Source organism: Mustela nigripes, chromosome 5, assembly GCF_022355385.1.
Source record: "Mustela nigripes isolate SB6536 chromosome 5, MUSNIG.SB6536, whole genome shotgun sequence".
NCBI lineage: Eukaryota > Metazoa > Chordata > Mammalia > Carnivora > Mustelidae > Mustela > Mustela nigripes.
In genome coordinates, this window is record NC_081561.1 from 107,154,504 (window position 1) to 107,210,555 (window position 56,052).

General features: G+C 39.6%; 1 protein-coding gene and 1 pseudogene across 2 annotated transcripts; one reads left to right on the forward strand and one right to left on the reverse strand.

Annotated features, from left to right (window-relative positions):
- Positions 1–13,402: 13,402 nt before the first annotated feature.
- CGA (glycoprotein hormones, alpha polypeptide) lies at positions 13,403–31,471 on the reverse strand. 2 transcript variants are annotated; one of them, XM_059399234.1, is made up of 4 exons: positions 31,387–31,471; positions 15,653–15,759; positions 14,077–14,261; positions 13,403–13,657 (listed from the first exon to the last, which is right to left on the reverse strand). In XM_059399234.1, exons 2-4 carry the CDS (start codon positions 15,750–15,752, stop codon positions 13,580–13,582), a joined length of 363 nt encoding a protein of 120 aa, XP_059255217.1. In that variant the 5' UTR covers positions 15,753–15,759; positions 31,387–31,471; the 3' UTR covers positions 13,403–13,579. The 2 variants fall into 2 exon arrangements, with proteins under 2 accessions (XP_059255217.1, XP_059255216.1); XM_059399233.1 differs by lacking the exon at positions 31,387–31,471 and adding an exon at positions 21,839–21,999.
- On the forward strand, positions 25,176–25,942 carry LOC132018691 (large ribosomal subunit protein uL15-like; annotated as a pseudogene).
- Positions 31,472–56,052: the final 24,581 nt, after the last annotated feature.

Consider the following 56,052-nt stretch of genomic DNA (forward strand, 5'->3'; position numbering starts at 1 on the left):
TTGACAGAGAGAAATCACAAGCAGATGGAGAGGCAGGCAGAGAGAGGAGAGAGAGAGAGAGAGGGAAGCAGGCTCCCTGCTGAGCAGAGAGCCCGATGTGGGACTCGATCCCAGGACCCTGAGATCATGACCTGAGCCGAAGGCAGCGGCTTAACCCACTGAGCCACCCAGGCGCCCCGAGCATGCAATTCTTGATCTCAGGGTTGCGAGTTCATGCAATTCTTGATCTCAGGGTTGCAAGTTCAATGTAGAGATTATTTAGAAATAAAATCTTAAAAAAAAAAAAAGACATTCAGAAATTAAATTCTTTAAGAAACACCTGTGGGGGTGCCTGGGTGGCTCAGTTGCTTAAGTGTCCTACTGTTGATCATGGTTTAGGTCTTGATTTTGGGGTCATGAGTTTTAAGCTCTGAGTGGGCTCTACTTTGGGCATAAAGGCCCCTCAAGGGAAAGACTATGTTATTTCACTCACTAATGTGTAAAAAAAAAAAAAGAAGAAGAAGAAAAAGAAGAAAGAAAGAGAAAAAGAAAAGAAATACCTATTGAGTTTTCAAGTATACACATACTTTGGCTCAAAAACTAGGAAGACTGATTCATTGGGTCTGGGGTTGGGCACAAGGATCTGTAATTTTTAAAGCCTTAAGTGAGGTTACAATTTTTTTAACTAGGAAATTAAAAGAACCTGTTACCTAAAGGAACATGGCATTCTGGATTTTGTTCTTCAGTGCTATCACTAATGTATTCTCCATTTATTGAACTAGGAAAACTGAGTCAGGGCACCAAGGGAAAGAGTCATTATCAGAGCAGAAAATAGGATTTTCTCAACCAATAATCATTGCCCATTATTTGCAGCCACATAATTGATAATCAAATTCTCTTTCCAAACGTACTATCTTCATCTGCTACAAGCAGGTTGTTGGTGCATGACAAGAGAACAACTGGCATTTATCTTCTCTGTGTCCTTGGGACAAAAGCAAATTCTTTGCGATTGGCCCTGTCTACCTTCATCCATTCCAGAGATACCAGCCAGATTTTTCTATTTCAGCAAGTCAGCTGGACTCTAGGTAGGGCAGAAACATGGATTAGATGGCCCCAACTGGAGCAAGAATGGGGGCAGGGACCCAGGTGTGGCCCTTGGAGAGTCTAGTCAGGCTTTACTGAGGAGTAGCCAGTCAGTGTCAGAGAGATCCAAAAAGTAAGGAATGCATGGGAGTACATAGTCACCAAGAATTCAGAGATAATTAAAACCTGGGGAGCCACTAGCAGCTAGACTTTCAGAGTCTGAAAAGGCATTGAATTAGGGCTCTAATAAACCTAGAAAAGTATCTTAGGTAGATGTCCAAGCAGATTGAAAGTCAGGAAAATTCTGTCACAACAGTCTGTGATTAAAGAACAATTAAGCAGCTTAACTGAATTTCTTTACTAATTTTTTCAACGAAAACATGAATAAGTCTGTTACTGACCCCTTTACATAGGTTGAGAGCAAAACTCAACTGAGAACAAAATCACTTCCTTAGAGCAGCATGCCTCCCGCACAGATTCAGCCAGAACGCCTCACTTCCCAGCCTACAGCACTGAACCACCAAGCCGGAGTACTGGCCAATTTCCTCACTCACACCACATCAGAGCAGGCCTTGGAGTGCAGAGACAGCCATTGCCTCTGACTGGAATGTCCTTGGATTTCCTTTTCTGCCTTCTGAGGTGATGTCTGTGGGTCAATGCCTGCCTTAGAGATTTCCAACCATAGAGAGTGGCCCCTGCCCAAACCTCCTATCCCAGTCAGAGATGAATACCCCCACCCCTCCCCACCTCAAGCAGCGCACCTCAAGGCATTCTCAGGGACAGCGAGGTTGGTCGAGGCTGAGAATCATTGTCTTAGAATGAATATCTGTTACACGTGTATTTGAAAGTCAACAATTCTAACTTCTTCACTTAGGTTGAATTCAAATGAAACTAAATTTAAACAGCATATACAGTGTGGCCATGTTAGTGAGCATATTTCCTCTTCTTTGTGTGTATGCATTAAAATATCTATTCACCGTGATTGTTTCCGAGTGGTGGGATCATGAGTGGTGGGATTATGAGTAATTTTTTTGCATTGATTTTTGTGCTTTTCCATATTGATAGAATTATTTTAACAATGATATTTTTATAAAATGAGTAGTCCTTTTAAAAGAGACTTTATCTATCTTACCTAAAAATATCTACCCAGTCCCACCCAGCCCACTATCCTCTATCACTTCATGATATTGGTTTTCTTTATAGCTCTTACCACAGTTTGTAGTTATATACTTATTCATTCATTTGTTCATTTTCTGTCTCCTCTTGACCTTAAACTCCTCAAGGGAAGGACTATGTTATTTCACTCACTAATACGTACACAAAACCTAGCTTTGGGCCTGGCACAGAGCAGCTGCTTGATGGAGGCCTGGCACAGAGCAGCTGCTCTGAAGTATTTGTTGCCTGACAGATGGGTAGACAAACATGTGATATAGTAGAAGGGGGTCCAGCATGACTTGAGGGAAAAAGAAGAGACTGAATACTGATAGAGAAGATCAAAGAAGGCATCCCAGAGAAGGAGACACATGAACTAAGTCTGGAGCATTGAACAGGATTCCAGGCAGCAAAGAAGGAAAGCTCTCTAGGTGGGGAGACTATCCAGAGTGAGGGTACAGAAACATGCAAGGATATAAATGTTTGTGAAACAGAATCTGCGTGTGGCCAGAAGGTAGGCAGAATCATATGGGGAAAAAAAAAAAATGAGACAGGAGGGTTGGGTTGGAGCCCACTGTAAAGAGCTTGGAATCCCTATTAAGTAGTGGGGACTTTAATTTACAAGGCAACCTTAGAACGTAAGGGCAAAAGAAAAGGAGGGCAAAGGACAAAAAGTCTAAGAAATACCTTGTGGAAAGACGAAGATGGGAAATGAGTTCAAACAGAGCAGCTGGAGTTGAGGAAAACCAGGAGAAAAAAGTGTGGTGGGAGGCAAGGAAAAAGTGTTTTAAGAAGGAAGAGGCTCAGAGTGTCAGATGCTGCAAAGAGAGAAAAACAATAGAGTTTGGCACATACACAGATTAGCAATGACTGTAAAAAGACTCAATACAGTGGAGAAGGGGATACAGGAATATGATTATAAGGAGAGTTTCTGTAAACTTATTTTTTTAAAGATTGTTATTTATTTATTTGACAGAGAGATCACAAGTAGGAGAGAGGCAGGCAGAGAGAGAGGAAGGGAAGCAGGCTCCCTGCTGAGCAGAGAGCCCGATGTGGGGCTCGATCCCAGGACCCTGGGATCATGACCTGAGCCGAAGGCAGAGGCTTTAACCCACTGAGCCACCCAGGCGCCCCTCTGTAAATTTATTTTGAAGTTATTGTGGATTTGCAGAAAAGTAGGAAAGTAGAACAGAGTTTCCATATACCCTTCACTCACCTCCTGCTAATGTTAACATCTTGCATAACCAGAATACAATGATCAAATCCAAGAAATTAACATAGGCACCATACTATTGACGAAAGTACAGATTTTATTTGGATTTTACCAGTTTTCCACTACTGTTCTTTTCCTGTTTGGGGATCAAACCCAAGAACCCCACTTTGCGGTTAACTGTGTGTCTCCTTATTCTTCTCCCATCTGTGATGGTTTCTCATCTCTCCTTGTCTTTCATGACCTTGAACTTTTTTAAAAGAATTGGTCAGTTATTTTGTAGGTTTTCCCTCAATTTGCACTTGATGATTTCTCAAGATTAGATTGAGATTATTATGCATTTCTGATCTGTCTTGGCTTGTCATTTTGGGGGGCTTTGATGTTGATAACACGTTATTCCTGGTTCAAAGTTATGACTTTTCCCTTTATAATGAGTAGGTGTCTTTGAGCAAATTCTTCTTGATGATGTAAACATCCTATTTTTTCCTCAAACTTCTGCCTACCAATTTTAGCATCCAGCATCCTACAATTATTACTGTGGTGATAACTTGCTATTTTTCTCATTCTTTCCCTTTTTATTAATTGGGAGTCTGCCATAAGGAAAAACTATATTGTGTCCTCATTTGCTCATACAGTTAAGCATTTATATCAGCAAGGATTCATGGATATTTATATTATGGGTTTAATCCATTATCTTGCTATTTAAGTTGTTCAAATTGCTCCAAATTTGCTCACTGGGAATTCTTTTAGGTTGCTTCTGTACTTTGCAACTCCATCAGGTGAAGTTCCTCAGTTAGAGATTTGATTTCAGCTTTTCAAATAAAATCAGCCTTGTAGAAAGATTGTGCTACAATACTCTACCCTCACAAAAACTCTCCACTCATTTCCTCCTCAAACCTTGGAAGAGATTGATTAGGAGGCTTGGATAATGTCAAAAGCTGTTATAAAGTAGCCAGTAAGGTTTTAAATTATTTGTTGTCACCTTACAGGTGAGTATGAGAGCAGGTATGAGAAGAAGCACATTCTCCTAGAGCAAATGCCAGAATCACCTGTGGGGGGGGGGGGGGCCCAACCACACCATCTCCTTCCAAGTAGTGGTGAACCACTGTCACTAATGGGTATCACACAGTCCTTCAAGTCAGCTGTTATGGGGAAAACATAGAGGTAGGGAAACACTAATATAGGAAGTTCTGGAAATGAGAACACAGCTGTTTGTCAACCCCCCCCCCCCAACCTGCCTTTGGCCATCAATGTATTGTCCTTTTATAACATAATTTTAATCTACAACTCTCTTGAATTCCCAGGCTCATCAAACTTCCAAAGGCACAACTCTGAAAGGCAAAGGGGCCATCTGGAACTCAAATGGGCCTGTGTGGGGATCTAGGAGGATTTCAGAGATTTTAATGTTCCTGGTGAGGGGCTAAGCATCAGCCTTCAGGAAGGTCTCCTCCACCCCCAAATTTCACCACAAATTGCTGCTTCCCATTTTTACATTGGAACTGCTCATGCTAAAAGGTAAAAGTATATTATTTCTCTTCTAAAATATAATCAAAGACTTACTGGTATATGGAATAAAAGAGTCTGAAAACTTCAAAGGTTGATGCAACTGGAGGTACCCTTAGGGAAACTGTGGAATTGATAACAAAATTTCCTCAAAGATATGGGGTAGAATTCTTTGAGAGGAAGGTTTGTGAAATGTTCAGAGAGAAAGCCCATACACCCGCCCAACTTCAGTGTTTCTCTACCACTCCTTTACCTTCTCTTCCCTTCATGCTCCTAAGGGGGTAGGGAGGACAGATTAGGGCAGCAAAGTTGTCCAGCTACAACCCCTCTCCTCCAGCAAACAATGGATAGGTGGAGGGACACTATCCTTCAAAGCTCTGGAGCTGAGTAAGACTTGGGGATGTCATGTACAGTACGGTGACTTTTAACAATACCATATTAACAATATGGTATTTAACATTATAATATGGTAGTTAACAATACCATATTATATAGCTGAGAGAGTGGATCTTAAAAGATTTCATCACATAAAAAAAAATTGTAACTCTGTGAGGTGATGGATGTTAACCTGGGGCAATGATTTCACATATAATATATGATATATAAGCATACACAATATATTTATGATATATAAGCATATATCAAATCATTATGTTGTGTACCTTGAACGAATACAATGTTATATGTCAATTATATCTCAGTAAAAGTTGGGGCGGGAACAAACACATTAAGAGCATAGTAGTTTTCAACAATATCTCCTAAATAAACTAATTTAAAATTCAATTTTATGTTTCAAAAAAAGAGAAGGCCAGGATCCCCAGTCCCAATTTATCTCTACGGTAAACTGGGCCCAGAACTCTCTGAAATCTTAAGTAAGTTATTCTCACCATCCTACCCAAATTCAGCTCTCAAAATCAAGTAAAAAAACACATGAGTAAATGAGTCCACAGAGATGAAAAAAATATTCTGTGGCCCTTTTTCCAACCACCGGAGAGAAAATGGACTTGACAGAATGAACTTATGAAGGCACTTAGAAATATTTTTATGTTCACTAATGTAAAATGATAAAGACAGTGAACCAAATGAAGATAATGTTAATGGAATATCATACATCTTAAATCATATAACAATTTACTATATAATTAATTCTATTTCCGTTCTTTATCTTGCTAAACATTTTTCAGGATCTCTCTTTCCTGAATGTTCAATAGATGTGTTTGTGTATGCTTTGTTGTAGACAGCAACCAATCTTTTTTGTGTTTTTTTAAAAATCTTGCCTTCTATCCTACTGCTTCCTAACCTTTCACCTCATGGCATACAGGAAATCAAATGGGATGAACAGACAGGTATTTCGAGATGTCCATATGAGCCATGATTTTTTTTTTAAAGATTTATTTATTTGTCAGAGAGAGAGCGAACAAGAGTGAGCACAGGCAGACACAGTGGAAGGCAGAAGCAGAAGCAGGATGGATGTTAACCTGGGGCAATGATTTCAGGCAGAAGCAGAAGCAGGCTCCCTGCGGAGCAAGGAGCCCGATGTGGGACTCGATCCCAGGACGCTGGGATCATGACCTGAGCCGAAGGCAGCTGCTTAATCAACTGAGCCACCCAGGCATCCCATATGAACCATGATTTTAAATAAGTAAATAAATAAATAAATAAATAAATAAAAGATGTCAAACTCCTCATCAAGTCTTTTTAATGACAGTCTCTTACAATTCTGGATAGTCCTTACCAGATGAAAACATTGTGCATGTTGGGAATAAAAGAATTTTCAAGCCACTATTTCACAAGCATTCAAAACTTTATAATAGTATAAACTCTATATAAAGAACCGGTGGCTTTTCCTTTTCTTTCATGGACTGTTGTCATGTTGAAATTCATGTAATAATGTGAATAGATGTTGAGCTTTAACTTTAGCTCATCCAATATCTCTGAATAATGTTGAAGCTATAATTTGCTGAGTGCCCATGCATTAAAACTGTCACCCTGCAGCTAGCTGAATGTCACTAAAAGGGCACATGAGAGGCAAATGAACAGAAGGATGGCATCAAGATGAAGACAAATGTACCCCATCAGCTAGACCCATCCTGCCAGGCATCCCTGGAAAAGCACACAGGCTCGCCGACCTCGCCCTCCAACTCCTCCAAACACTCAGTGTACCATTTGTCCACGAGGTGCGGTGTCTCTGCCTCTGACCTATGAACTAGAGGAGGGAGCAGAGGGGAGAGGCCCCTCTTGGCCAGGCTCAGTTTCACAATGCCGTGCTGAGCCCTTTTGTCTTCAGCTTCAGGAACCACGGGGCACACCTTCAGAGTTTACTCTAAGTAGATGTCTTCCACATCACAGTGTGGTAACAGAGACACAGTCACTAGAGTAACTATAATTTAATTTAAATAGTTAAGAAATTCTCTCCCTGGGGGCTCCTGGGTGACTCAGTCGGTTTGGCTCAGGTCATAATTTTACAGTCTGGGATTGAGCCTCACATTGGGTCTTCTCCCTCTCCTTCTGCCCCTCCCCTCTGCTTGTGCTCATTCTGTCTTTGTCTCTCCTCTCTCTCTCAAATAAATAAATAAGATCTTTTTTTTTTTAAGATTTTATTTACTTATTTGACAGAGAAAGATCACAAGTAGGCAGAGAGGCAGGCAGAGAGAAAGGAAGAAGCAGGCTCCCTGCTGAGCAGAGAGCCCAATTCAGGGCTTGATCCCAGGACCCTGGGATCATGACCTGAGCTGAAGGCAGAGGCTTTAACCCACTGAGCCACCCAGGCACCCCAATAAATAAGATCTTTAAAAAAAAAAGAAATTGTCTCCCTAATACTCAAAGTTAAGTCTTTAGTTTCTCTCACCATAACTTCAACCCGAGCATCTGCCAGCACCTCCTTCCTTATCCACATGCCCATCCCACTTCCTCCATCTTCACAAAGCACAGGTGCATTTCTAGGTCAAGCCCAGGTTTCCTTTCTTTCTCTCCTTTCATCCCTCGCAAACCGTCTTGGGCAAACCACTACTTCTGCTTTGCCTCCCAGTTCCCCTCTGTTTCCCAGACCTAGCCCTGATGCCTCCTTTTTCTAGTGATCCCCAACAGGAGTTGCAATTGAGAAAAAGGTATGTGTAAGGAAATCTGTACATGGTGAAATTCTACTTAATGTCAACTTACTTTAGAATCAATTACTGTTACAGATAATTTACAACTGAATAAGGGATCACTTTGTGATCAAGAGCACTTGGAGAAAATGGATATAGTTTGCTTCCCAGCTTTACTCCCCTACTTTTCTGCAAACATTTCATTCATGGAAATGGCTTTAAAACAGCAGAATATCTTCATTAGAAACATTCTCCCCAACTTTCAGTTACGTGCCAAACTCCCTGGCTGCTTCTTCAGAGGCTCCTCCCTGACCCCCATTTCCCTCACTCTCTTCCCAAAACCTCGGTTTGCAAGTCCTTCAGATGAGTAAGCTCTGGAAGTCAGGTTCAACAGGCAAGTACTTATCGGAGCATGCGTTTCTCTAGGGTTCCTGAGCGAAATTCATTTAAAAAATTCAACTGTTATTTCCTTTTTATGTCTCCCATGTTGAAGTTTGATGCAATAATTAATTTCTCTCTTTGCTTCAAGCAAACTCAGACTTGGCTTTAGTTCTTTGTGAAAACAACATTTAATATTTACAATTCCATATGCTACCCAGTTTCGAATAGGAGAATATGGAAATCCTACTTGGGTTTCAGAAGAAATAAATCACTTTGTTTCTCCTAATGAAGTTCAAAAAGAAAGTGTCTGAAGGAGGTGTTGAATGAATCAAAAACAAAAACAAAAACAGAATGTCATAATGGTAAAACTGAAGCTCTAGCTTCAGACAAAACATCAGTGGACAGTTCATAGTTCAGATTTCATTTCTTTTACTAACATGACATTTCACCCTGAGCAAATCTCCAAGAGAGTGCCGATTCAGGACCCAAGGAAAAATAGGTTCTTTGCAGTTAAACACTTCACACCTTGAGAGGAAATTGGAATTTGAAAGAAACAGCACAAAACTGGATATGGGGAGACCCAGGGTTCCATACATTCTCAGTCCCTGTACAACCAAAGTTCTTTGTGCCTCCATTTATTCAATTGTCAGATGGAGACAATGCCACCTGCCCTGACTTGCAGTCCACAAAGGGCTGAGTCAGACACACCGACATGAGGCACAGAAAGCTTTGAGAAAGTAAAAGTGCTGTACTGATGTCAGGTGGTTTGACATTGATTAACTTTTTATCAAGTGAAGGGACCTCTCTGGACCTCTTGAGGTTTGTGGTCCTCACCAACTTCTTCATGTCAGCTTCATGGTCATTTACATGTGTATTCTCTGGTTTTACCTTCCTGTTGGACCAGATTATGGGCAGCTCTTCTAGTTTCCGCATAGGTGTTAAAAGCAAAATCAAACTATTTGGGGGAATATTTTCTCCAGAAGCCTCCCAAACCTATAAGAATATTAGGAATCAACATTTGGGATCTCAGATTGGAATTGGAGACATGTGGAATCTAAGATTTTCACCAGTTTAGGACATTATCTCCCACAGTCATATTAAGATAAAGAGGTCATGGTCGTGGCTAGTATGGAAAGTTGCACAGTGTGTGGACTGCACAAAGGGGTTAAGAGCTGACTGATATCTATTTTTCTGTGCCATTTAGTTCTGAAGCCATTGACTTAAGGTGCTCTGCCTGCCCAGAGAGGGCATTTTCATCCATTTGCACAAAGGCTCCAGAATGGCTAGAGGTCTTCACTTTGGGTGATTACTTGGATTCCGGCAATGGTGGAGGAAGAGGTGGCAGCGTGTAGAGCCATGACTTTTTCCTCTCTGCTTTAATCCAGGTCAGCCACCTCTGAGGCTGCAAACTCCTCCAGCACCCCTTCTTGTCTCTCCCCCGTCCCTCTCACACGTTTTTCCTGCCCCAGCTTTTTCTACTCCCTCCATTCTTCTTTCTCTTCCCTTCCCTGGGTCTCTTTCCCCCTCATTGTTTGCTGCCCTTTCCTTCTGCTCCCAGGAGACAGACTGAGTCGCAGGAACCATCCTTGTTCCCTGGCCTCCTCGTTGAGCTCTCATCATCAGTGGCATCCCCATCATTACTTAGAAGTTATGGCTCCAGGATCCTTGCTGCAACTACAGAGAAGCAGAAGTCTAGCTTTTTTGTTTTATCCTTTCGTCATTCCGCCTGACACCCCTCTCTCCCTAGTAACCAGGGTCCATGACCTGAGCAGACAGACCTGGTGGTCTGTTTATCTTATCTCTCAGGTTAATGGTCAACTATGTGGCCTCCGTCAGATGTGTAGTCATGGGGGGAAGAAAAAAGATACCCAGGAGACTGTGTCTTAGTCCTAAGGAAAGAATCCCCAAATGGTAGGATTTCAGGCAGCTTTCTGGCTGAGGTAGATGGTAGAGATTTTTTTGGGTAGAATAATCGCTCAAACACATGCTCGTTCTACCTCTTTCTTTTAGGAATTTTTCACAGATAGGCTTGAAACAAAATGCCCAGCCCCCATGCCTGCCTCTCTTCTGCCTCGCTGCTTTTATGGTTGAGATTGTAATCTGTTCTCTAGAGAGCTCATATCAGGGCTTTGAACTCGACCGTCGCACAAGACATTATCATTGTCTCAGCCAGGCTGGCCCAGAATCCATGGTTGGCGGTCCAGCATCTCTTCATCACACCCTCACACACTCCTGAGCAATCCTAGACGCCCCTGTGCTTTTGGCCTCGCCCACCCCTGACGACCCTCAAGCCTGTACCTCAGGGCTGGAGTCCTTTCCTGAGCTCCATGTCACTGTACAGGCTGCCTATCAGACAAGTTCACCTGATATTCCTTAGACGCCTTAACTCACGGGCCCCAGACGGAATGTCATTCCCGCCCCTGCTGCCATGCAAACCTTTTCCATTTCCTGGTTATTAACCCAGTCATCCACCAGCCACCCAAAGAGCCAGGAGCGGCACCCACAATTAGCTCCTCATTTCCTCCTAATTCCTCCCAACTCCATCTCGTTCTTTTACTCTCATCCTCACGGCCAGCGGACTAGCACCGTCTCAAGCCAAGACAATTGCAAATTTGTAATCCTGGGTCCAGCCTCTCACTTTGCTTACTCCCAAAATGATTTTTCCAAAATGGAAAGCTAACCATATTAATTCTTTAATAATACCTTTTCCATTCAAGTACTCCTAAGGCAAGCTCGCAGCAGGTGTGGGAGGGGTCAGAAGAGCAGGGTCTGAAGGGCCCCACTCTCTGCACAAAGCATTTTTTTTTTTACTTTGATTTTTACAATTTCACATTCTATTCTATAATGTGTTCGTCTTTGTTTTAAAATCAAAATAATATTTCCCCAAAGCTTCAAGCAAAAATTGATCTTGCAGAAAAGGGTGTTTTATCCTGCAGCCTCTGGAACCCTCAGGCCCTCTAGTTTGAGAAGCTGCTGTCCTAGCTGGAGTGCACTTTCTCTGCATGTTACACCAGGACTTTGACAAGTGTCTGTTTGTCTCTGCGGTTGCAGGACTTATCCATCTCCCTGTGATCCAGTCACACTGAACTTCTTGCAATTCTGTGAGCGTCACACCTGTTCCCATCTCAGGATGTTTACTTTTACTGTTTTCCTCCAACTAGACTGAGCCCCTCCCCCATCTCTCTGCTTAACTCTTAGGCCCAACTCCAGTATCATCTGCCCTGTGAAGCTGTCCATGAAAAACCCTACCAGGCAGAGTTAACCATCCCTGTTTTGTGCCACCAAAGTCCCACACCTCTCCCATAGCATGTATCCCATTAGATTGTAATTCTTTGCTTATGTCTTTCTTCCCCAGTGGACTGTGGATTGCTGCAGAGCAAGTCTCTGTCTAATTCATTTTGACCTTCCCAAGCCCAGCATCATGCCTGGCCCATGCCCAGATGGGAAGTGAATATAGCCAAGATGTTTCGTCCTAATGTTCTCCAGGGTTGATCTGATTGATCTGAATGACCATAAGAATGTCTCCTCCCCGTCTGTCAATTAGATGATCCCAGATGGACAAGGACACTCTGATCAAGGGCAGGTCAGTAGCTTTCCTCTCCTGCGGAATTCCCCGACGAGATCTCCAGATCTGACACATGGTAGATTCTCAGTGAATATCTATTAAATATCTGTATGAACTAATGATCAGCTCCACTGTTCTCTTGAATTAAACTACATTGTATTTTCTCCATCTTATCTTTCCAGGAATCCTGATATCCCTGATATCTCCCATAATGTAACAACATGCCAGCACTTACTAGACACTAAATAAATGTATAATAAATGAACGAATGAACAAATGGAGTAATATCTTCATGTGTTTTTCTAAAAAGTACATGCACTCATTTTAATTTTTTATCCTGCTACCCGGTGTGTTTACCAACCTGTTAGGAACTAGTTTTTCATTTAGAAGTGGAATCTTGACAAATTAGTGATAACTGAAATTATTCTGAAACCTTTATCTGTGACCAGTGTGATTTTTTCTTTTTAATTTCAGGCTCCTTTAGGAGAGAATTTTTGAGTGTCTTTGATCTCTTCCAGAGCTAATATAATTTAAGGTATAAGGCCATGAGCCTCAGAGGAAGGGCCATCTCTGTTTTTAAGTATAAATACTTAATAAATGTGACACCGCTCTTAAGCATTTGGATACAAAAACATAAAATGCTACTAAAGTAAAAAGCTTGGCACCCCATCTAGCCCACAGTGAGGGCTCAGTGAGTACTTTGCTCATCATTTATTCATTCCCTTCTAGGCTTGAATGTGGACTGTAAGAGCCAATGTTGGTGGATTATCAAAGCAGTGCTCAATTTTTATTGAGGACAACAATGCCCTTTCCTTAACCACCATTCAGTTGTAACATTGTTGCCAAGGACTAATAAAATGTACTCTTTTTTTAGCTAGGTATAAGCCAAGTGGATTGGATCTTCAGGTTGGAAAGGATTTTGTCTTGCTCAAAACTTACAGCAGTGTTTTTTAATTCTTTTTCCCTAATTTTGCACATTTCTCTCAGTAGAAAGTATCTGATCAAACGTCCTCAATTTATGCAGAATTATTTATTTATAAATTTTATACATTTAGTACCATTCTGCTATATATATACTTTTATAAAAGTCATCAAAGGAGTGATATAAAAATGAATAGCAATGGAGGTTCTTGTGTTTTCTTTCCTCAAACCAACAGATTGTTTTATAACTAGCCCACTGGCTAAAGGAAGTACTTCTGGATCTTACGAGAAGGATCTTGGCAAGATCAGTGTTCTCCAGGGTCACTGAGTGAATGGCACCCTGGCTCACCCATTGGCTCCCTCCCTTCAATGAATCTTATCAAAAGTACCTGGCTTAAACCCTTAAGAAAAAATTAGAATCCAATGACAGAATGATGTTTTAAAAGGCTTTATTTCCAGAGGAACCAGCTTTTTATGTTCATGCTAAATGCAGTACTTCATTCCAAATGAAAAGAACTAGACTTCTGATTATAGTAGAATAACAAGAAAGGCAATAAAGCTGCAGTACATCCCCGAAGCACACCAAAAGGAGTATGGTAAGGAAAAAGGGGGTTTTATCTCACAAGGCCATAAACACTGAAAAATTAACTTTTCACTCCAGGAAATCAGCAGTCATCAACATGCTCTTTTGCAAAACATTTAAGATTTGTGATAATAACAAGTACTGCAGTGGCATTCCGTGTGGTTCTCCACTTTGGCATTTCCCATCACTGTGGCCTAAAAGGAAAGTGAGAAAAAAGATGGACGGACGGATGGATGGATGGACGGATGGAGGGACAAAACTGAAAAATGTTAAATAACACTGTCTGTAGGCAGCTGGATTAAAGAGATGCTTGTTCTGATTGCACATTCTCTATTTCAGCTATTTCACTCTAAAAGTTTGGGTTTGCCCTGTGTACAAATGTTATACTTTCTTCTAACCCACCCCTCATCACCTCCACAGCTGTTCCTTGCATTCTGAATAAGTCCAGCTTGTCCCCACAGGTTATTTTTGATGTAAAGGGATGAATCCATGTACCAATGTCAAGCAAAGGATGGGTCATTAGACACTTCTGACATGAAACCCCATGGATGTGTTCTGGGGACATTTCTCAAGTTGCCAGTTAGAAAACTTCTGGGGCCCTCTAAGTTCTCACCTTGGTAAACGCTTTGGCCACACAGCATGTGGCTTCTGAAGTGATGTTCTTTGGGACCAACATCGTCTTCTTGGACCTTGCTGGAGTGGGATATGCTCTGGAGAAGCAACAGCCCATGCATTGAAAAATTGGGGCACCAAACTTGGAGAAGTATTTGTTTTCCTTTAGCTTGCATTCTGGGCAACCTACCACCAAAAAAGACAAAGAGTAAAATAATCCAAGAATGACTCAAAAAGAAATAGCTCAAGGGGTGGAACATGTGACTCTTGATCTTGGGATTGTATGTTCAAACCCCACCCTGGGCATAAAGCTTTTTTTTTTAATTGAAAAATAAATTTTTTTAAAGATTTTATTTATTTCTCAGAGAGAGAGGGAGAGAGAGTGAGCACAGGCAGACAGAATGGCAGGCAGAGGCTGTGGGAGAAGCAGGCTCCCTGCTGAGCAAGGAGCCTGATGTGGGACTCGATCCCAGGACGCTGGGATCATGACCCGAGCCAAAGGCAGCTGCTCAACCAACTGAGCCACCCAGGCGACCCAAAAAATAAAATTTTTTAAAAAGAACCTGAATTTTCCCTGATTATGAGACGGTAAATATTCTTTTTCCATTGGAAATAGAAGGAAAGTAATAAATGTTTTTTGGCTGTTCACTTTCAAGCATAGTATCTATTTGTACTGATTGTATTTATTTTCATGGGAAATAATTTTTGCAGATGCATGAGAGATCTCAACAGTCATAGTTTCTCACATAAACATAAAAAAAAAAAAAAAAGGAGTCGTTTCTGTCTCTTCAACCATGGATTCTCTATCAGTGTTAATAGCATGCCTATAGGAAGCACAAAACTTGACAGATGAAACACCATGCTCATCTGAAAGGAGAATTTTGCCCAGAGGCAAAACAGTTTCCCCTTTAGAACATGCTATTGTTTTTTTCCCCGCCATGGAAATTCCAAATATTGACAGAGAAAAATAAGTCAGAATTAAGAAAACTTGGTGAATGGAGAGCCCTGATATCAGATGGGGAGCATCCACATTGGAGAACTGGGATTAAAATATTACCAATTGTCTAAGAAAAACCATAACCAAGAGTAGCTCACAGTTTCATCACATACAGAATTATATCAGCTACTCTATGAGATTTTTCAAACAATACAGCAAAACAAATGTACTGCATAAAATGGTGTTGTTTTTCTCCTTTGTTAACTGATGTGAAAATTCATCTACAGAGGAAATGTTAAGATCTTCTCAAATCTTCTGGGAAAAATGTAAAAAAAAATCGAGCTGACTATATAAGGAGCATTTTCTACTTATAAAACTCAGATAAGGAATAATAAGGAATTTATTTCAGATGAAAATGTATATGCTGCTATTTAAGTGGACATGTTAGATAAATTTTCACTATACATTATCTGAATCTAATTTAACTTTATGTGTATAGTTCAAAAGTGTCTGGATATGTACCCAGCAGCAAAGATTTATCACATTTGAAAAGGAAGTAGAAATGAAATTAATGGAGTTATTGATGTACATCTAGAAATGTGTGTTTTTCTTATTACTGCAAATCCGTTCGGTCACATACTTTGTATTGTAAACTCTCCTTCAGGAAAGGAATGGAGAATATGCAGAAACACAGACAATGTGGCCAGAATGACAGCTGCATATTTTCTGTAGTAATCCATGGCTCTCCTGCAAAACAGAAAAGGAAAACAAAGTTACTCTAAAATTGGCTTACCAGTCATAAAAACAACTAGTAGTTTTAACAGTACTACTAGTAATACTCATCAGTGTCTTGACCCCTCAGCTTATAGCTCCAAACACTCTCTGGAGCCATGTAAATAGGAAAATAATTTTTCCTTAGGAAAGAGCTAGGAAATCGAATCCTTCCATCTCAAATATAAATCAATAGAATTGGACTTGATGCAAATAAAAAATTCTCTTTTTAAATACATCATGCTGCTAAGCCTCAGTGTTCTTAACTGTAAGACATGAAACTTGAACTAGATAATGTCTAAGAAGACAGAGAAGGCAAAAGAGAGAGATAAGCTCATATAAAATAGATAAGCTTATATGTGATATATAAAATGTATAAGCATTTGAGTTCATCCTTCCCATTCCTACACTGCCAGGTGGGAGAACAGAAGGAAAGGATAATGGGGCACCTGGGTGGCTCAGTGGGTTAAAGCCTCTGCCTCCGGCTCGGGTCATGGTCCCAGGGTCCTGGGATCGAGCCCCGCATCGGGCTCTCTCTGAGTCGGGGGAGCCTGCTTCCCCCCTCTCTCTGCCTACCTCTCTGACTACTTATGATCTCTGTCTGTCAAATAAATAAATAAAATCTTTATTTAAAAAAAAGAAGGAAAGGATAATGTCTTTCCTGCTTTTTTTATTAAGATTTATTTTATTTATTTGAGAGAGCAGGAGAGGGGAGGGGTCAGAGGGAAAAGCAGACTCTCTGCTGAACCTGGACCCTGATGTGGGACTCTATGTGGGACTCAATCCAGGGTCTCTAGGATCATGACTTGAGCCGAAAGCAGTTGCTTGACCAATTGAGCCACTCAAGTGTCCCTCTTTCCCGCTTTATATTCACTGTTAGTAGTGAGCTCTAAGGTTCATTATCAGCGTGCAACAGTAAATGCTAACCCAGCAATGTGGCAAGAGCAGACAGCAGAGAATGTTTATCAAAGTTTTCCTAAATGCATTTCTTGAGTTATTTAGACCTGTAGATACAGCTTTACCTAAGCATTTTGAGTGCATAAGATCAGGCCAGCCATTGTCAGCTGAATGATTGACCATATCCAGCATTGACCTTACCGCACCTGAGAATGGGCAAACAGGGAATTGGATTGTATCCCTACATTTCCTACAAAAACCTCAAATAAGATACAGTGGGTAAGTTTTATTCCTATTTTTTTAAGTGAAAGTGTTATGGATTACTCATGTTCAAACCATGAGAGATAAGATAAACAGAGCATCAATTACCAATAAAAAGATAATTCAGAACATTTAAAGGAGAATTAGCACCAACTTTACAGAAACTCTTTTAGAAAATAGAGGAGGAGAAATAGTTTCCAACTCATTTTATGAATCCACCATTACCCTGACACAAAAACTAGACCAATTCAGTATGAAAGAAAGAAAGAACCAAGAAAGAAAGAAAGAACACAAGAAAGAAAATGAAAGACCGGTATACCTCATGAAATTAGATGCAAAAATCCTAAACAAAATAATAGCAGATCAAACTCAGCAATGTATAAGAAGCTTTATATATGACCTACTGGGAATAATTCACATATGCAAGGTCTGTTCAATATTTGAATATCATTTAATGTAATCTACCATATCAGTAAGGTAAAGAAGAAAAAAAAAATGATTTGATATATCAGTTGACAACATTCAATACTTTTTCATAATAAAAAGTTGCCACAAACAAGAGTCAAAAGTTTTCTCAACTTGATAAAGAGCATTTACAAAAAACCTGCAGCTGACATCATACTTAATGATGAAAAAATGAATGTTTCCCCCCAAGATCATCAACATGGCAAGGATGTCCACTCTTACCTGTTATTCCGTATAGTCCTGGAAGTTCTAGCCAGTGTAAAATGGCAAGACAAAGAAATTAAAGACACACAAAATAAAAGGGGTGAAATAAAATTATCATATATGTAGATGACAGGATCATCTATGTTTTTTTAAAAAAAAGGAACCTACAGCCAAGGTCCTGGAACTAATTAGTGAGCTCAACAAGATTGCATGTTGTAAGATCAACACACAAAAATGAACTGCATTTCCTCATCCTCAAAAACAATAATGTGAAAACAAATTTAAAACACAATGCCATTTACAATTGCTGCAAAGAAAATAAAATACTTAATCTACCAACATATATACAGGACTCCTTTGCTGAAAATTACAAAAAAAAAAACCTGATGAAATAAATTAAACCTAAATAAATGGAGAGACATATCAGGCTCATGAACTAGAAGACTCAACATGGTAAAGGTGTCAGTTGTTTCCAAATTGATCTTTTTTATTGAATGAAATGCCTATCCAAACCCCAGAACAGCTTTTATAGACAGAGACAAGATTATTATTGAAAGGCAAAAGATCTAGAATAGCTAAAACAATTTAAGAAAGAAAGTGGGAGGAATCGCTGTTCTAGTGTTAGGACTTACTATACAGCAACAGTAATCAAAGCTGAGTGATATTGGCAACGGGATAGATACATAGACCAGAAGAACAAAATAGAGATCCCAGAAATAGACCTACACAAACATAACCAGCTGGCTTTTGACAAAGATGCCAAAACAATTTAACAGGAATTCAACCTTTTCAACAATGGCTGCCAGTACATTTGGACATCCATAGGCAAACAAACAAACAAAAATTAAATACAAATCTCATACCTTGCATGAAAATCATTGAAAATGAATTATAGACAAATGTAAAATGAGAAACTATAAAATTTCTAGAAAAAAAAATGGGGGGACCAAGGACTAGGTTAAGAGTTTTTAGAATTAACAACAGAACGTGACACATAAAAGAAAAATTAATAAATTGGACCACATCTAAATTATGGGTTAATGCTTTGTCAAGAAGATAAAAATACAAGGTAGACACCTGAAGAAAATATTTGCAAGCCACATATCCAACAAAGTGTTAGTATCTAGAATAGACAATAAGCTCTCAAAATTCAATAGAAAAAAATATCTAATTAGAAAATGGCTGTTGCAGGGGCACTTGGGTGGCTCAGTCTTTTAGGTGACTGACTTTTGGTTTCTGCTCAGGTCATGGCCTCAGGGTCGTGAGATTGATCCCTAAGTCAGTCTCTGCGTTCAGCAGGGAATCTGCTTAAGCTACTCTCTCTCCCTCTTGCCTGCCCCTCCCCGCTCAAATAAATAAAGAAAATAGTTTTAAAAGAGAGAGAGAAGAAAATATGTTTTGCAGCAGAAAGGATATACAGATGGCAAATACATACATGGAAAGCATTTAACAGCATCAACATTTAGTAACATGCAAATTAAAACTACAGCAAAATAGTATATATCCATCAGAATAGCTAAAACAAAATATAATGATAATACCAAACACTGGTATGGATGCAGAGAAATAGGATAATTCAAACATTGCTGGGGGAAAATAAAATGAAAAACCATTTGAGAGCTTCTTTTTTTTAAAAAAAGGATTTTATTTATTTGAGAGAGAGAGAGAGTGGGCACATGAGAGAGAGAAAGAGAAAGCATCAGCCAGGGGAGGGGCAGAGAAGCAGACTCCCCACTGGATAGAAAGCCTGATGTGGAGCTTGATACCAGAACCTTGGGATCATGACCTGAGCCAAAGGCAGATGCTTAACCGACTGAGCCACCCTGGTGCCCCATTTGGGAGTTTCTTATAAAACCGACCATATAACCCAACAGTTGTACTCAGGCATTTATCTCAAAAAAACGAAAATTATGTTCATACAAAACTTATATACAGAGAGGTTCAGAGCAGCTTTATTTATAAGAGACAAAAACTGGAAATAGCCCAAACGCTTTCAGTAGACAGATAGTTATACAAGCAATGGTATATCCACATGAGCTAATACTATGTAGCAATATAAAGGAATACATTATTGATATCCATGCAAAGCAGATGGAGCTCAAGAGTATTGTGTTGAGTGAAGGTTGCATGCTGTATGATTCCATTTATATAACACTCTATATAATATAATAAAATTAGAGAGATGCTGAATAAATTAGCAGTTTTAAGGAGTTAGTGTCGGGGAGGGAACTGAGGGGGGGATAAGACTGGCTATAAAGGGAGCCACGTGGTGATGGAACAGTTCTGGATCTCGATTGCCATAGTTGTCATACTAATGTACACACGGGATAAAATTGCATGGAACTACACACACATTCACACACACGAGCACACACACACATACAATACCAGTGAAATCTGACTAAGCTCTGTGGGTTGTACCAATGTCAATTTCCTGGTTTTCACATCATACTACAACTAGTCACAGTATTATCTTCGGGAGAAACTGGCTAAAGTATACCCAGGTCTTCTCTGTACATATTTTTGCAACTTCTTCTAAATCTATAATTTTTCAGGCGCCTGGGTGGCTCAGTGGGTTAAAGCCTCTGCCTTCAGCTCAGGTCATGATCTCAGGGTCCTGGGATCAAGTCCAGCATCTGGCTCTCTGCTCAGCAGGGAGCCTGCTTCTCTCTCTTTCTCTCTCTGCCTACTTGTGATCTCTCTCTGTCAAATAAATAAATAAAATCTTTTTAAAAAAAAGAATTTTAAAAATCTATAATTTTTCAAAACAGGGATTTTTTTTAAGGGCATTCTAAAATGAGGTTTAAAATTGCATGAGTCAAAATTTGTGGTTATTTTTCGTGCAGATTGACAGAATGAGACCATATTTTGGCCAAAGGTTTATATCTACCTATACATCTTTTAAGAAAAAAATTGTCAGCAGAACTAACAGTTCATAATACAGAAAAACAAACTGTATGAATATAAGTAAGGCTAAAGCAGAGGTATGTTATTATTTCTCCCTGATGTATGTACTTGTACATAAGTAATTATGGGTTTTATTTATCTCTGTACCTAATTAGCACCAAATAAACATTGTTCTGAGTTGGTTGTTCTCAAAGTGTGATCTGGGGACTCTCAAAACTTTTCAGTGAGTTTGTGAGGTCAAAACGATTTTCATAGTAACCCTAAGATGCTATTCACTTTTTTTACTCTCAGCTTCTCGTGAGTGTTCAGAGAAATTTTCTAGAGGCTACATGACACATGCAATTGCAACAGATGGAGTACAGATGCACATGGGAATCTAGCTGTGTTCTATTAGGCCAATTTTTGGGAAAAAAAATACAGAAAGATAAAACCATGCCATCTTTCTTACTGGTTTTTTGTTTGTTTGTTTGTTTGTTTGTTTGTTTTGGGAGTTGTCATTTTTTAATAAATATATATTTGTGTTAATATGTAATAGGCTAAATCTTATTGTTTTAAAATGAATAAATGTGTTAAAACTTTTTCTAACATAATTTCTAAATCAGTAAATATTGAGAAATACAACTTCATAAAAAATTCTTTGGACTCTTCAACAATTTTTAAGAGCATAAACAGTTTCTGAAACCACGAAGTCCGAGAACCAGTGCTTAAGTGATTTACAAAGCCACAAGGAAATTTTCAGAATTGAAACTGGTTTCCTTTTTTAAACTAGAATCATTTTTGTGCTTTGATATTGCAGCTCATATATTATGAAAATTCAGCATTATGCAGTGAACAATTATATCAGAATTAATTCAGAGAGAAACATTTATAACAAGATTGCAGAATGTGAGAGCATGAAGTCAACGTACATTTCAGAATCTGCTTCACGGTAAAGTGAAGAGCAGGTTGAAAAAGCAGAACAAAAGTCACCATTGCTGTAGCTTTCAGTAGCAGAAGTGACTTTATCTTTATTTTTAAAAAGAAATAGGATTAATCAAGCAGAAAGGGATTAACCTTCAAATGCTGAAAACATTTAAATAAATATTTTTATCATTCAAATCACCTTCAGGTCTTTCTGCTTTGGAATTTGGGAAAAAACGTTAAGAATCAAGACAGGAAAAATAATTATGTCCAGCTGGGATTTATGCTATTTTGCAAAATATGCTCAATCTTATTCAGATTTCCTGACCTCAGCCTCTTTTGGCATTGCAAGTGGGTACCTTGCAGACATCCCAGACCCTCTACATCTGATGCCATGGTCAGTGCTCCAACATGCTCTTACCTCCCGCCACCTGCCACATCAGAATGGTGTGAATCCAACAGAAGGTGCGTTTTCTCAACTTGGCCAGGAAATCCTCTCTCCTCTATCTTGGTCCATCCAACTCAGTCCTTTAAGAAGTGGTCCTGCTGCCAGCCTCCCCATGAAGGTTTCACACAACCCCAAAGCCGGAATACATCTCTCCATTGCATCCACCTACCACTTTGCTTGGAATTCTTAGACCAAGTTCCACAATCTGCCCTGTACTCTAGCCAGTAATGTACATGTTGGTCTCTCCATTTCCGTGAAAACCTCCTAAGGGTAGAAACTACGCTCCTCTGATCCACCACCATCCCTGGCCGCCGGGTCTTGCACAGAGTAGATGCAATTATGTTGCGCTGGGACTTTACAACAATAATCATAGTATCAACCCAAAGTTGCTAATGTAGAGCTGTCATTAAAGAAAAGATAACTCTTGAATGGGGACTTAGAATAAATGTTTAATAAAATAAAGTAACTAAAATAAAATAATTTCAAATAATAAATTCATTAGAGACTCTATGTTCTCACCAAGTCCCTAATTTGTAGCTGGCTAACATGTGAATCTCTAAGTGTTGAATATGCCACAGAATATGCCACACTGTATGCTGAGATATAAAAGTCATAAGAATTTAAAAGAAAGCTTTAATAAAAAGCATATGTAAGAGCTCCAAGGTTTAAATTGGGTGTCTCATCTCTTAGTTTACATCAAACTATATGTGTGCACAAATTTAAATTTGCTAAGACTGAGGAAAAGACAACATTCTTGAAAGTATAGAAGAATGTTATTGCCATAATTTAATATTATTAATATTTTCATATTATTTATTGTGATTATAATAATTAATAAATTAAATGATTTACAAAATAGGTAAATGCTTTACCAGTACATATAAGCTAACCAGCTAGCTAGATAGGCCAAGTATTTGAAACATACACACACATACACACCCTGTATGTCAAATGGGGTACAAAAATCGACACCCCACTTTTGGACATGGAAGTGGCACACATGCTGTCATACTACAGAGGGAATTTAGTCTAAGATACTTCTGTGACCTTCTTTGGAAATACAACCCACTATCTCATGAAAACTTAGGGGCAATGAATAACCAGGGGGCTTCTCTTTGTATCTCCTCTGCTCTGTGGTTTGTTTTTGTTTGTTTGTTTTTAACATTTTATTTATTTATTTGAGAGAGAGAGAGCATGAGAGCGGGGGAGAGTCAGAGGGAGAAGCAGACTCCCCGCCGAGCATGGACCCAGATATGGGACTCAGGACTCCAGGATCATGACCTGAGCTGAAGGCCTTCACCCAACCAACTGAACCACCCAGGTGCCCCTGTGCTCTGTTTTTATGGCAGAAAAAAATCCTTATAAAGTTAGGCACCTGTCTATCGACAATTCTGGCCTGTACACACATATCTGTACACACATGTATGCACACATATATGGAGATGTACATGTATATCAAAGATTGCTCCAAGAAGATTACAAGTGCTTGGTACAATGTGACATTCTGCCCTTCACTTGCAAAGATGCTGCTATTCCTCCCCACCCCCCACTGCCAAAGAATAAGGTTTTCGGTTTTTCTAAAGGTGGTGATGGGAGGGGTGACTCATCCACACTCTCCACACCGAGAAGCCTGTCTGACTCATAGCATGCTTTTGAGATGACTGGCTAAGACTAGAGGTACAATTCTTTTTGAACAAAACAGTATAAATGTAACTGACTTCAGGAGGGTTAGTTAACCCAAAGCTTCACCTCATTAGCCCAATTGAACCCAGCTAACTAACAAGGAGAGGAAAAGTCCAGCTGCCTTCAGTGAATAGTAACAAAGGAAAGGGAACCTCTAAGGTAGAGCCTTTAATCCTTGGCATATTGCCTGGCATGAGAAAGGTATTTGATAATCGTTTACCAAACAGAGGCTCGGCCTGTTAGTTTTGTGTCTTGCCTGGTGAGAGAAGATAGCCATAGCTCAACCTGAGGAAAGATTTGAAGGAGAAACGTCACAAGGGAAAGTAGAATGTTTGCCATCCATCATCCCACAACTTCCACGGAGTCAGCCCCCCCTCTGCCTGCTGCTGAGTGACTGCCTCTGTTTCTAGGTGGAAGAATTTAAAGAGCCTGGGGCCAGTAGCAAGGAACCTCAGCTTGGAGTGACCCTGGCAACATTTTTCTTTGCTCTCGCGCTGTAGGTGCAGTAAGTGGGTTTCTACCTTGTTCTTATAATGTGCACTGCACCGCAGGTCCAGAATGAGTGTCTTGCATGATCCCATGCTCCAGCCCCCAGCCTCAATGATCCTCTAGGTTCTAGACATTCCAACATTGCTTCCAGGCACACAGAGACTCTCAGACCCATTAACATATTCACTGACAGTTTTTCCAAAGATGATGATGTGGATGGTTGAGCAATTGGGGGGACAAGGAGAGACTGATTAATGCTCCCTCAATCTGTCCCTGGTCACTTCATCCACTCTTGGATATAGATAATTACTATTTTCTCTATCTTATAAGATGAGTTTGGGGGAGAGGGGAACTAGGTGGCCCAGTCAGTTAAGTGCTTTGGCTCAGGTCGTGATCCCAGGGTCCTGGGATTGAGCCTCCCATGGGGCTCCCTGCTTTGAGGGAGTCTTCTTCTCCCTCTCCCTCAGCTCCCCCCTCACTCATGCTCTCTCTCTTTCTCTTGTGCTATCTCTCTCAAATAAGTAAATAAAATATTTTAAAAATAATTTAAAATAGGCTAAAAATAAATAAATAAAAAGACGAGTTTGGGATAATTTGAGAGGAGTTCAATGTCGTTAAGTGCAAAATTTAAGGTCCAAGTTGAACCTCTGAAAGACTTAAAAGACGTTGAATAAGCACCTGCTACATGTTGGGCACCATGCCAAGCACTGGTGACACAGACCTGAATAAGCTTCCTGCTCTCTGGCCCAGATACAAAGGCAAGTAACTCTGAGAGGTGAAGAATGCTGTAATGAAAGCATTTGTTAACACTGAGGCATTTGCTGGATGAAGGACATGAAAAAGGAGAGATGACAAGCAAATAAGGATAAGGAGCATCTACTTGACCAGAAAAGAATCTCTATAGCAGTAAATGCATATTTTAGTGTTTTGATATTTGCTCAGGGGCTTCGTGGATTCAGTAGTCCCCATAACTTATGAAGCAGCTACAGGTGGCAAACAGTGGGATTCAAAGCATCCCAGGATCCAGAGGAAAATAAGGCCAAGTAAAGTCACACAGATCAGGGGCAGTATTAGGGATGGGATTTCCGTCTATGAGTCACATAACAGTGTTTTGTGTCTCTTTCGTTGGGCTGCTGACATGCCGTCCAGGCTGAGAAAGACTTGGAAACTTCCGGGGAACGTAAGCCACAGCCACGGCTGCTTGGGCAAGCACCAGAAGCACCCAGGGCCCAGGGTCGTCCTGGTGGCATGTGTCATCCGCCCAGGATCAACGTCAACAAATCATACCCAGGTTACTTTGGAGACGTTATTTTTAAAGCAGAGTTCTTATTATTACCGAAGCCAGTATTACAGATACTGTGTATCTGCACAGTATCTGTGCAGATACTGTGACCTTCTTTGGAACTACAGCCCACTATCACATGGAACCAGAGCTTCTGCCCAGCTGTCAACCTTGCTAAAGTGTGGGACCAAGTCCATCAGGCAACTGGAAGAAATGTGGCCAGAAAGAGGACGGGAGCTGCTCTCATCATTGATGTGGTGTGGTCCGGCTGCTGCAAAGTTTTGGGGAAAGGAAAGCTGCCAGCACAACCTGTCGTGGTGAAGGCCAAATCCTTCAGCAGAAGAGCTCAGGAGAAAAATTGGGTGGTTGGGGTGATGCCTCCTGGTAACTCAAAGCCAGGTGGAGGGAGGAGGTCCGATAAATGCCAAAGAGTGCTTCACAAGACAACAACAACAACAAAACAGCAACAGTGCTTTGTGTCTTCACAAAACCTTCGAAGGGATCCCACCTGTTTTCCAGATGAAATGGGGAGGAAGGAAATGGAAAAAAGCGGTTCCATGGACAGGAGAAATCTACAGCACAACTTGTACCATTTCTGTCTTACCGAACAGGGGTTTCCATAAGGAAGCACCGAACAAAAGATGACCTTGAGATATTTCTCTTAAATATTTATTTTAAAAATAAAGGAAAAAAGCAGTAATTAGAAGAAAATTCAAGGGCTTATGGATTTATGAAAATAACTTTAATCCCCATGACCATTCTTTTAACCGTCATATTTTAAGAAGTTTCTTTTCTTTTCTTTTCTTTTTTAAAGATTTTATTTATTTATTTGACAGACAGAGATCACAAGTAGGCAGAAAGGCAGGCAGAGAGAGAGGAGGAAGCAGGCTCCCTGCTGAGCAGAGAGCCCGATGCGGGGCTCGATCCCAGGACTCTGAGATCACGACCCTCGTGGAAGGCAGAGGCTTTAACCCACTGAGCCACCCAGGTGCCCCAAGAAGTTTTTTTTCTTAATTGAATAAATTTAAGGGGCTTATAATAAGATGCACACTTTCTACTGTAATTTTTATTTAAAGGCACTTTACAATGTTAATTATGTAATTAAAATCTTGGTTTTTCCATTACCCTCTGGTTTCCCTGGCATATCAGCATTTTTTAAATTGTCTGCATACTAAATCTATAAAAATTTTGATAAAACGGACTCTATGCACCACAAAATACTGTTCTAAATGAGAATTTCAAGTGTTTGCTGTTTAAAAATTCCCAATTTTTAAAATTAACATTATTGGAATAATAAATACTGGCCAGAATAAAACACTGGATAGTATCAGTTTATCACTCAGAAAAGTAAAATATCCAAAGGCTAGAAAAGTTTTATATGGAGCATTATTATAGCAATATAAGAATGTTTCTTGTAACTTTTTAAATTTGTGCGTTGTATTTTGTTGTGTTTCTCTGAGCTATTTTGATGCAATCTTTTGACACACCACACATCATCCCCATTTAAAAGCATTAAGGCATAAAAACATATTTCATTTGCCTTGAAGTTTTTCAATAATAGAATAGACAGGCAGGGTTATTGATTTCTCTTCCCTGGTATCTTACTTTATAAGGATTTGTTTTTCTGTAATAAAAACACCAGAAGAGCTTCAAAGAAAAGCTCCTTTGTTGTTCATTGCCCCTAAGTTTTCATTTCTGTGGCAGGTTGTATTTCCCAAAGGTGGCAACAAAAATATATCTCAGCCCATTCCTTCTGTAGCATGACCTTGCCATTTCCACAACAAAACACAGTGTGTCTAGGGTCATCTGGGTGGCTCAGTCGGTTGAGCATCTGCCTTGAACTTAAGTCACAATCTCACGGTCCTGGGATTGAGCCCCACATTGGGCTCCCTGCTCAGTGGGGAACCTGTTTCTCCCTTTCCCCCTGCCTGCTGTTCCCCATTCATGCTCTCTCTTACAAATAAATAAACCTTTAAAAAAAAAAGAAGAGGAAGAGGAAGAAAACCCACAGTGTGTCTATTTCTGTACCCCATTTGACTACTGAAACCAATAGAATATGGCAGGAACAATATTGGGCCGGTTGTTAGGTATATCCAGGCCCTAACTTGGCAGTTCCTGCTTCCTGTCTCTTAGAAGACAGTTGCCAGGGGCACCTGGGTAGCTCAGTCATTAAACAGCTGCCTTGGGTTTAGGTCATGATCCCAGGTTCCTGAGATCGAGCCCCACATCAGGCTCCCTGCTCAGCGGGAAGCCTACTTCTCCCTCTACCACTCCCTCTGCTTGTCAAATAAATAAATAAAAATCTTAAAAAAAAAAACAAAAAACAGTTACCAGATAGAAAGTGCTACTACTCTGAGATGACCCTACAAGAAGAAGCCAACCTACCCGGAGAGAGAAAAGAAGGCTAAGCAGTAAGAAATGAAGAAGTCATCCTAGATGACCTGTCCAGTTGAGCCTCCAGATGACTCCAACCCCAGCCACAACCTGACCATAAACACCTGAGAAACCCAAGTGAGAAACTGCCCAGGTGAGCCTAGGGTCACCTACAGAACTATGACAGAACAGTAACTTATTTTACCCACGAAGTTTTGGGGTAATTGGATTCACAGCAATAGATCACTGGAACAAATATCTATTGCTCTCTCTTATAACAAAAATTTTTCCTCCAGGGTCTGAAACATAGGACCCCAATCTTGCCTTTCTGCTTTCTCCCCTTTCTACTGTCCTCTTACTTTTCCCCTGTGGGAGGTTATTTCTATAACACGTATTCAGTTTACTCTATTTGAGAAATGTAGCAATGTGTGAAAAAACATTTGGAGTGAACATTATACACAGTATCTGTAATACTGGCTTCGGTAGTAATAAGAACTCTGCTTTTGGGACGCCTGGGTGGCTCAATTGGTTAAGCAGCTGCCTTCGGCTCAGGCCACAATCCCAGCGTCCTGGGATCGAGTCCCACATCGGGCTCCTTGCTCCGCAGGGAGCCTGCTTCTCCCTCTGACTCTGCCTGCCATTCTGTCTGCCTGTGCTCCCTCTCTCCCCCTCTCTCTCTCTGATAAATAAATAAAATATTAAAAAAAAAAGAACTCTGATTTAAAAATAATTCCTACATTTAATGGAGCACTTGTGTGTGCTAGATGTTCTTTTGGGCACCTTGAACACATAAACATATTCAATACTGATGACAATCTTGTCAAGTATTACTTTCATTTTGGCTAAAGAAATTCTTGAGGCAAAGTAACCCAGACAAAGTCACAAAATTTGTCGCTAGTGGAGCCTAGATTTTAGAATATCTCTTTACAATTCCAAACTCCAAGCTCTGAACCACACTTCGCTACACAGCCTTCAAATCTTTATATTTTACAATGGAGTTCTTAAATGACTTTTTCGGATGGTATATCCCTAAATAAGATGTTGACATCTTTTTGTCTAGAGCAGTATTATGTTATGCCAGCTTAAATATAACTTGCCCATGTAATTTTTGATTTTACATATTTATCTGACTTCACCTTCTTCAGAACAGCCTCAAGAAAGCCATTCCATCCGGATAGAGAGGCATTTTATACCTGATCGAGTTGTGAGGACTGGTATCTGACTGTGGGAGAAAGGAGGAAACATTGACTTTCACGTTAACAGTCCTTTGTGTGAATCTTTTTACATCTCTAAGAGGAAAGCCTTGTGGTGGCACAGATTTTGCAGGCTAGAAAACTATGCTTCAGAAAATTAAAGGGATCAGCCAAGGTCACGTGGAAAACGATCTTTCCTAAGATCATACTTCTTCCACCCATACCACTTCTATGGCCCTACTTAGTTAATCCATTACCTCCTTTAGGACATTGATTTACCTATAGATCATGCTGTTACAATTGTCTTCTCTAATTTGTTTCCCAATATTGCCCCTGATTCCACACTAGTTCAGCCTCAGCCCCTTCTAAACCCTCTGTGAACCTTAAGCCCTGTTTAAACCCTCTATTGTATTAAGAATGCTAGAGCATTTTTATAATGTTATCTCTGAGTCTGATGAACCAAGAAATAACCAGATTACTTTGTGCAACATTACAATATGTAATGCTGAAATGTTACACACCAAGACCAGAATTTGCAAAGATCATAAACTGATAACAAACCCTCCAGGATTCACAATCTGTAAAAAAAAAAAAAAAAAAAGGAGTTTGGTGCTTTGAGTTGTACTGTTCTCAATGGAAATATTAATTGATTCCTATACATTTTCTCTTTGTGAAAGCAGATTATCCTGATCTCTTTTTGGACAAGATGTACATTACTTTCTAATTTTACCATTTCTATTTCACAGCTTTACTTTGAGTTTTCATGTAAATTTGAGTCCCACATTTATAAGAAATGTACAATGAAACCGAGACTCTGTTCTGGAACATAATCAATTGCTTTTCTAACATTCTTCACATGCTACCCTTTTCAGCAGGAAATGGTAAGAAATATGACTCAAAATTTCAGAAACTCTATTACAGAAAAGAGAGAGAGAGAAAGGAAACTTGAACCAAAACCAAAGTTAAAATTGAAATGAAAGCACAGGAGCTATTCATAAATCGTAACTGTTCTTATCTTTTTTTAAATAATTCAAACTATAGCAAAGTATTACAATGCAATTTGGATGACCAATATTTTAAATAGTTGATCTGGCATTGGGTCAAGTAATTATTTAAAAGGTATCTTCAGGGGTGCCTGGATGGCTCAGTGGGTTAAGCCTCTGCCTTCAGCTCAGGTCATGGTCTCAGTGTCCTGGGATCAAGCCCCACATCAGGCTCTCTGCATTGCTTCCCCCTTCTCTGTTTGCCTACTTGTGATCTCTCTCTCTCCCTGAGAAATAAGTAAACAAAATCTTTTAAAAGATAAATAAATAAAAATAAATTAGAAAAAGGTATCTTCAGAAAATTAGATCTAATATTAAAAAAATATTATTTTTGGGTGGGGAAAGGATCGTAAGTGCTTAGGAAATAAAAGCTCCCATGATGTTTAAATGGAGCTTCTGCATTCTCCAAGAGACCCATAATTCTTCCATGCGCCCAAATCCTATTTCTCAAAACTAATAAAGAGGGACAAGAGAGCACTTTTATTTTCGAGTCTCACTTTCCCAATAAGCTGCCGTTTCAACTAGTGCTCATGTAAATATAAGGTTAACAAAAGTTTCCAGAAACTCGCGTTAGAACACAACCAACTAGACTTGGTCAAGAGATTCAGAATTACAAGGTCATCAGTAATAACTGGAGAAATAGCTCTGACTCTTATTTTTGTAGCATTTTATGAAAGAATAAAATGCAAACAATGTTGTCCAAAAATTTTCAGCGTGACTCTATTCACGTCTACAGGAAAACATCTATTCAGAAGCTATGGTCATTCATTCGGCTAAACAAGTGAGCAGCTTTATCACTGGCCAGATTGAAGATATAGTTATGCATCATTTAAAAACTGATTAGGGGCCCCTGGGTGGCTCAGGCTGTTAAGCGTCCGACTCTCCATTTTGGCTCAGATCATAATCTCAGGGTCCTTGGACCCAGCAGAGTCTGGCTCCCCACTCAGCAGGGAGTCTGCTGGAGATTCCTCCTCCCCTTTTCTCTCCCCCTGCCCCAAATAACATGCTCGCTCATGCTTTCTCTCTCCCTCTCTCTAAAACGAACAACAAAAATCTTTAAATAAATAAATAAACAAATAAATAAAAACCGATGGTAAAACAGTCTCCACACCTTATGTAATATCTACTCTCTTTCTACCTGACCCCTGTAAACCACTCAAACTAATGTCTTTCAAATGACACCCAATATTTCTTGAAGAAAATTTTTTAGATACTGACAGGCACTTGCAGATCTCAGCAGGAGACATTTGGTTTCTGGTTTCTGGTTTCTGTTAGATAACATCTTTGCCTGTGATCACGGACCACAGTTTTGCAGACTTCCTCCCAATTCAATTATGAGTGCCAAAAAGAGAACGTGTAAATGTCTCCTCACGAAGGCTTATGCATAGCTGACCTATGTTATAGAATATTATACTCCTTACTCAATTAGAATCCCAGAAATTGTTTCATTTATATTACCTTCCTCAGGACTTTTTGCAGGATGTGTTCAGGGCAGTTGATTGTGGATCTGAAGAGGGATTTTAGCTTTGCCTTGTGATTTCTCAGTAACTACAGTTAATAAAGTTGTCACTTGTCTTTTATACCAGCAGAGTAATAAAAACTGCATGTTCCCACCTGCATCTAAGCCCAGGGATCAACAGTAAATTCCACCCAGTGATTGAATGGTCCTTCATGTAATTACCATGACATCAATTTGATCTTATCTTGTTTCAACCCTTAGATCATTTTTTGTTTTGAGCCCTTTTCAGGCGGTGGTGACTTCAAGGTCAGCCTATGAAAAGAGAGTACACTCATTATCTATGTAATTTTATCAAGACTTACACACAACATCCTGAAAGTGGACACTTTCCTATAAACAAGACTCTATTAATATTAGATTTAATTAGCTAAGTACCTGATGTTTACTTAAAACAGGAGAGGAACTATAAATGTCAGATAGTAGATATAGAACATTACCAGGCTTACGTTATTCTAGTAGGAAACAGAAAAATAAAACACATACCTATTTAGATTTTTCTAAACCATTACTATGTATTTGGATTTGATAAGGATGCATAAAAAGCACAAAATAGTTCTAAGAAAGACTGATTAGTTCTCAACCGTGACTTTTTTTCCTTTTTTAAAAATTTCACATCTGTAAGGCTCAGTTTCCGCCTAAACAAAAAATACATGTTACAACTTGCCAGCTGGGGACATTTAACTCCAAGATTCCCAAACCATGTCTCTCTAAAACTACCCAGCTCCTCAGGATACAACTCTGGCTTTTATCCAGAGATTATGATCCTTCCAAGCGTCCACTCTCCATCTACTGAGCTCAGTGCCATTTCTGCAGGAAATGGCTTGAAAATAAACTACCAAGGACCTCCCCAGGAGAGGGCTTAGAAGATCTGTGGGATACAAAAAAGCAACTCTTGTTTCACATAAAGACACAGACCAAAGAAAGTAACATTGTGCTGTGATTTATTATCTGTGATAAGTTGATTTGTTTCAGTTCTTACACCTTTTTAGATTTCCATTATCTCGTTCCAGTGGTTTTTCTTAGGATCCACTCTAACCATTCACCTTTTTCTGGTGACAATTGTTGTCACCATTATTCATGAATTTCTATCATTTACATCTCGAAGGATTAGCAGTACATTTTCAAAGTAGCAGACTTACTGTGGAAATCTTGAGCCTTTATAGCTTCAGAGGAAGGAAATCTCTCTAGTCTTAGGGATAGCTTCCTTTCCCTCCATTCCGGCATTTTGTTCTATTCTCTTCCTTCCCTCTGTGCCTTCTTTGGATCCTTTTTTCTTTTTTATCTGTGTGATTAAGTAGATAAGATACTTCTTGTGTTCTCTTATTAAGTTATTTTCAGTTGGTTTATGATTCAGCAATGGGCTTCATCTTTATTTCACGTTTCTGTATAAGAATGAGGAATATTAGGGACTCATGAAAGTTCTTAGGGTATTTTTAAAGTTTACAGTGTTTCTGTATTCTTTTTTAAGCATGGTATGGCAAAATAAATAAATTAGACAACGGAGTTGTCAAAACAGTCCCTTCAGCATGTGACCTCTCCTGCTCCACAGACTCCCAATTTCCCTATTTAGGAGTGACATTGAATCACTGCATTCTACACCTGAAACCAATACTACACTAATGAGAATTTATTTTTTTTCCCCCCGAAGATTTTATTTATTTATTTGACAGAGAGAGAGAGATCACAAGTAGGCAGAGAGAGGAGGGAAGCAGGCTCCCCGCTGAGCAGAGAGCCCGACATGGGGCTCGATCCCGGGACCCTGAGATCATGACCTGAGCCGAAGGCAGAGGCTTAACCCACTGAGCCACCCAGGCACCCCCACTAATGAGAATTTAAATAAAAATTTGAAACAAAAGAAAAGAGTGAAATTTTTAGTTTTTATGTTTCTGCATTTATCCTATGTATATATAAAAAAGTTACACATAACTTTCCTTCCCCATCCAAATTATCTTTTACATGATAAATCGAACACAGAAGTTGGAGGAAACTGAATTTGTACTCATAATTTAGAGGAATTTCTTTCTGTTAATATAGTATAAATTCTAGTTCTCCATACTTCCAAAAATGAGTATATATTACTTTTTTGGAGTATATATTACTTTTAATTATAACTGCAGAAATGAATTTTTAGTTACTGGAGGAGAAATAACAATTTTCAATTACAACCAGTTAAAGTACCAGTACTAAAAATGTGTTTTCAAGTCTCATTTTTTTATGTCATTGTTTTCCTGTATTACTAACAGTTCTATCCCATACCAGGCCATTCTCCTCTTGGATAACAGGTAGGGCTGGTGGGTAAGAGATCCAAACCACACCTCATTCATTTATAGTTACTCTCCAGATGCTAAAATTTGGAGTGGAGTGCCCATTTCCAAGAAAGTAGACCGGCTGAAGAACATGAGGTGACTAGGCAAGGTCCTGAAAGGACATCATGCTACAGAGAGTGTGTCAGGCACGTCTTTGCATAGCAGTATGACACAGTGAATTTCATACATGCTAGGCTAAATGCATAAATTTTTCCTAATGAAGTTTTGTCATCTACACATTGGATATTTTTTTAAATAACCACCTTTGTAAATGATTCATATGTCTAATTGATTTGTTTTATTAAACATAATTTGATCTTTCTACTAACAAAGTATAATTATCACAAACATTACGCTATAATCAAAACAGCTGAGGCATGTTAAATGCCTGCTTTCTCGAGTAGTTTATTCTTCAGTAATTTTAATAATACATGACACGATTTTAAATTTTCAAGCAATCTAAGAGTATGTATAATGAAAATTAGTCTTACTTCTATCCCCAAATCTTCACTTCCATTCCCAAAGTTAATCAATTTTTCACAATTTCTTTTTTTGAGAGAAAGAGAGAGAGAGACAGAGAGCATGAGAAGGGGGAGGGTCAGAGGCAGAAGCATACTCCCAGCTGAGCAGGAAGCCTGCTGCGGGACTCAATCCCGGGACAACAGGACCATGACCCAAGCTGAAGGCAGTGACCCAACCAAGGCACCCCATTTTTAATAGTTTCTTAACGTTTTCTGACATTTTCTTCATATATAGATACATTTTCTGAGGTATTACTGTGTCAGGGAGCAAGAATTCCTGTCCCTTCAAAAGTCCTTTTGGCTGGACTAAGAACCAAGTTGTCATGAGGCACATTAACGGGAGAAAATCAAATTTATTAGGCGTATTACACAGGGAATCCACACAGACATGGATTCCAGAGATTATGATCCTTCCAAGTGTCCACTCTCCATCTACTCTGCTCCGTGCTGTTTCTGTAGGAATTGGCTTGAAAATAAACATCAAAGACAGGCAAAATGAAATATATATGCTGAACTAAGGAGAAGGAGCTTATAGGGGTCTGGGTGACAGGGGTGTCAGACTTCAGAGAAAAGGTCTGGGATTTGAAAGGAGAGAAATGCACTTTACAGGGTAATAAGAAGAGCAGATATTTGGTAATTAGATGTTTGCCCTACCATGAAGATGGGTCACTCAGGTAAAATTGATCTCTGTAAATAACCCTTATTCTGGGAAAGACCCCCAATTTAGATTCTTCTATGTGGTTAAGGGAAGGACAAAGTTTCTCTTGGGCCCACAGGGTCTCAAGTGCCTTCAGCTCAAAATAATCCCCATGCCAAAATGGCACATTCTACAGGGGATCCTATACTGGACCCCTTCAACTATATAGAAATATACGCATTGTTTAGTACCCTGACTTCTTCTTTTTATTTTTTAAAGTTTATTTACCTACTTACTTATTTAAGTAATTTCTACACCTAACATGGAGCTCAAACTCATAATCCCAAGGATTGTGAGTCACATGCGCTTCCGACAGAGCTAGCCAGGTGCCCCTTTCTTCTTTTTAAACATTATGATGTATTTTGGTGGGGTTTTTTTTTTTCCCCATGTGCAGATAAGTAGATCTAACCATACTTTTTAAACAGCACAAAGTATTATGGACCATTAATTATTTAACCAGTCCTCTGTTAATGATCATTTGCATCACTTCCAGTTTTTTACCATTACAAACAATGCTGTAATTATCATCCTTGTCCTGGTTGCATGTACATTTATAGTTCTTCAATACATTTTTAGAAGTACAGTTGGATCAAAGAATATGAGTATTTTAAACTAGTATAGAGATTGCTCAAGTGCTCTTCACTGTTCCTCAAAGCCAATACTATAAAATATGTTAGTTTTTATGAAATAGATGAAAAATCATCTTATTTTCATTTGCATTCATGTAATTTTGAGCAGGGTTAAATGTCATTTCATAAATTATAGTTTATTTATGGGTTATTTTTCAAAAATCTTTATTTTCAAAAATCTTATTGTTCAAAAATCTTTCCCAACTTGTTAATTTCACCTTTCATTTTAAGCTTGAGTTTTGACTCTTTTATTATATTTTTATCATACAACAGTTTATGTAAACAAAGATGCCTATCTTTAACTTTTAGACGTGTTGGTTTTACATAATGCCAAGATACTAAAGAGAAGTCTTCTTTTTTTTTTTTTTTTTTTTTTTTTAGAGAAGTCTTCATTTTTTGCTCTAGCATGTGAGCTGCTTTATTTATTTTCAGTTCAGATCTTTAATCCACCTATAACTTCTTTGGGAGTGAAGAGAAAAGTAGAAATCCAGTTTCTTTTTCAATCTAAATGGCAAAAGAGTTGCTATCATGTAGGGAATAATCAATCCTTTATTTTTCTGGAGTAATTTGAAATGCCACTAAATTTACAAATATTTGGGGTCTAGTTTTAAGTTCTCTATTGTGACTCATAGCAATAAAAATTGGTCCATAAAGGATAATAGATGTCCTAAATTTGTTAAGATAATTGAGTAGTAAGATTAGTGATTATCCACAAAGTGTACCAACCAGAGTACATTTACAAGCAAAGAGAAATTAGATGTAAATAATCTCCTTCAGTAGCTAATAATCTCCTTGCTATAAACTGAAGTGTTGGAATTTTTCCCTCAACATTCTCTTTGATTTGTCATGAAGCTACTAAGACAGAATCCTGATCTCTTAACCTCCACTCAACTCTTTGGTGCTATGAGGCTACATTTCTTGCACTAGGTCCCATTTTTCATCGATAACCAGAATTTTCAGGCTGTTTAAGATCCAGATTCCCGGGTCCCCTCTGAGACCTACCACATCCAAATCTGTCAGTTGAGCTGAGAAATTTGCATTTTGGGTACCAAAGCTTGAAACCCATCAGTGTACAGCCTCGTTCCATAAGCCAGAAACGTAGTTAAGGAACAAAACGGTTTGTTTTCATCTTCAGCTGCCCCCGTCACACAACTAACTAAAATGAAAAAGTCATTGATTTCAGCCGTGTGGGCCTCCACTCTGTACAAACAGCAGAGACACACAGCAGTGGGAATCTACCAAAACGATAGACCAAGGCGCAGAACAACTACCCCAGGGTCACAGCCACAAAAACAGCAGCAGACAGTTTCTTGGTAGAGATAAGGTTTTTAATCAGCACAGCGGGTAAGGTGACCGGCAGGCTGAGAGGACAAGGTGAGACGTGATGTCTAACACAGGCGGCTGCCACGGAATCTCCCCAGAATTGATGGACAAGAAGCAGGCGGACGTGACACATGCTAAGCAGCCGAGGATATTCTCCACTAATTCAGTCAAAACAGCGTAGCCTAATCAATAATGCAAACATCCTGTTTCTCGGGCTAACAACCTCTGTCACTTGAACCCTCCGAGAGATAGAGAAACTGCAGGGACAATTATGCAGATTCTTCTTCCAGTCTGAACCGTCCATAGATGAGGCAAATAAGGCTTTGGAGAAAAAGGAGGAAAATCTCACAGGTGAAAAGGAATTTGTTGAACATTTTCCCATTTCTTTTGCTTTGTGCCGCTCCTCCCCACCCACCCCCCCCTTCCATGGCAGGAAGCTTTCCAGGATGGGCTCTCAATGGGAAGCATCACGAGACAAATGGGTTTTGTGCAGAATCAAAAAAGCAGCAACAGGGCTGATAGAGAAGTTCAGTCATATTTATAGTGCTGCATGGGAGGGACAAATGAAGCCCAAAAGAACTTCCTACCCTCTTTTGTGGGGGAAATCTTGGGAAATTCCATGTCAGGTGGGTTTGCCAAAGGCATCTCTGTGCTGAAGGGCTTGGCTATTTTGCCGTGAGAGCTTAAGGGTGCTACATTTAGAAACCTGTCTACATTCCTTCAGTGGCTGCATGAAAGGCCCCGTGCAGCTTTAGAGACAGTGAAGAACCTTGTGGGAGGGAGTCAGAGCCACTTTTATTAAGTGAAAGGAGCTTTCCTTTGGACAATGTTTTTGGTGTGCGTAACAGAAATCCCACTGTTCCTCTAAGAAGAAGAGTCATCGGTGTTGCTTGTCCTGGCCTAAAATCTTGGCTGCTATCCAAAAGAAAATACATTAAAGGGGCGGGGGGAGACCCTGTCACAAACATTACCCTGATATCCTCCCTCCCCACATACCCAACCACCCTGGAGCTCAAACTGAATTGGAGGGTCGAGGGATTCTGTCTAATCTCAGCCTCTAATTGCTGTCAAACACTCATTTGGGCTGGCTGATGTGAGTTCCCATCGTTCACTGGGGGGACTCTGCCTCCCACATAGGTGCCTCCAGATTTTGCCAGCCTTTTTGAAATACCATGAACCAGCCAAGACCCACCAGCCCTTCTCCACACCCATACAGTTCCCATACTCACATCTTCAGGATAACTGTCCTCTCTCGGAATCGGGGACCAGTTGGAAATAGAGGTAAAGACATCCCCTCCTTCATCCTTCTCTGTGCCTGATCAGATTCCATGGGAGAAGTTTTAACTTGGGTCTCTCTCTGAAGCACTAAAGTAGGATTCCAAGGAAAAAGTGAAGAAAGAGAAGAAAGATGAGGAGGAAGAATGGGATGTAAAGAATTATATATACCTGAAAATTGTCAAGAGAATAGAAGCCATAAAATAGAGTATTAGAACTGTTGATAAAGACATGGGAAAAAACCAATGTGGAGATTGACACCTAGAATTCAGAGAATTGAGACAATACAATCTTTATTTGAGTATGTGGCCCCTCTTCATACCCTCCCCTCAAATACTGTATTTTTTTTTAAATAAGTTTGTTTGGGGGCACCTGAGTGGCTCAGTCTGTTAAGCATCTGCATTCAGTTCAGGTCATAATCTCAGGGTCCTGGGATTGAGCCCCGTGAGAGGCTCCCTGCTCAGCAAGGAGTTTGCTTCTTTCTCTCTCCCTCATCCCCCCTCCAACTCATGTTCTCTCTCACTTTCTCTCTCTCTCAAATAAATTTAAAAAAAAAATTAAATAAATAAAGTTAATTTAATTTTGAAAATTGTGTTTCTCCTTTGAGATAAAGATATTCTAGGTGTGGTCCAGGAACTAGGGATGGAAGCTCTGACCTTAAGCACAATCCACACAAAACTAGTCTTCTGGCATCATTTCCCATGAAATCTCTATTCCATTCAACCTGGCATCATTGTTGAGCTTCATGCCAGTGTTTTAGTTCAGTGTACTAATTATCTATTGCTGTGTAATCAATTACCCCAAATTGGCAGCTTAAAACATATATTATCTCATGTAGCTTCTCAGAGTCAGAATTCTGGGAGCCTCTTAAGTGGATGGTTTTGAATCAGGGTCTTTCTTGAGGTTGCAGCCAAGCTATCAGGTGGGGCTGCTGTCATCTCAAGGCTCAGTCAGGGTGAAGAATCCACTCATAAACCCATTTATGTGATTGCTGCAAGTCTCCATTCCTCAATGGCTGATGGGCAGGGACAGGGAGGTTACCACGTAGAGGTCTCCTTGGGGCTGCTGACAAATTGTAGTGAGATTTCCTGAGAGAGACAGAGAAAGAGAAAGAGAAAGAGAAGACACCTAAAACAGTCACTGCCCGTGAGGATACAGAGTGATTGGACCTCTCATACATTGTTAGTGGGAACGCAAACTGTATAATTACTTTAGTAAACAGTTTAGCAGTCTCTCTTTTTGTTTTTTTAATATTTTATATATTTATTCGATAGAGAGAGACACAGTGGGGAGGGAACACAAGCAGGAGGAGTGGGAGAGGAGGAAACAGGCTTCCTGTTGAGCAGGAGCCCGATGTGGGGCGTGATCCCAGGACCCTGGGATCATGATCTGAGCCCAAGACAGACGCTTAACAACTAAGCCACCCAGGCACCCCAGTTTAGCAGTTTCTTATGAAGTTAAATATATAATATATATTTATATTATGATCCAATAATTTCTCTCCTAGGTATTTATTTAACAGAAATTAAAACATATGTCCATACAAAGACCTGTATGTGAAAATTTATAGTAGCTTTAAGTGTAATAGCCAGAAACTGAAAATAATTCACTTGTTCTTCAAGCAATAAATGTATAAAGTATGGTTAACCCATACATAGAAATGTTATTAAACAATAAGAAGACATGAACTACTGATACATGCAACACTTGAATGAAACTCAAAATCATGCTAAGGAAAGAAGCCAGACACGAAAGGCTATACAAAGTATGTATGATTCCGTTTACACGACATTCTGGAAAAGGCAAAACTATAGCCACAGTTTTTCTTACCCCACTGTGGTCATACAGTTCAGGCTTTTATTTCTTCTCACCAGGCAGCCCTCTGCCTGATCTTGGTACATCTGGCCACTCTCCCTTCTTGACAGATGAGGCTTTTGAAGAAATCAACCTCATCCCACCACGTCCTAATCAAAAATTCAAGGTCCTTTTCAATGAAAATACCCTCTTCCCTTGATCCCAACCTACTTTTTAAAGTTTATTCCTCAATACATGTAAGTCAACAACCTGCTTCAAAGCCAGCCAGCTTGAGTGTTCATGCCCACCTATGCGTATCTTCAGATTTTACAGTTCTGCCCAGACGCCCACTCCTTTTGTCTTCACGAATTAAGCTCCTCCTTGTCCACCATGACCCAGCACAAATTACTGCTCCCTCTCAAAGAGATTCTGAGAGTGACACAGTTTTCCTTCTCTGAACTGCAGTTCCTCTTGGTCCACCCATTTGGGGGTTTTGGATTAGATTGATAATGGTAGTTTTCAAAGCACTTTCCTATTCATCATCCTCTTTGAGTTCTACTCAACAAACGTGTGAGATGATGCCTGTCTCAGAGATAAAGAAGCTATGGTTCCATAATGCACAGTGAATTGTGCACAGTCACATGGCTATGTAGAAAATTTTTAATACATATATATATGTTTTAAGATTTTGTTTGTTTATTTGAGAGAGAGCAGGAGGTAAAGGGAGAGAATCTGAAGCAGACTCCATGCTGAGCTCAGAGCTGGACTCGGGGTTCAATCCCAGCAACGTGAGATCACAACCTAAGGCAAAAACCAAGAGTCAGATGCTTAGCTCACTGAGCCACCCAGGAGCCCCCCAAATTTTTAATATATTTTTAAAATGAAGACAGAACCAGAATGTTGACTTGGCAATCAAGAGGAAGAGGCAGGACTTGTTTGTTTGTTTTTTTAAAAATCTTAATAATATATTCTATTTAACCCAATGTATCCAAAGAGGCAGAGCTGTTTTTAATAGGGAAGAAACTATTTAAAGTCCAAAAAAGACTATGTAAAATCAAAATTTGACCACAACTACATCCAATCTGACCACTCTGTCTGCTCAGTTTTTGTGAGACTGGTAAGATAAAGAGCAGAATTTAATCTAAACTGTTCAACACGGGAAGCCTGGCTGTCTCGGTCAGTGGAGCACGTGACTCTTGATTTCAGTGTTGGGAGTTTGAACCCCATGTTGGATGTAGAGATTACTTAAAAATAAAATCTTTCAAAAATAAATCAATAAGTAAACACTTCAACAGGAGAATTTTTTAAAAGCTTAAAACTGGAAAACTATGCCCTCAGCAAGCACTTATTTCTGCTTTTGCGACTGCTGGCACTGACTGTGTGGGAGAGTCAACTGCTATGTAAAAAGTGAAATTAAAATTTAAAAGTTCTTATGTATATTTTTAGAGAACAGAAACAATTAAGATTAAATGTAGCTCAAAATACAGTTAGTTGAGTTGGCACTTAAATCGGCTGTTTAATTAGCAAAATTCTATATGATTAAAGTAGTCACTTGAAAATGTCTTTCAAATCAAAGCATTTTAATATGCCTCAGTTCTTAGATGATCTGAATCACTGGACCTTCGTTCCCCCTGTGGAATTGACTTGCTCTGCAGTCTGAGTTAAGGTGCTCCTGGACTAAAGATTTAAAAGGGAGCTTATCAGAACGAGTGCAGAAAGTGAATCTTATTTGACAATGAAATACCCAAGACCTTCAAAAACTGTTAGCTATCTCTAGTAAATAAAGGATTATAGGGAGAAAACTTTTTCCATATTGAAGTCTTAGACTCCTAGCCTACATTTCATCTGAGACACTGAGAAGGTGATTACCTGTGAGTGCATTAATGAATCACAGAGTTCTTCAGGTTGTGACCCTGATCTAAAATGGGTTTGAAAGCACACACTTTTAAAAACCCTTATACACAACCATAAGAAGGTCTTTGAGGAGAGGATATGTAGTTCGACCCCCCTTTTTCACTTAGAAGTAGACCAAAACTGTAACGAGTAAATAAAAATCCAGAGAGTTTTTTATTTTTTATTTACTTTTTAAAATTTTATTTTTAAGTAATCTCTAAGCCCAAGGTGGGGCTTGAATTTACAATCCCCAAGATAAAAAAAAAAAAAAAAAAAAAAAAAATATAAAAAAATATATATATATATATATATATATATATCACGCGTTCTAACCACTGAGCCAGCCAGCCACCCCCATATGGTGTTTTAAAACTCCCCATGGCAGGGACTAGCTAGGTATTCACCAAATGTCTTTCGCCTCCCTGGGCACCCAGATAAACTACATTTTTCTGACTTCCTTGCACCTAGAAGTGGGATCTTTGGATTGAAATGTGAAAGAGAATGTGTAACTGCCTCATCATGGCGGTTAAAGAGGGCATGCCTTCCCCTTTGTGCCACCTGGATGATGCCAGGGCCTTTGAGGTGATACATTGAAGCTGGCAGAACCACAGCATGAAAAGAGCCTATCTTTAAAAGTCTGTATACAGGAGACCTCCCCGCTACATTGTTATGCACAGCCCTATACCTCCCCACCTCCCACCACTGATTGCATTGATTTGTGAGGTGAGCCAGAATTCAATTGCAATTATGATAAGTCTCTGGGTTTGGGGAGATTGTTTATTAGACCACTGGGTGTTGGCCTACCTGTGAACTCTCCATTGCCTTGGAAAGAAATTCCCACTACCACTATAATTCACAATGCAATGTCCAAACAATGTTGCTTCGTGTCCTTTTGTATTAGTTGCCCATAATAGGGCCCTGTGGATCCTAACCTTTTTGGAGACAAGGACTTTTTTGAACCTGAAAAAAATTCAAAACTCTCCTTTGGAAAATAAATGCATATGTACTCAAAATTTTGCCTGAAATTTCAAGGTGTCTTGAGAACCACAAGAAGCTCATCAATAAATTCCCAGTTTAGACCCCTGCTACCAGTAATTAGTGTATTAGAAATGTAGAGGGGCTCTGAACAAGTAGTATGTGTATTCCAAGCTTTCTAGTTGTCTTCATCATCCTTTCATATACAGCTGCCCTGTCATATTCATGCCTTTGATCTTTGGATTTTAAAAATGCAGAAAATTAAATGTTTCAACATTGATATTTCTTTCCCAAAGCAAAAATGTCAGTGTAACAGTCTTAATGCCAAACATCAATTCTGTGACCATGCCTTTTGATTTCTGGATCGATTGTGAGCAGCCTGTACATCAGAACCACCAGCAATGGGTCTGTGATGATCGCTATTTTATGCCTGGTACAGGGCAATTGCTTTTGGAAACAGAGTCTTAACTACCTAACATGACCCTTGAAATGTTTTCAGTTTTGCTTTGTCAGGTTCCCCAACTTCATTGTCATCATCCCTACATCAACTATTTGTTCTTTTAATTAATTAATTAATTAATTTTTAAATATTTATGGGGTTCCTGGGTGGCTTAGTTAGTTAAACATCTGCATTCTGCTCAGGTCATGATCCCAGGGTCCTGGGATCGAGTCCCACATCAGGGTCCTGCTCAGCAGAGAGTTGCTTCTCCCTCTCCCTCTGCCTGCTGCTCTGCCTACTTGTGCTCTCTCACTTTCTATCAAATGAATAAATAATTAATTAAATCTCAAAAAATAATATTTATGGGTGCCTGGGTGGCTCAGTCAGTTAAGCATCTGGTTTCAGCTAAGATCAGGATTCCAGGGTCCTGCGATAGAGCCCCACATTGGGCTCCCTGCTCAGCAGGGAGTCTGCTTCTCCCTCTCCCTCCTGCTTGTGCTCTCTCTATATATATTAAATAAATAAATAAATAATCTTTTAAAAATATTTATTTAGTGATTTGAGAACGAGAGAGAGGAAGACAACGAGCGAGTACACAAGCAGGGGGATGGGCAGAGTGGAGCCCATGCAGAGCTTGATCTCACAACCCTAAAATCATGACCTGAGCCAAAACCAAGAGTCCCATGCTCAACTGATTGAGCCACCCAGGTGCCTCAACTCTTTGGTCCTTTTAGTACCACAGTGATCATAGTGTACTGAACATGTCCTTCAATGTCTCATGACTTTGGCTGCAATGTCCTTTCCTTGACTGTCCAAAAGCTCCTATAGTCCTCATGCATGGTGAGGATTTACTTCTCCCATGGAACTGCTGGCTCCTTTGGGGTAAAGACTGTCTTCTATCGCATATCCTTCATATAGCACAGAGCAGGCGGAAGCATGCCACCCAAACAGCATGTCTATGTTCCAGACAACATGAGGGAATGAATAGCTGTGAAGTTGCTTTTACTTGATTAAGCGATTAAACTCCTCTGAGTACCCTCAACAGCTAAGAACTTCTTTATTGTAATGTGACATTTAGCTAGGAAACAGGTCAGAGAACTTTTAGAGTTTTTCTCTCTAAATTTCTGATTTAAAAAAAGAAGAAGAAGAAAAGAAATGAAGATGAATTAGCCACAGTTACCTCTTTCATCCTTAGGTAACTTAACACTCACACTTCCCTAATAAAGGCCCACCCTGAGGTTTGGGTGTATGGCTTTTCTTTTTGTTGTTCTCTCTCTCTCTCCCGATTTCTCAGTGGGGCCTTCCCTGAGCACTACATTTAACATAAGATTTCCTTGCACCTCCTACTCCTCTCCTCTTTTGTTTCTCCCCAAGCAGCCATTTACTGTAGAGCCACCCTTTAATACATTCTATCACCTACATTTTTTTTTTTAAGTATTAGCTGAAATGTACGGGTTCCACAGTGATTACAAATTAATCCTGATTTCTCAATGGCTTAACATAATGCAGATTTATTTCTTGCTCATACTACACATCCATCACAGATCAGCTGGAGTTTCTACTCCACTCAAGGACCCAGGCTGACAAAAGCCCCACCAACACGTAGATGCTCTGTAGGGAATACACAGCATCCCTGATCAGAAGAAAAGAGAGACTGGAAAATCATACATAGATTTTCACTGCCTCAGTCTGAAGATCACTTTTTTTCCTATTTTATTGGCCAAAGTAGTCACAAGGGCTTACAAACTACAAGGAGACTCCTAAATGCAGGAGGTCAAATGGAACATGTGTGAGCATTACTGTCTCTGCCACAAATAATAGTTTTCTTGTCTTTATTCATCCATCTTGTCCCTTGAGAATAGAATAAATTATTGGTCCGATTACATGAACTCAAATAGAAATCTTTTTGAAATTTTGTTTTATGCTTATTTGAAATCCATATATATTTAAAGTAGCTTGAGAATATGAGTCTGAGAAAAAGAAGAATCTTTTTAAGAGTGGTTTCTTTATGTGTTAGCTAACAAATTCCATTGAGGCAAAATGGGAATGCAATGGCCTCCCTTTTTGATATCTTTTTGCCCTTGTGATTTGACACTTTTCCATGATCTGGTTACATGACCCAACTATGAAGAAAAGAAAGATAAATATTCTCTTATATAGATGATATATCTCTATTCAAACGTTCTAAGATTGGCTTTAAGAAAGAATTAACCATTGCTTCCCCCCCACCACCACCAAATGGTGAGAGACCAAGCATTCTATAAATAAAGTTATCATTTTTTTAAAAGATTTTATTTATTTATTTGACAGACAGAGATCACAAGTAGGCAGAGAAACAGGCAGAGAGAGAGAGAAGGAAAAAGGCTCCCTGCTGAGCAGAGAGCCCAACTCAGGGCTTGATCCCAGGACCCTGTGATCATGACCTGAGCCGAAGGCAGAGGCTTTAACCCACTGAGCCACACAGGCGCCCCTAAAGTTATCATTTTTGTTCAAAATCACCCCACATTAAATAGGTTCATGACTTTAAACTCCATAAATCTACTTATCAATATTTAAAGATCACTTTAACTTAATACGTTCACCAGGAAATTATATTTCTTAAGGGTATACATCCTCTGGATCCTTTACTAAAATAGTTTTATGGCCAAGGCCAGTGTCTAGTTACAACAGGTCTATAGTTTTTCTAGGATGAAATAATCGTGGATATAATCAGGATGAAGAACTTTGACCTTTTGAGAGCTCATTTGTTTATGTTTTAGAGCTCGCCACATACCACTTTTGGAGAAGAATTTTGCCCTGCCTAAAGATGTTGCCATAGCTATCTTTGTGCAGAGGTGAGGTAGCTTCCTCATCAGACTCTAAATGCTTGTAACCAGTACACTGTTAAATACTAAAGCCTGTGTCTCCACACATTTGCATCACCAGAGAGTTTGTTAGATTTGCAGAAAACAGGGCCCTAAGTCAGACCAGTAAATAAGAATCTGAACTTTTAACAAGATTTATATGTCCAGTAACATTCAAGAAGCACTACTCTAACCCACATTAACCTTGGGATCTATGTATCCCTGGATGGGCCCCAGGAAGACTCTAAATCCCTTGAAATTGTATTTAAGTGTTGTGCATTTGTACAGTTTCTAGGGAGAGACTACATGATCATCACCAAATTTTTGAAAGGTTTCACTTCAAACGTATTTGTCTCCATCTGTAGATTTTCTAAAATATTTACTAAATTATTCTTTGGTCTTAACTAAAGAATCAGAGAGGTTTGGGCCTTTACCACTTCTATTAGTGACTCATCGCTGCATAACATATTACTCCCAAATTTGGTGGTTTAAAGTAACATTTATTATCTCAGTTTCTATGGGTCAGGAATCTGGAAATGGCTTGGCTGGGTACTGTGCCTCAGGATCTTGTATGAGGATGCAGTCAAACTACTGACCAGGGTTACAATCTTATGAAGGCTCAGCTGTGGCTGGAAAATCTACCTCCAAGCTCCCTCATACAGCTGTTGGCAGAAGCCCTCAGCTTCTTACTGGCTATTGGCTAGAGACCTTAGTTGCTCAGTTAAGTGGGTCTCTCCATAACCTGCCTGAGTGCCCTCTCAACAGGATGGGAGGGGAGGTACTTCCTCCAGAGTAAGTAAGCCAAGAGAAAGACAGAAGGAGGCAGGAAACCACATGGCCTTTTATGACCTGTCTCCAAGTCCCATTGCATCACTTTGGCCTGATTCTATTCCGTATCACAATGTTTTTGTGAGGATTAGTTGACATATGTGTGTAAATAAATACCTCAGCCAGGTGTTTCTCACATGGTAAAATTCTCTGGAAGTATAATCATTTCACTGCTGTAAAGACCAATCCTATACAGACCACTGTTACAGATACACTGTTACATAAAGTGTATCTGTAAACTGTATCTGTATGTAACAGATACACTGTTACATAAAGGTATTTCTAAGAACATTGTCCACTATGCTCCTCAGAAATCTCTTCACAAAGTACTATGGAAGGATTTCTATTTGGTCTCAGTGAAATGAATAGGGGATCCATTTCCTAGACATTGTTAGTTAGATGATTGTGTCCTTCTTGTGTTGACTGGTAGAAAGTATATAACCACAAACATGGCCTGACCTAACAAGGGAGCAAAGACCCTCTCAACAAGCATTTTGTGCTCTACTCTTGCTCTTAACTTCACATTACTTTCCTACACTATCTCCTATCTACTCTGGTCCCCTCACATATCTAAAGTAATATTTTATCTTGTTTCATTATATTTAGTTTTTGGAAACTTTTTAAACCATGCAAGATATAAAATAATCTTTCAAATTTCACTAATAAGAAAGAATACATGAGTTATAGGAAATTTTACTTTGTACATCCTCTCCATAATATGAAATTTAAACATTTTTAGTAGTAGTTACGTATTGATGAAAGCTATGGAAATTCTCCCTCTCTCCAAAATGCACAAACACAAAAGACATTTAGCAGAATTTTAGGAGGCTTATGCACTGCACTAAATCCCATCCACAAGTCCCAGGTTAGAACCCATTCTCTGCAGGGGTTGGTTTAGAACACAGGTCCCAGGTTTAGAACTCATTCTCTTCAGAAGATTCCTCTTCCCCAAACTTCCTATGAGTAAAGCACAGTCATTAAGTGGGGTCCACATGATTCTGGGAGTATTCTAAAACTTTTCAAAGAATAAAGGACATAAATAGTTTTGAGACCATCAATTTCCAAATCCTCAAATTCCCTAGGCATTCTTTTCTAAACTTGATCTGCTTGAGAACACCTCATACAGTCAAGACATGCCTGTTCTCCTTTCCCACCTCCCCTTTCTTTTCATAATTGCATTTCCCACATTACAGAATAAAGACATGTCTCTCGTGCAGCCCAGAGCTTACTGCATTGTATTGCCCTGAGAGTAAAAATCCACAGACTGAAAACAAAGGAAGATCCAAAATAATCCAAAATATCTGTATCAATGAAGCCATCTTTTTTTAAAAAAAGATCTTATTTATTTATTTGTTTGTTTATTTAAGAGAGAGAGTGAGGGGGGAGAGAGAGAGCACACAAGTGGGGTGAGGAGAAGGGGGAGAACAGGCTCTCCACTGAGCAAGGGTGCTCGATCCCAGCACTCTGAGATCATGACACTGGCCAAAGGCAGATGCCCAACTGACTTAGATACGCAGTACCCCTAAAGCCATCTTTGAGATGCCATAAGCCCACAGTAGACCTTAGCACCTTTCTTTGTCTTAAATCTTTATTTCCATTAAGAGTGAAGGTAGATGCTAGAAATCTTTGTTGAGATGTTTCAATTTAAATTTTTTTTTAAAGATTTTATTTATTTGTTAGAGAGAGAGATCAGAAATAGGCAGAGCGGGGGACAGGAAGAGAGGAGGAAGCAGGCTCCCTACTGAGCAGAGAGCCCGATGTGGGGCTCGATCCCAGGACCCTGGGATCATGACCTGAGCCGAAGGCAGAGGCTTAACCCACTGAGCCACCCAGGTGCCCCTCAATTTAAATTTTTTAAAGTAATCTCAGACACCCTGAGATGTTTCCATTACAGATGGATAGTAAAGTTGGGCAGCAGTGGTCATGGCAATTGTTGCTCAAAGACCTCATTACCTGGATCACAGTGTTACAATGTGCATTGCCTGTGAAGATAGGTTCTCTTGAGAGCAAAACAAAAGAATCTTAGCAAAGCAAAGTAATAGTCTTTTCTTTCTTTCAGTAACAAACTCCCAGCAAAGCTCCGTGACTTAATCTACACACTTACCCTTACGCTTCGGACATTTTCATGCATCGAAAAAAGCTCTAAGGATTTTGCCCCCTCTTAGAGGAAAAAAAAAAAAAACGTAAATCACAAGATAGAATATATTTGCAAAGGTGAATTGACGTCAATGGTTTCTCAATTTCCCCAGTCCTTTCTGAATATTGGGATGCCTCTAAGGGGGTGAGTAAGAGTAACTAATACTCATTTGATAACTCTTAGGGAAGCCTCTTTGGGAGACTTCCCAGAAATCAAAGGACTCCAATGAATAAGTTAGGGGGTTTCTAATTCTGTGCTTTCAACAAAATTGGAGGAGCCACTAATCAAGAAGTCAGTTGCAATATTTTTAGCATATAACTTGAAAGAAATTTTTTAAATTGAATAAATTACCACAATAAAACTTCTTCTATTCCATTACTTATAGGAATAAAGATTTCTCAGAGCTTACTTTATTAAAATAAACAAAAATAGAATAGAACTGAGGCTGAAAATCCCCTCTTATAATGATAACAGTTACCCATAGATGTACCTAAAATGTGAGTGATAAGCATCACCACACCATAGGATTGGTGTAAAAAGTAAATAAACTAACATGAAAAGGACTTAGAGAATATGTGGCACAAAATGAATGGCAATACACATGACCTGTGACTATTACCATCCTCGTCATTATCATCATCATAGAGTAGACAATTGTGAATCACAGATATCGCCACGTACAATGCCCAAATGTTTTGTGTTAATAATTATCAAATCATAATATAAGTATGTTGTTTTGCTGAATTGGCACTAAAAATATTTTTTGTGGCAAAGGATTTTAGGATTATCTAATAAGGATTTTCAAATATTGAAATATGTCATGTTGGGATAAAATTATGTGGGGAAATGCAATAGAAATGAGGTTGGGGAAAAAAGGCAACTCCTTTATTAAAGAAGAGTTCATATATATTTTTTAATGGCTTATGATAGATATCAAATTGGTACAGCATTTGCATTATATGTGATACATTCAAAAGAGTGATATAACCATTTCAATTTAAAATGTCAAGCTTAGAATAAGCAGGAAATTACACACTTTGCAACTACTTAAATTTACAATGGAAATTTTTTAGAACCTAAAAAATGTATTGACTGGGCACATATATAGTGAAAATATTATGAAGACCACTGCCCTGGAGCTCTGTCTTTGATTTTTCACTTACTGTATAACACCTGCTTAGTCACACTCATTGTTCCATCAGCCTCCTTACCACCAACCTTAACTGTAAAAAGGGAGATTCTCTGAGCAGACATCTCCACATATTTGCATTTTCGTTTATATTTCCAAATGTCTGTGGAACATCTCCAGTTACTGTTCTAACAACCTCATGCACAACTTGTTCAAACCAAACATTTCTCTTCCAAATTCTTATTCTATTTTTGCTAGTATATATATTTTGAAGTTACCAGAAAACTAATACAAATGGAGCTCATTTTAGAAGGAAATCTATTGGCTCATGTAACCGAAGCTTTCATTAAGAGGGATAGTTGGACTGGCTTCTGGGCTCAAAACCTGTCTTTGGGGTTCAGCATCCCTCCTTATTCCCTCTGGATTCTCCCTTCCACTGTGCAGGCATTAGTCATGGCTCCACATGATAGCAGCTGGCTGTAGCAGCTCTGGACTTCACAGTCTCTGAGTTCCAACCCGGCAGTCTAGAGTATCTGCCTTTCTCCTCAAGAAAGACTCCTACTGTCTTAGGGACTCCTTTGGGATCGGTCACCCCCAGATGACTAGGGCCAACGGAACTGAAGGTCTGGCCAAGGATGGAATCACCCAAATCACCTGCCTCCACATTTCAGGGCCTGATGGAACTCAGAGCATGAGAGCTACACAGACTGAGATTCTGAAAGGAGAGATCCCAAAACAAAACTTGAAGTCTATAACTGACTCAAAGGAGTTCAGATGCCAGGCCACAATGCCACTGTCCACCCTACAACCTCACTTCCATTCCAACCTCATCCTCCATCTTGGGATTACTTTTGACTTTTCCTCTTGTTTGGTCCCTATACTCATTCACTCAGAGTGAAGGCGATCTGGGCTTAAATCCTACTTCTACTCTTTCCTAGCTCCGTAAATTTGGACAAGTTTGCTTCACTGCTCATTTTGTTTGTCTCTTCATCTATAAGATAGGGATATAGAATCCTTTTCATGGGGTTGCTATGAGAAGTAAATATGCTAATTCAGGGGTACTTGGGTGGCTCAGTCAGTTAAGGGTCTGACATTTGATTTCAGCTCAGGTCATGATCTCAGCATAGTGAGATGGAGCCCACCTTGGCCTCTGCACTGGGCATGGAGCCTGCTTAAGATTCTCTCTCTTCCACTCTTTCTGCTCCTCCCCCACCCTCTCTCTCCCTCTCTAAAAAAAGGCTAGTTCACATAATACACTTAGACAATGCCTGGCACATAAAACAAAAAAGTTCTATGCAAAATTATCATCATCATCCCCCCATGCTTGGCACAAAAGTTACAAAGATTAGTAACGGAGACAATTTAGCACATGCATGTCAGTCCCTATCTGGTCCCACACTGCTTTTCTAGCTTTCTTTTCCATTATGATCCCCAATGGAGTTGCCCTGGGAGGCTTTCATTTCCTGCCTTCTGCTTCTCTGCTTTGTTCCCTCTATTCACTTTCCTCAAAATGTTCCTGCTTTACACATCTGGGTTTACCAGGGTTTGTTGGTGGTATTTGTTTCTTTTGCTTTGTTGGAGGCACAAGTTAAAATAATTACAGCCCGGGCTGTGGTTTTTGAAGACCACATAAAGGCCGGTTAGTTAAGGACACACTTGTTCTCAGTCTGACTTCTAGTAATAGTCCATGAAGCTTCTTTTTTAGCAGCACAATCGGGATCTTGTTGATGAAGAGAGAGAGAATGCTGCTGGTGAATAATAAAGTATACACTTCATCATAAAAGCTGAGAAGAGTGTGTTCTTCACCGTTTGGGGGGCAAACTGGAGTTTGATGGAATGAGTTGGCATTCTGGGATGAGTAAGTTAAGTAGCCCAGAATTGAAAGACCCTGGACTCCTGACCATCTGTAAAGCCCAGACAGGTGCTAATAAGATTGCCTATCTTCTGGGCACTTGGGTGGTTCAATGGGTTAAATCCTCTGCCTTTGGCTTGGGTCACAGTCCCAGAGTCCTGGGATCGAGCCCCGCATCAGGCTCTCTGCTCAGCCAGGAGCCTGCTTATTACTCTCTCTCTCTCTCTCTCTGCCTATTTGTGATCTCTGTTTGTCAAATAAATAAATAATCTTTAAAAAAAAAAAAAAAAGGGAAAAAAAGATTGCCTAACTCCTCAACCTCATCAAAGTCATTCGTTGAAATGGTGGAACATTCGAACATGTCCTTCTGACCAGCATCATAAAGCAAGATTATTCCAAGGTTCTGGGCACACCTGGCCTCTATGAGGAGATGTCTTCATAGTCCCCTCCCATGGGGGACACCATATCAACCCAACTTCTCTATACTGGGTCCAACCCAGATTCTCTGACCTCAACTGTCACGGAAAAAGTATAACTTGGCATACATAACTCCAGAGTTCTTAGCCAAAATGGAGTTTTGGCTTTAAAAGAAAGTCATGTAAGTTCATAATCCCACAGCCTTACATCTGAAATCTAAAAATCTCTTAAAACTGAAATTTTCTTCATAATTCAGTTGACAATAAAACCTGACCCAATTTAGATTCATTTGGCAGTAAATCCTGGCCTGAACTGAGAAAACCATTTATAACCTTTATTTTACTTTGTGTGAATATTTATGTTTTGCTGAGAAATGTTTGTACACTTGATTATGAGTTATTTTCCCAAACTGTACCAAAGAGAGATACCAAACAATATTGTATTCTCTCCATATATTTATATCTATGTCTATAGCCTCTAGTAGAACTGGGGAAAGTAACTTGTAATCAAGTAATCTAACACCCCAATATTTCTTAGCAAAACATTTATATACATATACTTCTTAAAAAAAAATAGTACCTTTAAAACAATGTCTATAAATTGTGAAATACATCTATCCCCAAGGGTTGTAGACATGGAATTATTGACCTGAACAGATATAAAAACAGCTACCAAATACAGTCTTCCTTTGGCCACATGTTTAACCCATTAGATAGGGACTGGGGTTGATTGAGACTGGGTCTAAAAACATTTTAAATAGGTCATAATGGGCACCATATAATTAATTTTCATTTACTATTTCCTGCTTTCTAGAAAGTTTCCCAAATCTCCTTCTCTTGCAGTCTCATGGAAATGCTGGTAAACTTGTTTCGGTTCCTTGGACACAGTACACATCCTAAAAGTTATCCTTTTTTTTTTTTTTTTTTTTTTTTTTTTTGCAGCTGCTTCTTGCCACAAATGCTAAAGCCTTTCTGCTCTTATTACCCAGGACTTGGCACCATTGTCCCAGAATCCCAATGTAGGCCTGAAGGGAGGCCCCAATTCACCTGCTCCTTTAGGGTTATCTCAATGTCCTTTGTTCTAACAGAAGTAGCAGACTGGTTGCTAAGTGTGGCTTCTTTTTTCCATCTTTGTCTAACTCAAGATTTCTAAAATCCTGCTCTCCTCGTTTGTCATTAACACTTTTTGTCATTTTCTTACTTTTTGTTTTCAACTCTCTCTTTCTTTTATTGCTCCCAAAATAATTGTGCACTTATTTTGGAAATAAAATTTTCATAATTATCAAAATGCACATAGAAATCAAATTAAGTACACTAGAATTTCGTATAAAAGGAACTTGCACCTAGGGAAGGATCGCTGACTTTATAAGATTTCAAATGTAATTTCTAGGCATCACTTTCATACAAACAGCCCTGATTGTGTAGATGCAGCATAGTCGTAATAATTTACTGGATAATGTGACTTTGACCCAAAGCTGAGACCAATAATTCTTGTTCCTGGCTTATGGGTGGCTTAAAAAGCTCAAGCAGTCCCCACCACCAATCCCCGTGTTACACATGTCTTCACACCCAGTGCAAGCCATTACCAATCTGGGATTTGTTTAATCGTTCAGTCTGATCATCCTGGTGGTTCTCTACCCCACATTTTTCTAAGAAGACATCGCTACAGAGCTGGGCATTTTCTCTGGTAGATAGTTCACATCTTCAGTAGTAAACTGTGCTTTTTAGTTTTATACTCATTAAACTAGACATACACATCAAGCAAAAAATCTTGAGCTCTGTGTCTGCACCAATAATCAGCAGCACAGGAATATTTTTCCATAAGATTCTCAGAGAAAGCTCATAATCTATACAAATTGTAAAAGCATGATCTTACCAGAGGAAGACATGAGACTTCCTAATCCCTGAGATAGCACAAAAGGCTTCTCTGTCGTTTGTGCGTTGTTTGTTCTCTAAGTGATCTTCTCTTAAATAAGTAACAATTGGCGTGTCTTTGCCAGTGGCATTTCATGACTAGACCCAGCTCTGACACAGACGTGCTGACATGGAAGTGGTAAGAAGCAGCAGTTTATGTTCATGCTAATGCTTTCCTGTAGACTGAAAGTCAATAACCACTTGACATTCAGAAAGCATCCTCATGCTGGCAAGTCCAATTCTTTTGCCTTAGTTTGTTCAGGCTGCCAGTTCTGGAAGCTGGGAGTCCGAGATCGGGGTGCCAGTATGGTCAGTTCTGGTGAGAATTCTTCTCCGGTCTTGTAGACAAATACCTTCTCACCATGTCCTCCCATGGCAGAGAGAAAGAGCAGGCTCTGGCATCTCTCCTTAAAGGAGCACTAAACCCACCACCAGGACCCCACCCTGGTGACCTCGTCTAAACCCAATCACCTCCCCAGAAGCCCATCTCCAAACATTATGAAATTGGGGGTGAGGACTTAACCATTCATTGAAGAGAAGGGACACCATTCAGTCCACAGCAACTTCATAAGACCTCATCAGAATGAGCTATGGAATAGTTATGCAGAAGCTAAGCATTGTGTGAAAGCACGTGGACGGGGGTGCCTGGGTGGCTCAGTGGGTTAAAGCCTCTGCCTTCAGCTCAGGTCATGGTCTCAGGGTCCTGGGATTGAGCCCTGAATCAGGCTCTCTGCTCAGCAGGGAGCCTGCTTACCCCTCTCTCTCTCTCTGCCTGCCTCTCTGTGTACTTGTGACTTGAGATCTCCGTCTGTCAAATAATAAAATTTAAAAGAAAAGAAAAGCACCTGGAGAGAATGATGTAGTAGGTACAAGGGCAAGGGCCCTATTTTGAACTACATACATGCACACACACACACACGATTTCACAACATGGCATCTGAGAAAATCCCCAAAGCTATGGTGCTTGGTTCTTCACATAAGCCACAATGTGGTCTCTAGTTTGATGATTCTATTAGGGAAATTTACATTTCAGAATAATTTCTGGTGTTTTTGATAATTCCACCTGAAGACTAGCCACAGAAATAAAAACAGGGAGCAGTAATTTTCCCCTAGCCCTTTTTCCTGCTGAACTAGTCTCCTTGCATATCTGTGTCCACAACTGAGCCTCTACAAAGGCCCTCCTTTGCCCATTACTAGATTGGACATGTTGAAGGGAAAAATGAGTTGTCATTTACTGTTCACTTACAATTCTTTTCATTTCTGTACAGTTGTGCTTCAGTGATTGGGTCTAACCTACAGGGGATTCCAGGAATAAAAGACTATTTGGGTTTTTTTCTTTTAAAGATTTTATTTATGTACTTATTTATTTGCCAGAGAAAGAGACAGAGCACAAGCAGGGGGAGCAGCAGAAAGTGGGAGAAGCAGGCTCCCCACTGAGCAGGGAGCCCAATGTGGGACCCAATCCCCGGACATTGGGATCATGACCTGAATCAAGGCAGTTGCCTAACCCACTGAGCCACCCAGGAATCCCTAAAATATTATTCTTTTGAAGACCTATTCCCTCCTTGACTGGCTTTTGTGTTTAGGCTTTGTTATATATATATATATATATATATATATATATATATATATAT

Bases quoted from the DNA above. Each gene is read 5' to 3' on its own strand.
- CGA (XM_059399234.1), bottom strand. From the start codon at position 15,752: ATGGATTACTACAGAAAATATGCAGCTGTCATTCTGGCCACATTGTCT. The intron at 14,262-15,652 runs GTATGTGACCGA...TTTTGGTGGTAG, and splicing joins AGGAGAGTTTACAATACAAA to GTTGCCCAGAATGCAAGCTA. The intron at 13,658-14,076 runs GTGAGAACTTAG...CTTTCCTTTTAG, and splicing joins TGGCCAAAGCGTTTACCAAG to GCCACAGTGATGGGAAATGC.